The 72089-nt window shown below is 39.5% G+C and overlaps 3 protein-coding genes and 1 long non-coding RNA gene across 7 annotated transcripts in view; 2 read left to right on the forward strand and 2 right to left on the reverse strand.

The window, feature by feature from the left end:
* Positions 1-89, reverse strand: part of LOC109176794 (protein FAR1-RELATED SEQUENCE 5-like) — a 1281-nt gene extending 1192 nt beyond the window's left edge. Inside the window, exon 1 of the mRNA XM_019326188.1 lies at positions 1-89. This exon is cut by the window's left edge and continues 1192 nt beyond it. Within this exon, the coding sequence (XP_019181733.1) occupies positions 1-89 (89 nt within the window).
* A 3957-nt stretch (positions 90-4046) lies between these two features.
* LOC109176795 (probable methyltransferase PMT26) lies at positions 4047-8079 on the forward strand. The gene is made up of 7 exons (XM_019326189.1): positions 4047-5612; positions 5703-5852; positions 5943-6213; positions 6396-6506; positions 6671-6845; positions 6973-7245; positions 7353-8079. Exons 1-7 carry the CDS (start codon positions 4086-4088, stop codon positions 7777-7779), a joined length of 2934 nt encoding a protein of 977 aa, XP_019181734.1. The 5' UTR covers positions 4047-4085; the 3' UTR covers positions 7780-8079.
* Positions 8080-17589: 9510 nt separating this feature from the next.
* LOC109176805 lies at positions 17590-40234 on the reverse strand. The gene is made up of 4 exons (XR_002053455.1): positions 39829-40234; positions 25556-25559; positions 25044-25048; positions 17590-17600 (listed from the first exon to the last, which is right to left on the reverse strand). It is a non-coding gene; the product is annotated as an uncharacterized LOC109176805 (long non-coding RNA).
* On the forward strand, positions 36365-55574 carry LOC109176804 (ultraviolet-B receptor UVR8). Of its 4 annotated transcripts, none has more exons than XM_019326204.1 (16): positions 36365-36776; positions 37258-37334; positions 43402-43480; positions 44016-44075; positions 44256-44357; positions 44481-44577; positions 51792-51834; positions 51957-52002; positions 52112-52158; positions 52278-52380; positions 52818-52872; positions 52993-53059; positions 53904-53940; positions 54264-54343; positions 55101-55284; positions 55381-55574. In XM_019326204.1, exons 1-15 carry the CDS (start codon positions 36464-36466, stop codon positions 55218-55220), a joined length of 1326 nt encoding a protein of 441 aa, XP_019181749.1. In that variant the 5' UTR covers positions 36365-36463; the 3' UTR covers positions 55221-55284; positions 55381-55574. The 4 variants fall into 4 exon arrangements, with proteins under 4 accessions (XP_019181749.1, XP_019181750.1, XP_019181752.1 ...); XM_019326205.1 differs by having other exon boundaries at positions 44484-44577; XM_019326207.1 differs by lacking the exon at positions 55381-55574 and having other exon boundaries at positions 54237-54343; positions 55101-55135.
* Positions 55575-72089: the final 16515 nt, after the last annotated feature.

Genomic DNA, 72089 nt, shown 5'->3' on the forward strand with positions numbered 1-72089 from the left:
CTATGTTTTGATGTACCAAACACACGAGCAACTGCAATCTTGACAGCTGGATCTTGGTCAGTAACGACACAAATAGGTTCATGACGCATGGTTTTCTTAAATCTCTCCAAAAGCCAAACATATGAGTTTACGTCTTCCCTCGTAAGTAAACCAGCACCAAATGTGATGGATCTCTTATGGTTATCAATTCCAGTAAATGGGACAAAAACCAAATTATACCTACATAATGCACAACCCAATAACTACTGAATATACTAAATATAACAAAACACACTATTTGAAATCAAAATATGAACCAATATATTATACATAATACACAATAACTATAAATTACTAACCTGCTAGATCGGTATGTAGCATCGAATAAAACAACATCACCAAACAATGCAAAGTTCTTCCTTGATACTGCATCTGCCCAAAAAATCCTTGTAAGCTGATCAACATCATCAACGTCATATTCAAACTCGAAAGCCTCACACAATTCACGCCTTTTAAAAAGCGTATCTATGAATAGTTGAGCATCACCATTCAATATGTATGCCATCAAATCACGCTTGAAATTCTTAAAATCCACCCCAGTAGCCCCAACATTGGAATACTCACCAACAATCTCCTTAAACAACTTATACGACCGAACATACCCAATATTTGCCCGAACACAACTTGCAATGAACATTTGATGGTCAGTATCAAGACTACGATTCACCTTTAAAAACTGCTTAGCAATAATTTAACACATCACATGAGTGTGTCGTTCCTCCAAAAAATGCACAACAAACAGTCCATTAGACTTACGCTTAAACACCACTCTAGCCTTGCAGCCAACCCTATTTGTCACCCTCCGTCTCTTCACAACAATAGGCTTACCATCACCAACACACGTAGATTGAGTACTATAAATACTCTGTTTAAACCCCTCTCGGCTACAAAATACCTGTCTCTCCACAACAACACCATCCCTCCTCCTCCGAATTGTACCCTTTCTACAATCAAAACCAACATACCCAGCATACTGTTTATAAAAAACAATAGCACAATCCAATGAATCAAACGTTTGCCCCACCATAGGCTTCAAACTATCAGTGCAAACTGGACGCCAATACTTAGTCAACCCAGGAGACGTTTCCAAAACACATGCATTGTCTTCCGCCTCAACATCAGTCAAACAGTGTTCACTGGCACCCTGACCACTAGTCTCTACAGCAACATCAGTTGAATTCCCTTCATCACACTGACTCCCACTTCCTTCTACGCAACCATCAATATGACCACCATCAGTGGAATGCTCTGTATTGCATACACCACCACTGCCTTCTACACCGGCATCAATTGACGTATCTTTATCACAAACGAAGCCCACCGGGTCCATAATAATAGCTGCACACCATGTATATATAATAACACACTAAAATAACCAATGCATGACATTTGGTAACTACAAAACACATAAAATACTATACTACTTAATATGCACCACAATCATGCAACTTTCACACTATATTAACACAATAACACACAACATCGTAACAACAACAGTGACTTATCTCACCACCAGAAAAATATCAAACCAGATAAAAAAACGCTATACTACATTAATATGCACCACGATGATTCAAATTTCGCACTGTATTCACGCATTAACGCACAACGTCGTACAGCAACATCGACTTATCTCACCCCCAAGAACAATATCAATCCATATAAAACCGATATAACACATCCATGACATAACAAACGCATATTATTATGATCAAAATAAAACTACAAACGTCAATACATCAATACATACCATTCTCCATCGCACAAATTGCCCGGTATACTCAGATTGCCCTACCAACTGATCTCCGGTGACCTTCTCCGATTTGCGAACCGATCGCGATCTTGAACTTCCCGAAATTGCGATGTGATCGCTATCTTGATCTTCTCTTCACCAAGTTGCCGATTCTCTCCGAGTTTACATATATAGAACAGAATAGAATAGAAATTACCTTATATACATTCCCGTAACCATGTAAATGAAATTACATAACTACCCCCACTTACCAAAACGCGAACAACTCTTCCTTATTTTTGAAAATACGCCTCTGCCATTAGATTGCCTTGATCCAATAGTTCAAATATAACCACACTGCCACACCTAACTACACTGCCACATTTGAGCATTATTCTATATATATATATATATATATATATATATATATATATATATATATATACTAGTAATTATTATGCGCGATGCGCAAAACATAGGTGCCTAATATTAAAATTTTAAATTTATTTAGATTTTAGATGTTTAAATTATTGTAAATAATAATAATAATAATAATAATAATAATAATAATAATAATAATAATAATAATAATAATAATAATAATAATAATGTAACACATTTTTATAACTCTGATATTTATATTTAATTTTAAGAAATAACTAACATATAACTCCAATATATAATGTGTATATTATTATTATTATTATTATTATTATTATTATTATTATTATTATTATTATTATTATTATTATTATTATTATTATTGAAGAAGAAGAAGAAGATAAGAAAATATATGGTAAGTGCATGTGCATAGTAACAATAGTGGAAAAGATAACGGAAATTATAACGGTAGGTGTATATTTGTCCAAAATATTGTATAGTACAACTTTTATAGCATAATGTATCAAAAAACTTAATGGAAAAAATTGACATAAATGAAGGGTATAACATTCATTCACACTTATTATGTTTTTAGATATATATATATATATATATATATATATATATATTTATTTATTTATTTATTTATTTATTTATAAGTATTTTAGGCCAAAAAATTCTAGGCAATTCTAACGACTGAGGTGGGTGATTTCACCTTTTGCCACAAACTATCTTGTCATGTGGGGGTGTTTGGGGTGGGCGATTTCACCTTTTGCCACAAGAATAATTAAGAATGGATTTCTCATGTTAATCTTGAGATTGAAAACCGATTCCCTTATCATAATCAGGAATTGAAAAAAGAAAATACAGGAGTTAGGAGATCATGTCTCCCTGACTAACCAACTGTCCGGCTATTTTAGCTACTTCTTAGGATTGTTATTTTTTATTACGGTAAAAAAATAAATACTCCCTAATTATATATATATTCATCACTGACTGGTATCTGCCTGGTCGTTGTTTTCCTTCTCAACTTCTTCAATCGTATGTGCGAATATGGCGTTCCTGAATCATTCTACCCTCTCCTCCAACCATACAATATAATGCAATGATCCTAATAACACCACTTCTTTCTTCCTTCTTCTTTTCGCATTATACTTTCCCATTCAGAGATCATCGTCTTCTGCCGCTATAACAACAATATTAACCCACCCATCCACAAGGCCAGGTAATGCAACTAACTCATCTCCCAGATTTCAATCTCCGGCCGGCCATAAATACATTATTTGGATTTTTGCATTCTTAAGACCCATAAATGCATATATGGCGTTTTTGTTTATTTTACTTTGCATATCGTTTGTAAATGGTTCGTACGTGTTCTTTTGTCCTCTGCAAAGTTCTATAGCTTTTCAGGTTGTCACTTTCCATCATGTTTGCATATTGGTTGAAAGATTGATGTATTTGTGTATATATGTATGCATATATGTAGTTGATGGTGTACGTTTCAAGAAAGAAGCCTTGGCTTTTTGTGCTTTATCTAAAGTTTTAAGTTTCCATGGTGACAGATTGTTTGTCGTCCCAATATTTGGTTAGAATGTACATGTTATGCTTGTGGTTTAGTTATTTAACATCTATCTATATATGGAAACTTTGAATTAATGAAATAATGTACATTCTAGTTGTTCTAGTTGTGTGATTTATTTTTTTATTTTTTGTGTTGTTTAATTAGCTGCTTAATTATGATCACATCCATGCAGTATGTGCACATGTCATCATGACAGAATATTATGCATTGCAGCATGGATTGCATTGAAGACATATATAAGCAGCAAGGAGATTTGGTGCAAATAGATTCAGAAAAGTGATGAAATTCTATATTACAGGCAAAAGTGTTGAAAGGCTTGCATGGTAAAATTGTCATTAGAAAAAATTAAAAATGGCTACAGGGAAATACTCTAGGCTTGATGACAAGAAATCATCATGGTCTGGTTATTGCTCAACGGCGACTATAGTGGTTTTCGTAGCCCTGTGCTTAGTTGGGGTGTGGATGATGACATCATCATCTGTTGTTCCGGTACAAAATACGGAAGTCGTGGGTTCTCAATCTCAGGAGAGCATGAGTGAATTGAAGACACAAATGGGTGAGAGCAGTAGTAGTAGTAATGATGGCGAGACGAGGATGAGTTCAGGCGATGAGCCAAAGTCAGCATTCGAGAGTAGCAGTAGCAATAGCAGTAGAAGTGAGAGCAACAATAATAATAATAATAATAATAATAATAATAATAATGCTACTGACTTGGAGAATAGTTCAGGTGACGATGAGGCCAAGTTAAAACCATTCGAAAGCAGTAGTAGTAGTAGCAGCAGCAGCTTTGAGAGCAACAATAATAATTTTAATGCTAGTGACGAGAATAGTAGTTGGGGTGATGATCCAAAGCCAAAGCCAAATCCATTCAAGAATGCTACTAGTTCAGGTGATATAGATGAGGCCAAGTCAAAACCATTGGAGAGCAATAATAATTTTAATGCTTCTAGTGATGAGAATAGTAGCTCATTCAAGGCTAGTCCTGGTAACTTACCTGTTGATGCAACTATAAATGACACTGATGAAAAAAATACAATAACTAGTATCGAAGATGCAAAAAGCAGGCAAGAGGTGATTGAAGAGAAACCCCCCAAGGAAGAGAAAAAAGATAATGTGGAAATTGTAGAAGCACCCAAGGGATCAGAGGATAAAGATGGTTCAGAAACAGGAGAGAAAAATATTGAAAACAAGTCTGGAGAAGAAAAAGTAGTCTCGGATGTGAATAATATTGATGCTGAAAAGAAAGAAATGAAAGATGGTGAAATAGAAGAAGAGAAGGGGGTAGTGGAGGATAAAAAGGAGCAGGTGGAAGGTGGTTCTGGTGAGACTAACACTTCTCCGGTTCAATCTCCACTCCCATCATCACAAGTAGCAAAAATATATGAAGGTTCTGGTGAAAAGGTAGTGTCTCTGGATGAAGCTTTCGGTGATGAGAAAAATGGTGAGACCCATCATCAAGATAACAGTAGTTCTCCGGTTCAATCTCCACTCCCATCAGATGTACCAAAAACAAATGAAGAAGGTGAGAATAAAGAGGGTTTGAGTGAAGTGTTTCCTTCAGTGGCTCAGTCTGAGCTTTTGAACGAAACAAACACACAAAATGGGGTATTTCCAACCCAGGCAATGCAGTCAAAGAAGGAAAAGTCTTTAAAATTAGATAAAGCCGCAGGAAATGGGTACAGCTGGAAAGTGTGCAATGTGAGTGCTGGGTGTGATTACATCCCTTGCCTTGATAATCTGGAAGCCATTAAGAATCTCAGAACTACAATGCATTATCAACACAGGGAGAGACACTGTCCCAATGATCCGCCCACTTGCCTTGTTCCACTTCCCACAGGATATCAACGCTCAATTAAGTGGCCTAAAAGTAGGGAAAAGGTATATATGTAATTTGCCAATTAATTATTTGAAGCTAATTAAGTAAGTAGTACAGTGTTTCAATTCCTTCCTGCATATATATATACGCAGATTTGGTACCGTAATGTTCCACACACCAAGCTTGCAGATTTTAAGGGACATCAAAATTGGGTGAAGGCTAATGGTGAATACCTTACCTTCCCTGGTGGGGGAACCCAGTTTATGCATGGTGCTCTTCATTATATTGATATTATACAGAAGGTTAGCACCAACTAATTAACCATTTATTTAATTATATAATTAATTAATTAGCTGGCTTACTTACTTGGATATATATATATATATATATAGTCTGTGGGTGAGATTGCATGGGGAAAACGAACACGTGTTGTATTAGATGTTGGGTGTGGGGTTGCGAGCTTTGGAGGCTATCTTTTCGATAGAGATGTGTTGACTATGTCATTTGCTCCCAAAGATGAGCACGAAGCTCAGGTTCAGTTTGCACTGGAAAGGGGTATTCCTGCTTTATCTGCTGTCATGGGTACAAAGAGACTCCCCTTCCCTGGTAGAGTCTTTGATGCTGTCCATTGTGCACGCTGCAGGGTGCCCTGGCATATTGAAGGTACGTACCTTATACTATTTAATTCATTAATTCATTTTCTACGGAGTATTCAATTCTCAGAGGTGACATCGAATCTCATCTGTATGCGCAGCTTCAATCTGATTTGCACTACAGATCAGAGTGAAAGCTACTGACTCTATTACATTGTAGTATTTGTTCATACATACTATGTATATATGTAGGTGGGAAACTTCTGTTGGAGCTGAATCGTATGCTCCGTCCTGGTGGTTACTTTGTGTGGTCTGCCACACCAGTGTACCGCAAAAATCCGGTGGATTCTGGGATCTGGAAAGGTATGGTATATATACTTATTGCATGCATGTAACCATAATATATATATATATATATATATATATATATATATATATATATATTATTCTTCTCCAAATGATAAATAAATATGATAATTGTGGTAAAGCTAAAGCTACTTAGTTTAATTTGATTGGGCGGGTGGCAGAGATGACGAATCTGACCAAGTCAATGTGCTGGGATTTAGCTTCAGTTACTAGGGACAGACTTAATAAAGTAGGTATTGCCATATATAGAAAGCCTTCTTCCAATGCGTGCTATGAACAAAGACCACAAGATGACCCTCCACTCTGCCACCAAACCGATGATCCCGATGCAACCTGGTATGCTATATATATATATATATATATATATATATATATATATATATATATATATTATAATCTCCATCATATCATATCATATCGATGTGGTCTTGTATATATAGTATGATTTGATTTGTTTAATTAGGAATGTGGATTTACAATCTTGCATGCACAAAGTGCCTACCGACCCAACAGAACGGGGGTCTAAGTGGCCAGAAATGTGGCCTGCTAGGTTGGAAAAACCTCCTTATTGGTTACTGAGTTCCCAGACAGGTGTGTATGGGAAACCAGCCCCAGAGGATTTCGCTGTTGATTATCAACACTGGAAACGAGTGGTCACCAAGACTTACCTCAATGGATTGGGAATCGACTGGTCTACTGTTCGGAATGTCATGGATATGCGTGCCATCTATGGAGGGTATATAATTGTGTTCTTTAATTATATATATATATATATATATATATATATATATATATATATATATATACTTAGCTGCTAGCTAATTACTGAATTATATATTACAGATTTGCAGCAGCTCTTAAGGAGTTGAACGTATGGGTTATGAACGTTATTTCAATAGATGCTCCTGACACGCTACCCCTAGTGTACGAGAGAGGTCTGTTTGGAATGTATCACGACTGGTGTGAATCATTCAGCACATACCCCAGATCTTATGATCTTCTCCATGCTGATCACCTCTTCTCCAAGATTAAAAACAAGTGTGGCTTATCAGCATTGGTTGCAGAGGCTGATAGGATCTTGAGACCCGAAGGAAAGCTCATAGTTCGCGACACTTTGATCGTTATAGCTGAACTGCAATCGATGTTGAGGTCTATGCACTACGAGATTCGAACGACATATTCAAGGGACAAGGAAGGACTGCTCTGTGTGAAGAAGACAATGTGGCGCCCCAAGGAAGTGCAAACACTCACTTATGCATCAATTCAGTAAGCTAACTTACGTTAGCATGCAGCCACCCTAGCTGCCTTCCTGCATGCCTCTTCTTTAATTTAATTTCTTACCATGCATCACACTACATACAACTACCTTAGCTACATACTCTTTTCTGTCATCATCATGTATGTAGTGTTACCAATCAATTTCTGGCCTGCAGATAATTAACTGTATGTGTATTATTCTTCAACTTACTACATTTAATTTGGTTTATTAATTAGCTAGGTTACTTGAATTGAATAGTGTTGACAACATTATTGTACCTCTAGTTGTACGTCTAGGGTAGATAGACCAACACAATTCAAAGCTGTATGTAAAACAATAAGATTCATTTTGAACTAACATATACATACACACACACACACACACACATATATATATATATATATATATATATATATATATATATATATATATATATATATATATAGTCACACTGATGATGATGATATTCCTTTTCTAGCTTCCATTCTGTATTTATGTTTGTGGTCTTTTCTTTTACCAGAAATAGCCTACTCTCAAACATAAATTTAGGATTCTGTCATTCATTTGTTCGTTATATTATAGCATATATACATTACTCCCATTACATAAAGGGAGTTGTTGGTTTTACGGCTTTGGATGCCGGTCGGCGGGTCAACACTACCGTAAAATACTATTTTTCATCATAAACGGGAGTTTATGATGAAAAAGGAAAAAGAGTAGAGCAATGGGGAGAATAATACGATATTATTTCTCTAGGGATTTGGCCGCTTAAGTGCCAAGAGAAGCCAAAAATGATCGATCCCTTTACACGGTGACCCCAGGGGGATATTTATACAAGAATATGAACCCGTGCAAGGAAAGTAGGGTTGGCGCAGAGCCAAAATATACAAGGAAAGTAGGGTTGACGCGTAGGGCCGAATCAACTAGGGAAGCTGGCCCTTATTGCGCCCTAGTTACCTAAATTAATAAAGGAAGCTACTTGCACTAAATGCGGAAAGTAAATTTCCGTGGGATATGTCTGTAACCCGCCTCTAGGGAGTACTCGATCGGGGAGTATCCTGGATGCTGAGGAGATGCCCCCGGGGGGGGCGCGGTGCTCGGGTGAAGATGTCCCGACCGCGTAGCATAGTCGCCTGACTGACCTCCTGAATGGTTACCAGCCTGGGACGCGCTGCCTGCGGAGCCTGGTCGCTCGCCTGGATTCTGTAGGGCGTTCGGTCGGGGACAAACCGGTCGGGGCCCGGCTAATTGGGAACCCGGTCAGTATCTTATCGCCTTTCTGACTGATCACGCGCCTTACCGACTGGTTCTGCAAAGCGGTACGGTCGCTGGAGTGCAATTATGACGATCCCTCGAGTTCCGCCGATTAGGGTTCCAAGACGCGTCTTCTCATAACCGTCCCGTCAGACGTTACGTCACTCTTCCCCTCCGTTAGATCGAGGATACGTGTCACGATCTCGCTGGTCGTCCAAGCCTATAAATACCTCGACTCTCCTTCTCTTTTCCCTCTTTACATTTTTCGAACTTCCGCACTTCCAGCACTCTTCCTACCCCCAAACTTAAGCCTTTCTTCCTTTTCCGGCGGCCGGCGTGCTTGCCCTTCAAGATAACTCTACTCATCTCCAGTCGTTGTTCCCTTCTTAGGTCAATTTCTTCTCCGATATGTCACTTATTTTCGCATCTTTCTTCCTTCTCCCCTCATTCTTTTATGTCATCCTCATCTTCATCTTCGTCTTCGTCTTCCTCCGCCTCCTCTTCTTCTGCTTCCTCTATCGCGGACGACCATCAGGGTCGCGTCGCGAGCCCTCCGGCCATGGTTTCGGCGACGGCCGCGGCGGGGGACCTACGGGCAGCGGCCCTTGTCGACCCCCAGAGGACTAGGAGTCGGGGTTTCTGGACGCCCTCGACTTGCCAGTAGGCCGCCGCTCCTCACCTCGTGAGGTCGATTTTCTTCATGCTCGGCGATTGCTGGGCACGCCTGCTGTTTGCCGCCGGGCAGGTGACCGACTGGTGACAGATCCTCCTAGTGGGGGATACGTGGGGATCCATTACCAGTCTGTCCGTTATGGCTTCCGAGTTCCTCTTTCTCCTTTCCATTCTCTCCTGTTCCATTACTATGGTGTGCTGCCCGGTCAGTTGGCGCCAAATTCTTACTACCAGCTGACTGCCTTCCTCACATACTGCCACCGCCTCGGCGTGGATGCCACTCTTCCTCTCTTCCACCAGTTTTTCCGCCTCACCGCAATTGGTGCGGTTGCTTCAGGATATGTGCAAATACGTTCCCGGGACAGCCGCAAGTTCTTGGACAAGTTGGTCTCCTCCCACAAAGGTTGGAAGGAGGAGTTCTTCTTCGTCCGTCGGCCGATCATCTCCCGACTTTCGATTTTCCTCTAACCTGGCTGGTGTCATACTACCGCTTGGACGGCAGACAGGCTTGCCCCGAGCACTTGGCTGAACTGGCCAACGGATCACCGGGGGCGAGCTGATCTCTGCCTGACGCTGGTCGCGGTTGGTAGCCATGATGGAGGCTGGCCTGCTGTCGGATGGGGCTCCCCCGACAGGTTCGTTCCTTACTTGGTGGTGACTTAACACTTCTGTGTCCGTAAGCTAACCCTCTCAGCTCTTTCTTTCGCAGGTAATAACGACACATATGACTCGTCCGAGGAGTCTGAAGGAGAGGAGGAGCCACCTAACGCGGCACCCGCTCTTCCCGAAGCACCACGAGAAATCGCTTAGGGGGAGGACATGTCTGATCGTCGCTCCATTCTGCGCACCACCGCACGGGCCTGTCTGTCCGCCGCCAAGAAGGCGCGCACCACCGCACGGGCCTGTCTGTCCGCCGCCAAGAAGGCAAGGGCGCGTCCACCTCGGCAGACCCCACCTCACTACAAGCTGCACGCAGCCCCGGGGCCCTAGTCATTGGGGGTTCTTCCACCACTGTAGCCCGGTCCGCCATAGATACTAGGCGGAGGAGGTCTGCCACTCCTGTTCCAGGCGCTTCATCTTCTCCTCGTCGGGCTGGCACCAAACAGCCCAGCGAGACACATGTGGAGGCCCCGGCCACCAAAAGGATACTGGTTGGCCCGGAGGCCAATGAGACGAATGGCATCCACTGTGGCCGCAACCCGATCGACGAGTGGCTTGGCAAGGTGATCTTCTCCAAGGACCTCGAGTCCATGGAAGGGGGAGATCCCGACTTGCTGCTGGACGGGGTCGCTCATCGCAGTTACTAGGTAAAAATTTTCCATACGCTTAACTCATAATTGCCTTCTTTTCCTCCTTAGCTTCTTTTGACTTTCTGCCTTGTTTTGCTCGTAGGCCCTGATGTGCCAGCTCGCTCTTCACCGTCGGCTGATGGTTATGATGATCGAGCTCAAGGATTTGCACGCGATCCGGGTCAACCATGCCGCTCAGGTAGATGACTTGAACCTGAAGCTCGGTCAGGCTGCCTCTACTCTGGAAGCCGAGCAGAAAAAGGGCTAGCGGTTGACGGCCAAGTTGTAGCAAGCCCGGGAAGCTGCCATGGCGGCCTTCAAGCAATCCCCCGAGTACCAGAGGGGGTGGAGCATGCAAGGGCCAACACTGAAAGCATTGCCCTGGAGTAGCTGGTTTCTGCGGCCGGTCAAGCTTACTTGGCCGATGCGGGGACGGAGGACTACCAGACCAGGATGGCGGACAACCAAAAGGAGATCTACGGTGTCCTGGGCGGGAGGTACGCCAACTTCAGCCCGCATCGTTATGGACTCCCAACTGCTTTATATGAGAAGACTGCGAACCCTGTTACCCCCGCGCATGAACTGGGGGCGGCCGTCATGGACCATCAGGCGGCCAAACTGGCTTAGCCGATGACCCCAATGCTCTGGCAGGGAATCGAGGTCCGATGCTGCTGGATCTGGACGAAGAGGAGGACGAGGCGGAACTGGCTGCGCAATTGCAGCGTCGTCGTCAAGCACACATCGTGGCTACACTTGAGAACGCCCCCACTGGACCATCGGAGGGGGGGGGGGGGAGACTTAGAGTAGCTATTTTTGTTCGTCCCCCCCCCCCCTTTGCAAGATGTAATCCGACTGCCCTTCGGTTTTTTTTGAAATGAATCGCAGCCCGTCGGGCTTTTTCTGCTTTCGCTTCCACCTTTGTTAAGTAATTCTTGTGCGCCTCATCTGACCGCCTCCGATTTTCCAATGAGCAAAGCTGACTGCCAAGTCCGTCAGTGCGCGAGGCTGACTGCTTGCCCCCGAGAGACGAGCAAACCTCAAGACAGTCGAGTCCCTCAGTGGGCAAGGCTGACTGCCTCTGAGCCCCCGAGAGACATACAAACTTCAAAATGGCCAAATCCCTTAGTGGGCGAGGCTGACTGCCTGCGAGCCCCCGAGAGACGAGCAAACTTCCAAGCAGCCGAGTCCCTCAACGGCCGAGGCTGACTGCCTACGAGCCCCCGAGAGACAAACAAGCTTCGAAACAGCCGAGTCCCTCAGTGGTCATCATACTTTCCATGAACCATTCTCATCTCATGCCATCAATCTCATCATATTATCACGGTGGGGAGGTAGAAACTTCACCATATGTGAATGGACCTATCCGGGCTCAGAAATTCTCAACTGGCGTAATCAACGTCTCACCCACAAATCTCATAAGTAACATAGAAACGAGACTGCTATCTTAAGTGTGCACACCCCCTAACTGGGATTCCAAGCCCAACGAGTAATAGCTCAAGCCCTAAGTGAACCTAGGATTTTTCTACCAGGCCCCTTTCTAATCACATAACTTCCAGGAATTCTCCACCGACTTTCATTTCGTCATTTTCATTTCATCAATCTTTTCAAGTAACCGAAACTCAAGTACCACCTCTAAGGTAAAAAGATTTTCCTCACAAGATATGCACAACATATCACATAAATGGCATACTATGCCTAAATGTAGTTTGAGAAAATAGGGGGATACGGGATAAAAAATGGAATATAAAGTGTAGTCAAAACGCATGAATAAATACAATGGTTCATACTTAATGGTTCAAAGTAACTTCAACTGACAAGGTTAATAACTACTCCATACTTAATCTTCACTTAATGCAACTCGAATCACAACCAACAACTCATTGGAACATGCTAATCAATGCACTTCTCTTGTGAATCAAACTCAACACTTATATCAATTTCAAGGTTGGTTCAAACATCAAATAAATCGATACATCACTCGTTTGTTGGTAAAATCATTTTTGGAAAAGTAGCACGTAACACATAGCACTTTAGAACAACTCCCTGAGTCTCATGGATCACGAAAACCCGGAAACCCAAGTGACCGGACCCGCGGCAGTGTGCACTGCCACAGGGGCACCTTGACCGCGCAGGCTAGGCGGCGGGTCTTGCGAGACCTGCCGCGCCACCCGCACGGCCATTGTGCGAGAGAGGCAAGCCGCGAGGGGCCTGCCTCCTCGCCTGCCACCGGACACGCGGGCCTGCCGGCGAGTCTCCCTAGACCCGTGGTAGGGCCCGTGCGCCTTCGAGGAGGGGGTGAGGCAGTAGCCTCATCCCCTTTGTTCCTTTCCCTTAAGCATTTTTCCCACTTCCCAAATCTGATGCATCCACCCAAAACATCAACACAAGGCCAAATATCATTTTAACAACATTTTCAAACACATCTTATGCATCCAACCCTAGATAAACAACATATTCCAAGCTCACATATCATCAACAATCCCACAAACACATTTAATAGGCAAAACTAGCAAAAACAAATACATTTGGATGTTCATGGGTTATACCTCAAGCTAGATGTCTTCCAAGACATGGATCCCTTCCTCAAAGCCCTATGCCTTCCAAGAAGGAAACTTATTAAGACCGAGTCATCTGATGCAAGTGATACTGATAATGATGGAGATGAAGAGAGGCCAGTGCAAACTGAAGGAGAAAAAATGCAATTGAAGAAATCTGGAGGAGATACTGACAAGCATATTCTTGAAGAAATCTACAAACAGATGAGAAGTTTAAGTGATCACCAGAAAAGCTTAAACACGGTGATACAAGAGGATAAGGAGAAGAAAGAAAAGGATTAGGATGAGAAAATTGCTGCATTGAACAAGAAAAATGAACTTGAGAGACTCAAGTCCAACAACTTCACAATGGATCAGTGCAAAAGTTTGCTGAAGGTAATTCACCAACAAGAACATAAAATATCTGATTTACAAAATGAATTATCTTCTTTTAGAAGTGAAAACACTGCCAAAGTTGACACAATTAATGCTAATGTTGAGATGTTAGTTGATTATGCCAAAACGGGGGAAGAGAGCAGTCATTTGGCTCTTGACTTCCGGCAATCCCGAGATGGGTGAGCAACTGGGAAGTAAGCATAGTGCAGCGCTAAGATCCAACAATTGGTATCAGAGCCAAGGTCACGGGTTCGAATCGAAGGCGAGGCAAAAGCCGAGTCCAGTCCCAGATGGGACGTGGGCGTAGGTCAGGCTAAGTCCAATCCTAGGAGGGGGGATGATGGGCGCGTAGGCTAACCGAGTCAGGCTTTGTGATCAAAGGTTGCGGCAGGTGCTAGAAGGGGGATTGTTGGGCGTCGGCCGGGTTGGCCGAGTTCAGCCCCTGCTTGATTCGAGACGTGGCGCTGTGGCTTACTATGGAGAGATGTGGTTAAATGGTTAATGTCCACCTACTTATCACCAATTGGTTTTAAGTAGGATATGGCAACCAGGTACCATAGAACTCTGTTGTTAAGCATGCTTGATTTCCGACAATCCCGGGATGGGTGACCCACTAGGAAGATTTGCGGCAATCCCGGGATGGGTGACCCACTAGGAAGCATAGTGCAACGCTGAGATCCAACAAGATCAAAGGTTGTGGATTATACAAAAGAACAAGGAGTTGCAGGAAAAAGGAAAAGAGAAAAATTCAGCAGATTCACATGCTCACATGTTAAAAGAACTAGAAAAACATCAAGTGGTTTCTAGCAGGAGCACTACCAGGAGATAACATTATGCAAGCCCTTAAGCCCTTGGCTACTACAACACAGGTCAAGTGTCTGATGAATATGTGAACGATTTCAGGAAGCTCATAGAACATATCAACAACAAGCTCAGATCAAGAAATTAATATCTTTATGGTAATATGTCTTATTTTCCTACTATCGGATGGTTATGTAATAATTAGCTATACTGCTTAATATGTTCTTTTGCTCAGTTTTTGCTTTATCATCTTATGAAATGTTTTTAGACCTAACTTGTATTAAAACGCATGCCTGAGATATTTTTGCTTGGAATTGATGATTATTATTATTAGTCTCAAACATGCAGTTAGGAATCTTGTCTAAAAACAATTCTTCTAGGTCATATATTTTGTTAAACTCGTTCATGGCTAGTCAAAATAAAATTAAATTCCAAAGATTCAAAATAATTTTCAAGACTAAGCCAAATGACTGAGTATAGGTTTTGGCATCATCAAAAATGGGGAAATTGTTAGGAATAAATTGTAATTAGATTTTGATGAGCCAAATTGTATCTTTAGGATTAAAATTTTAGACCCCATTTTCTGTTTGAATTTTGTGTAATTTTATTTTGAGGAAGAACAAGAAATATTAAGTCCACGAAATTCATGAAGAAGAAAATCAAGGAAGAAGAAGAAGAGCTACGTGTAGATTATTATTTATCAGCCATAATTCAATTGGTCAGTCACATTATCTATTTTGAAGAAGAGGAGTTACGGTTGGAATTAATTCAAGGAAATCAGCCTTCACGGAAATCAGCCACGGTGATTATTTAAGGAATCAACTAAGAAATTGGAATGGCTTACATAATTAAATTGAGCTACGGTCTCAATTTAATTAAAGAAGAGCCACGGTCTTATTATGAGCTACGGTCCCAAATTAATTCATGGAGATGAGCTATGATCTTTATTTGTTAAAGAATGAGTCACGCTTTAAATTTATTAAAAGGAAGGAGCCACAGTTGATCTTGAAGAAGAACCAGGGATCAAAACTCATCAGAGACATTTAAAGGAATGAGCTACACTTTCTATTTATCAATGGGATGAGCTACGATCAGATTTTAAGAAGAGCAAAATTAAAAGCCCTCACCAAAGACATTTAATCCAAGATGAGCTAAGGAATTAATTCATGAGCTAAGGATTATTTATTGAGACTAGCCAAGGTCTTAATTAAATTAAAAGTTCAAGTCATGCCATCAGCCAAAGAAGATCAAGAAAAATCTCTGACAAGTTTTAATTATAAAGTATGGAGATCTATTACAAAGTATGGGGATTACTTGCAAGATCAGGAAAATCTCACAAAGTCAAAAATCATCTTGATATCTGATAAAAGTTGAAATTATTTTTCAACATCTCTACGCGGCAAAATCTCAGTACAAGATTTCAAAATTTGAATTGCCTATCTGCAACGAGCAACTTCAAAATCTCTCAACTATAAATATTGGCATTCTTGAAGACTTAGAGACCACACAGAATACACAACAAGAAGAGAGCATTTTCATAAGCAGATAGCTTCATTCCATATATTCATATTTTGAGCTACTCACGTAGAACTCTTCAAGTCCAGAAGAGAAAATTTGTTTTCTTTATACCACACTACTCTACTGTGTGTAGAAAGAGGGAGAGTAGCAAGGGGTGTGAAAACCCTGTTGAGTGTAGCTTTGTGCGAGACACTCGTGGTTTCTAAGTGCAGCTTTGTGCAAGACACTTAGTTGGTGTAGGAGTATAGCTTTGTGCAATATACTCGGGTTTGAGTGTAGGTATGTGTAAGACACTCGGGGAAGTGCTTGGGTAGCACTTAATTCACTATTTATATGTGGGTGAACGAGATAGTGAATTTCCTCCTTAGAGTGAAAGGAGAAGAGTGGACTAGGAGGATTACACCACCTCCGAACCACTATAAATTCCCTCGTGCATTTTACTTACTGCTCTCATTTATTTACTGCTCTTAATCATTATTGCTTTACATTGTTGTGTACTAACCCATCTTATATTTGCTATTCATAATCTGGGTTCATACGTATGCATGCAAATTAATTTACACCATTGTCTTTCATATTCAATAAAAAATATACTGTACACCATTTGCATTCCATCTTCACACGTGAACATGCATGCATGAAATCATATTTAACTTTGCCTAAAATAATTGACTAACCCATCTCTTTTAAACATTATTTAAATTAAGTTGGGTAGTTCTTTCATACATATATATTCATACACGCAAAGCATTCAATTTAATTTGAATCATTTTGTGTACTGACCCATTTCATACACAGATGAATTCATCTGAGTTTAGTGTTTTCCACGTCCGCATGCAAGCTAAATTTTGAATACATATTATTTAATCTATTTCTAGCATATCCATCATATTGCATGTGATTATCTCTCTGTTTTTATGTAACACTTTATTGTTGAATTATTCCGTTGTGCATCCAAGTTGAATATCTTGTTATTTACTTGTTACTTGGAGTTGAAATTACCAAAGTGTTATTTATTGTGAAAAAGTTTAAAAAGTCTATTCCCCCCCCCCCCTCTAGACTTTTTACCACCCTATCGGGACCAACAATTGGTATTAGAGCCATTGTCTATTTGAGTCAATCTTGACTGCTAAACAGATCTCAAAAATCAAAATGATAAAAAGAGATATGGCTCTTGCCCAAAATTTGTTATTTTCTTTAGAAAAATTTGATGATTGGAAAATTTGCATGCAGGTACATATATCCGCACTATATGATGAGATGTGGGAAGTAATCACTAATGGTCCTATTGAAATCTTGCAAGTGAACACTACTTCCGTACAAACTAGTGGTACTCCACAGTACGTTCCAAAGCATAAGGTGGAATGGACTCGGGAAGATAGAACACGAAATAACTTGGACAACATTGCCAAGGATATTTTGTTCAAAGCTATCGATGATACGATATTCCCAAAAGTTTGAAAATGCAAATCAGCAAAAGAAGTTTGGGAAACACTCATACAAATTGGTGAAGGAGACGAACAAGAAAAGGATAATAAGCTCACCATAGCATTAAAGAAATTTGATGATTTCAAAATGCTAAGTTGCGAGAATATTACCGACATGGAAGCAAGATTTACCAAAATCTTGGGAGAAATTAATGATCTTGGAAAAGACATTAATCAAAAAGAAATTTCACTTAAAATCCTACGTGGTCTACCATTAAGTTGGGATATGAAAGTCACAGCCATCCGTGACCATAGAGATCTAAAAACTTTATCAACTGATAAACTATTTAGTTATCTAAAGGCCTATGAGTTTGAGATGAAGTCAAGGATGGAGGAAGAATGCGAAGAAAAGAACAATGCACTTATCGTCGAGCAACCATCTTCCTTAAGGTCAGTAGAAAATAGTGATTTATTTTCTGACGAAAAATTTGTCTTGTTTGTTAGGAAATTTAAGAAATTTATGAGAAAAAACAACCACAAAAGTTTCCCTAAGGCAAGCACATCTCGAAGGCATAGAAAAAACAACCACAAAAGTTTCCCTACAACTGTAGAAAGCTTGGATATTTCATGGTCGAATGTCCGTACCCCAAGGTAAGCAAAAATCAATCTGACACTTTGCAGGAGGAAACCAAAGTCAAAGATAGGAGACTCAAAAAAAGACAAAAGGAAAGCTCTAATCAGTGATCCTTTGGAGATAAGTGAGACTGAGGAATCCTCTAGCGATGAAAGTGACACCTCTAAGGACAATAATGCACTATTTTGCATAAGTGTTTCTAGTGAATTATCCCACCAAGACATGTGTCTTATGGAACATGAAACAGACGATGAGGAGGTAACTTCAAAATCCTTTGACTCTGTAAATTCATCATTTTCTAAAGAGTCTATCTTTCATTTAATGAAAGATTGTCAAACCATGATGGACACTCACTATCAACTCAAAGAGCGCAATAATCTCTTAATTCTCGAAAAAGATGAAATGAATGACAAATTGCAAAATGCTATATGTGAAGTGAAAGACTTGAAGGCTGAAATTATTCGTCTTTAAGAAGAGTGTAAATCAAGGGAAGTTCGTGAACACAACCTAAGAGAGGTTATAGCCACATTTACTCATTCATCCAAAATAATGGATAAAATGGTAAATATGCAAAAAAAAAAAAAAAAAAAAAAAAACCCAAATGATAAAGCCGGACTTGGCTACGATTAGTCGTGTTCACAAACCTCCGATAAATTGACTAATTCTACTACTACGTTAACAAATAAAGTCCATGTAGTCAAATTTGTAAAAAGTCAAGACAGCACAATGAAACAAGGAATTGGTTACCAAACTGATGCAAAAAATAGTACTGAAAATCCGAAGCCTCATAAACGAAATATTTGGCCAAAGCAGTTATATAATAGGCAAAAGTTTGTTTCTCACAGGAGATATACCAATGAGTTAAGTGCACAAAGTCCTCATAGAAAAATGGGAAGATTTCCAAGGATTGGGGCGGGGAGACTTTATCCCTCTGAGCAAGATTGGTTTGATGAAATTAAACCATGGACTAAATCTAGGTTTAATGCCTTTCTTAGGCTCAAACAATCTTCTTCCCAAGTTCCAAAGAATCGAGTTAATTTTCAAAAATTGGCACCAAAAATGTTTTCAAAAATTAGCTATGATTAAAAAGTGTTTAGTGGTTACAAATCACCTAACCTTGGATCAGTAAGCACTAGGTGGATTTGAGTACCAAAAATGACTAACAACCAAGGACCCAAATCATGTTGGGTACCTAAAAATGTGTAATATATTTACAGGAAATCTGGTACTTCGATAGTGGATGTTCTTGTCACATGACTGGAAATAAATCTAGTCTTGTGAATTTTAAAAATTTCGAAGGACTAAAAGTTGTATTTGGTGGAAATGATCGATATCGCACAACCAAAGGTGTTAGTACGGTATCTCGCAATGGTCTAAAAATAGATGATGTATCCTTTGTTGAAGGTTTAAAATTTAATTTGCTAAGCACTAGTCAATTTTGCGACAAAGGTTATCTTGTAGAATTTTTTAAGAACATATGTCAAGTAAAAAATGAATCCACCAGCGAGATTGTGCTCTGAAAGAAGAACATGTACATTGTAAACTGGAACTCAACCAAAGACTCTGTGTGTCTTGTAGCAAACAGCTCAAGCAATGTAAGTTGGGAATGGCACAAGAAGAGTCACCTCAACTTCAAAACCATTAACAAAATTGTGACGAAAGATCTAGTTAGAGAATTACCCAACATCACCTACAAAAAGGATCAAATTTGTGATGCATGTCAAAAGGGAAAGCAAATCAAATCATCCTTCAAGACAAAAACACACGAGTCAAGTCAAAGACCTCTTAGTTTGCTACATATGGACCTTTTTGGCCCTGTAGATCCAGTAAGTATGAGTGGTAAGAAATATACTTTTGTTATTGTTGATGACTTTTCCAGGTACAATTGGACAATATTTCTCAACAAAAAGAATGAAGTTGAGAAGAAGCTACCAGAACTACTCAAACAACTCGAAAAAGAAAAGGAAGTCAACATTGTCAAAATTTGTACTGATAGAGGTACTGAGTTCGTAAACGGCGTGATTCAAAATTTTTGCAATTCTCAAGGAACATCAACTATCGGCTGCAAGAACTCCACAACAAAATGGAGTTGCAGAAAGGAGGAATCGTACGCTTAAAGAGGCCGCACAAGTAATGATAGCCACAGCTGAGTTACCTAAACGTTTTTGGGCCGAAGTAATCAATACTGCTTGCTACACTCAAAATAGAAGTCTGATTCACAAACTGCACGACAAGACACCTTATGAATTGTGGAAAGGGAGAAAACCCAACCTTAGTTATTTTCATTCATTTGGTTGCAAATGTTTTGTTCTTAATAATGGCAAAAGCTATCTAAAAACATTTGATGAACATGCATATGAAGCAATATTCTTAGGATACTCTTCCACCAGTAAAGCATTCAGAATATTGAACAAATCAACAATGGTGGTTGAAGAATCCATTCATGTCGTATTTGATGAATCTTCAAAAAGAAAGGATGCTGAAAGTTCAAAAATTGGTAAAAATATTCCTGAACATTTAGACAATACTAACGAAATTTCTGAAGATATTTTGCAGGGATTTAGTGATCTAAACTACTCCGGAATAGAGCAAAATGGCGAAACTTGATGAGAAAATTCCGAGGAAAATGGAGTAGATAATGGAGTAAGGGATGGAGTGGAAGTAAGAGAGTGTGTTGGGGTTGGAGTTGGAAATAATGGTGAGGACCAACAAATGGACTGCACCACAAATTCAAATCCTTCACCTTCACACGAAAATGAACCCACTCACCCCTCCACTTCTCAAAGCAATTTTTTCAACCCGATTTGAAGTGGCTCAAAGATCATCCACAAGATCAAATCATTGGAAATATTCATGACGGCGTGAGAACTAGATCATCGATAAGAGAAACTTTATTTTCTTGTTTCTTGTCACAGATTGAACCTAAGGAAATAGATGAAGCTTTAAATGATCCAAGTTGGATTGAAGCTATGCAAGAAGAGCTAAAATCAGTTCAAACGAAATGATGTCTGGGAGCTTGTTCCAAGACCACTTAATCACAACGTGATTGGAACAAAATGGGTCTTTAGAAATAAAGCAAATGAAGATGGTATCATTGTTAGGAATAAAGCAAGGCTAGTCGCAAAAGGCTATTCACAGGAAGAAGAAATAGATTTTGATGAGACATTTGCCCCAGTTGCAAAACTTGAAGCAATTAGAATCTTTCTAGCCTTCGCAGCCTACAAGAATTTTACGGTCTATCAAATGGACGTAAAAAGTGCATTCCTAAACGGGCTACTTGAAGAAGAAGTATATGTTGAGCAACCACCTGGTTTCGAGGTAAAATGTAATAGTGATAAGGTCTATAAACTAAAGAAGGCATTATATGCAATGTTGCAAAAAAACGTTAGGCGCCCCCTAGGCGGCAACGGGGCGCCTAGCGCCTAGGGCGCCTAAGCGCTGATTTTTTATTTTTTATTTTATTTTTTTAATTAAAAATAAAATTAAAAATTAAAAAATTTCAAAATTTAGTAATAAAACATAAGGTTTCCATAGTTATTTCTTAGAAACTATATACCAAAGTGGTTGTAAAATTGTTCAAAAGATTGTTTAAAACATTTAAATACATAAAAACTAAAATTAAGAGCAAAAGAAGCATTTTTTTGAGAAATTAGTAGACCAAACCGCCTTCGGATAGATCTCGAAAAAATACACGATTTGAAAAAAAATTGTCCAAATCGGATAACCGAGTCAAAAGTTATGCCTTCCGAAACTTTTCCCACATTTTCAACCAAAAAAAAAAAAAAAAAAAAACACCGAACCGGCCGGCGGCGGAGGAGGCCGCCGAGGCCATTCCTCGCGGCGGCCTCCCACCGCCTAGCGCCTAGGCGTGATTTTTGCAACACTGATTATATGAGCTAAAACAAACACCTAGAGCTTGGTATGATACCCTATCGATGTTCTTAATTAGTTGTGGATTTACCAAAGGCCTTGTTGAAAAAACTCTTTTTAGAATTCAAGAAGGCGATCACATTTTATTAGTACAAATCTATGTTGATGATATTATTTTTTGAAGTACTAATAATTCCTTGTGTAAAAAGTTTTCAAAGCTCATGCAGAATAGGTTGAAATGAGCATGATGGGTGAGTTAAATTACTTCTTGGGACTACAAGTCAAACAACTAAAGGAAGGAATATTCATCAATCAAACCAAGTACACTAAAGACTTGATCAAGAAATTTGTCCAAGAAGGAAAAAGCTCAATCAAGATCCCAATGAGCACTTCATTAAGACTAGATAAAGATGACGAAGGCAAAGATGTTGACCAAACGAAGTATCGATGGATGATTAGATCTCTACTATACCTTACTGCGAGTAGACCTGACATATCTTACTTAGTGGTGTATGTGCAAGATTCCAATCGAAGCCCAAAGAAAGTCACCTTCTTGCTGTCAAAAAGATCATTAGATACCTAAAAGGAGCAATCAATGTGGGACTATGGTATCCCAAAGAAGGTAACTTTACTCTGACTGGTTTCTCAGATGCTGATTTTGCAGGATGCAAGATAGATAGAAAAAGCACCTCCGGGACATGCCAGTTATTAGGGGGAAGGCTTGTATCTTGGTTCAACAAAATGCAAAATTCTATAGAAAAAAGTACTGCCGAGGCCGAATACATTGCAACAGGAAGTTGCTGTGCACAAATATTATGGATGAAGCAACAACTGATGGATTATGGAATAAAATGCGCGGACATTAGTATTTTCTATGAAAATACTAGTGCCATTGCGATCACCCAAAATCCAGTGCTTCACTCCAGAACCAAACATATTGACATTCGACATCATTTTATTAGGGATCATGTCGAAAGGAAGGATTTAAAAATTGAGTACATCCCTACAGAAAATCAAATAGCCGACATTCTCACAAAGCCCTTGTGCGAGACAAGATTTGCTACTCTAAGACATGAGATGGGCATGATTGAATTGAGCTAAGTATCTTTAATTTGATTTTATATTCGAAGGTGCTAATTGTTTCATGTGATCTTTGTTGCTTACTAGTTACAATATTTTGCCTACACTTTGTCACAATCCTTAGACTACTTACTTATTTAAAAATAAATAAATAAATAAAATAAATATAAAAATTTGAGCATGCATCTAATAATCTCTATTTTGTGAAATGTCTGTACATGCATGAAGACTTATATAAATCGTAGTTCATGAGCTTAGGTATGAGTTTAGAAATAAACTCGAACTTAGATTTCGAGCTTAGATTTATATAAGACTTGATCTTGAATATTTGTTATTTAGAATGAAATAAGTATGCATATTTAATTGTTTTGATATGTATATGCCTTGATAATTTGTGTAACTAATTTGTGTGATAATAGTAAACAGTTTGAGTACATGAACTGGATTTTAAAAAAATCCTCTTTCTATTAATGTTATTTAATTTATTTAAATGGGTTTTATGATTGAGGATTATACTTGAGTCATGATGTGTTTGCTGTGATTTATTTAAATCTGTTTGCATCTATCCTTTTTTTTTTTGGTATATAAAATGTATTTCTTTGCATAAATATTTTATAAAGTTGCTTATAAAATATCTCTCTCCTAAAATATTTGTTAGATGCCTATACATGCACCTATATGTTTCTATTTATCTCATTTATTGGGCTCATCTTCTTATTAATTAGTTTCTATATTTCTCTCAAAATGCTCCAAACTTAATTTTTTAAAAAAATAAAATAAAAAATTCACAAAGCTTATTTTGGTCGTTTAATGTTATCTTTGGAAAATAAACGTATTTATCAAACCTTGAGAAATAATTTTAGAAAACTCCATTTATGAAAGAAAATTTATTTAATTTATATTTATCCAGAGTCTTCTAGGGTATATGTAATTTTACCTATTTTCTCTAGAGGTGGCTATCAAATCAGACATTCTTTTAGACCTTCACATTAGGTTTGCATGGCATTAAATGCTCGTGTCTCCCTAATGATGAAAAACATCAGAAATGGCGTCAACCCATACAATTCCCACTCACACCCCCATACCTCAAATTTCTACAAGCCAGCCTGTAGGGACAATTTTGAGAATTCATAACCCACTCATACAACGTATAAGAACTCTTCATCTTCAAAACTCTTCACTCATTCTCTCACAGACTTCTAAAGCTCTTTCACTACCCAAAGAAAGCCATCATCCACTCAAACTCCATTGCCAAACCTCCCTAAATCTTCTCTACCCTAATGGCGACAAACCCAGTACCTCAGGGAGATCATCCATCGAATGCAGAAGAAGAAGAAAATTTGGTGATGCCTACTCTAGCTCAACTAGTGAAGCAGACACACACTGGGCAGATCTTACACATCCCTGATTTCCACAATGTAATCGGCAATACAGATAAAGGAAAACAAATTATTAATGCTCTAGAAGACAGTGGCATCTTCAAGTTATGTACATATCCCTTTTCTGGCATTTATAAGGAAGATATAGCATAATTCTATTTGAATTCATATGTGGACGGTCAATCGATTAAGTCTATTGTGAATGAAACCCCAGTTGAAATCACACCTAATGACTTAAGGGACACTTTTGAGCTGCCTGACACTAATCTGGAGATTGATGACCATGTTTTTATCCATCAAGATTTTTGGCCATTAATTCGGGGGAAACCCAACATACCAGACCTCAATTTTCTGGTTATAAGAAGTTCTTGAAGTGCGAGTTTGGAAAGTTCCTTGATATCCTGTACAAGTGTTTAGACTACAAAATCTCTAATTCAGATGAATATAAGCCCCGGGAAATTACCTTGATGAATGGAATATGGCTGGGAATTAAGTTTAATTGGGCGGGGTATGTTCATAGCAGAATTGTAAAATACTGTTGTTATGCTGTACCTCTACAAAATAACCAATTTAAACAGCATGTGAGTTATGGTTTTGTTATTTCTGAGATTCTAAGGAAGAAGGAGATACCTCTTAGAAAGCCCAAAAATGTTGCTAGCTTCAAATACTAGTTTAGGAACCCTGAAACCTTGAGAGAAAAACAACCTACTAAACTTTCCACTAGTAGAAAAACCATGGGAACTAATGCTCCTAAAAAGAAAAGAGGCAGACCATTAGGAAGAACGTCTAGAACTTCTGAGCGTTTAGGATCAAATGATGCATCCTTTATGATTATTAATTTTGCAAATGATGGAGGAGCAACTTCAAACTTAAATATAACTGTTCATGTGCCTGTGACTCAAATTGGAAGAAGTAGCCAACCACATCCACCAACACTGCTAACCAAAACTATTTTTCCTAACGTTAATAATCTTATATCTCCCCTACAAATTGAAGGATTGGACACACATCTTGAGCTAAATATTCTAGATGAAGAAAGGGAATCTTTTGTTGATGAAGATCCAATTCTTGCCACTGAATTGCTAAGGGTGAAAGAATGGAGGAAATTGAGATTTGAAGATTATCAATCTCACATTTCCAAAGTTGGACCTAAGATTGAGAGAGAAAAATTATTTACTCTTGATTGGCTGGGAAAAAGGGATGTTTCTACTGCTCTCCAGATGTCAACCATTGAAAGTGTCTATTCAAACAAAATGCAGGCTATGTTGGCAAGATCCAAATAACAGCTTCCAGTTATGGAGGAAGGATTCCATGCGTTATATGCTGAAGTTTTGGAACAGATAAATCAAGCACATTTGCATGAAGAATTACAACGATCACCTGTGGATTTTCACCATCATCCTAGTGAAACTTCAAATTTTCAAACTGATATAAATGACATGACACAGGGGAAGGCCGTTTGGATGCAAATAAGAGGGAAATTCCAATTTTGAATGAACAACCAGTTGAAGATGTAGCTGAGGAACCAGTCACAGTTCCAGTGCAAGTTCAAGCCACGGTTGTAGTTACGGATCCAGTTGAGGAGACAGTCACGGATGGAGTCACGGTTACGGATAAGGAAACTACAGCTGAAGTTGAGGATCAAGTCACGGTTCCTACTGTGACTAATACTGAAAATGTCGCATTCACTAATAATAGTCTGGGTTCAAGATTAGAAGAAGTGAAGATCACGGCTCATTCACCTCAAAATCATACCGCCATGGAGATTGATTCTGAAAATCTTCCAATCACCTTGGAAGATACTAACAATAATTTGTTTGAAAACCTTGTTGATGCACATGTTGTTGATGAAGAATATCTAAAAGATTTTGAATCTGATGAAGAAGACGCAAGTCTGAAAGCAGCAAAAAGAAGGAAACTTATTATGACCGAGTCATCTGATGCAAGTGATACTGATAATGATGGAGATGAAGAGAGGCCAGTGCAAACTGAAGGAGAAAAAATGCAGTTGAAGAAATCTGGAGGAGATACTGACAAGCATATTCTTGAAGAAATCTACAAACAAATGAGAAGTTTAAGTGATCACCAGAAAAGCTTAAACACGGTGATACAAGAGGATAAGGAGAAGAAAGAAAAGGATTGGGATGAGAAAATTACTGCATTGAACAAGAAAATTGAACTTGAGAGACTCAAGTCCAACAACTTAACAATGGATCAGTGCAAAAGTCTGCTGAAGGTAATTCACCAACAAGAAAATAAAATATCTGATTTACAAAATAAATTATCTGGTTTTAGAAGTGAAAACACTGCCAAAGTTGACAGAATTAATGCTAATGTTGAGATGTTAGTTGATTATGCCAAAAAGGGGGAAGAGAGCAGTCATTTGGCTCTTGGTTCCTCTAGTGTTATGGGCAGCAATAGTGGCAGCTGGAGAGGTAGAGGAAAAGAAAATTCTGGTTTTTCAAAATTTGCAGACCCCAGACCGAGATTTGGAGCCATACAGTACTTTGCCGATGATACGACAGCACCCTACACAATGAAGAATATTCCCGCTGTCATGAAGAAGCTACCGGAAGCAGATCTGTTGGGCGTCGGCCGGGTTGGCCGAGTTCAGCCCCTGCTTGGTTCGAGACGTGGCGTTGTGGCTTAACATAGAGAGATGTGGTTAAATGATTAATGTCCACTTACTTATCACCAATTGGTTTTAAGTAGGATATAGCAACCAGGTACCATAGAACTCTGTGGTTAAGCGTGCTTGACTTCCGGTAATCCCGGGATGGGTGACCCACTGGGAAGTGAGCATAGTGCAGTGCTAAGATCCAACAATTGGTATCAGAGCTGAGGTCACGGGTTCGAATCGATGGCTCGGCAAAAGTCGAGTCCAGTCCCAGATGGGATGTGGGCGTAGGTCAGGCCAAGTCCAATCCCAGGAGGGGGATGATGGGCGCGTAGGCTTAACGAGTCAGGCTTTCCCAGGAGGGGGGTGATGGGAACTTGGTATCAGAGCTGGGGTCACGGGTTCGAATCGATGGCTCGGCAAAAGTCGAGTCCAGTCCCAGATGGGATGTGGGCGTTAGGTCAGGCCAAGTCCAATCCCAGGAGGGGGATGATGGGGCGCGCGCATAGTGTAGCGCTGAGATCCAACAAGATCAAAGGTTGTAAATTCTTGGAAGAAGGAAGAACTTTTGAAGAAAGGAAGAACTTTTGAAGAATGCATCAAGTGGTCACAAAGGAGAATTCTTGGAAGAAGGAAGAACTTTTGAAGAATGCATCAAGTGGCCCTTGGCTACTACAACACAGGTCAAGTGTCTGATGAATATTTTGTTGATGAATATGTGAACGATTTCAGGAAGCTCAGAGATCGTATCAACAACAAGCTCAGATCAAGAAATTAATTTCTTTATGGTAATATGTCTTATTTTCCTACTATCGGATGGTTATGTAATAATTAGCTATACTGCTTAATATGTTCTTTTGCTCAGTTTTTGCTTTATCATCTTATGAAATATTTTTAGACCTAGCTTGTATTAAAACGCATGCCTGAGATATTTTTGCTTGGAATTGATGATGGTTATTATTAGTCTCAAACATGCGGTTAGGAATCTTGTCTAAAAGCAATTGTTCTAGGTCATATATTTTGTTAAACTCGTTCATGGCTAGTCAAAATAAAATTAAATTCCAAAGATTCAAAATAATTTTCAAGACTAAGCCAAATGACTGAGTATAGGTTTTGGCATCATCAAAAATGGGGAAATTGTTAGGAATAAATTGTAATTAGATTTTGATGAGCCAAATTGTATTTTTAAAAATTTTAGACCCCCTTTTCTGTTTGAATTTTGTGTAATTTTATTTTGAGGAAGAACAAGAAATATTAAGTCTACAAAATTCATGAAGAAGAAAATCAAGGAAGAAGAAGAAGAGCTACAGATGGATTATTATTTATCAGCCATAATTCAATTGGTCAGGCACATTATCTATTTTGAAGAAGAGGAGTTACGGTTTGAATTAATTCAAGGAAATCAACCTTCACGGAAATCAGCCACGTGATTATTTAAGGAATCAGCTAAGAAATTGGAATGCCTTACATAATTAAATTGAGCTACGGTCTCAATTTAATTAAAGAAGAGCCACGGTCTTATTATGAGCTACGGTCCCAAATTAATTCATGGAGATGAGCTACGATCTTTATTTGTTAAAGAATGAGCCACGCTCTAACGACCCGTTTGGTTCACGGAATAAGCTGGGAATGGCATAGCATTCCCAGTAACAGGCCTATTCCTTTGTTTGGTAACCATGTCTATTACCAGGCTTAGTATTCCTAGTAATAGCCTATTACCTCAAATAAGGTAATAGCTATTACCAGGGCCCCCCTGGTATTAACTTATTCCTGAGCTCTTAGGAATAGAATTTTTTTTTTTCAATTTTAACCTTTATCGTTCTTTGCGTTCTCTCCCCCATCTACGATTCCTTCCCCGATTCTTTTCATCATCAGCATCACTCAAACAATTTCATCCGTCATTCTGCATCAATCAAACAATTTCATCCGCCATTATGCATCAATCAAACAATTTCATCCGCCATTCTGCATCGATCTGCAATTCTTTCTATCATCTACATCAACATCAAATTAAAGCTTCAAACAAAGGTAAGTTTCAGAATTTTAATTTTTACAAATTAATTATTATTAATATTTAATTATACATATATATACTGCATATATATATATATATATATATATATACAGTATCGCGCCGCAGCAGTATATATACTGCTGCGGCGCGGAGGGTTCCGCAGCCGCACCAGTATTGTTTTTTTTTTTAATTTATTGTTTATTGTTTTTATATTTTATTTTATTTTTGCTACAAAAGTGTTATTGTTTATTTTGTTTTTTTTTTATCACAGTAGTGTTATTGTTTTTTTTTTTTTTTTTTTTTTTTTTTTTTTTTTTTTACAGTAGTGTTATTGTAATCTGTATAAGTTATTCTAAGTTTTAAATTAAACTTGCAGTTATGGCTCGATTGCGCTTAATAACTCGTACTGAAAGAAGGAAAAGATGTGTAGTTGTGTTGCGTGTATGGTTGGATATGTGTGCTTCTGTGAGTTTATTGTTTATAATGATGATGTCAACCTTGACAATTTTGTGTTCTAATAAAAAACGAGTGAAATCTTATATAATTAACACTTTAGGGTCTCGAGAATATATGTTACGAGCTGTGTATTTTGTAATTTCATTGGATTGTTTTGAGTATTTTGTTAAAAATAACATATGTTATGCTTCTTTTGAATATTGTTAAATGTTCTTTAAAAAATTTTGTTATTTACATGACTATTTTGTTTCATAATTTACATATCATTGCTTCTTCTTCTTAATAATAATAATAATAATAATAATAATAATAATAATAATAACAATAATAACAATAATAACAATAATAACAATAACAATAACAACAATAACAATAACAATAATAACAATAACAATAACAATAACAATAATAATAATAATAATAATAATAATAATAATAATAATAATAATAATAATAATAATAATAATAATAATAACCCTTAGGGTTGGGGTTCAGCCTTTTGGAAGAAGAAGAAGAAGAAGAAGAAGAAGAAGAAGAAGAAGAATAATAATAACGATAATAACGATAATAACGATAACAACGATAACAACGATAACAACGATAACAACGATAATAACGATAACAACGATAACAATAACAATAACAATAACAATAACAATAATAATAACAATAACATAACAATAACAATAATATAACAATAACAATAACAATAACAATAATAATAACAATAACAATAATAATAATAATAATAATAATAATAATAATAATAATAATAATAATAATAATAATAATAATAATAATAATAATAATATTTTTGTACAAGGGCATTTATGTCTTTTAAACATATATTCTATTCATATTCCTTAACCAACCAAACATTGGAATACAGTTCCCAATGTCTATCCCTTGAGCGAACCAAACAACATAATACAATTTATATTCTATTCCTTACATATTTCATTCCTTATGGAATAGCATTCCTATTCCCTCCAAATTGATTCCATGAACCAAACAGGCCATAAATTTATTAAAAGGAAGGAGCCACAGTTGATCTTGAAGAAGAACCAGGGATCAAACTCATCAGAGACATTTGAAGGAATGAGCTACGCTTTCTATTTATCAATGGGATGAGCTACGGTCAGATTTTAAGAAGAGCAAAATTAAAAGCCAAAGATCTCACCAATGACATTTAATCCAAGATGAGCTAAGGAATTAATTCATGCGCCCAGGATTATTTATTGAGACTAGCCAAGGTCTTAATTAAATTAAAAGCTCAAGTCACGCCATCAGCCAAGGAAGATCAACAAAAATCTCTGAAAAGTTTTAATTACAAAGTATGGAGATCCATTACAAAGTATGGGGATTACTTGCAAAGTATGGAGATCCATTACAAAGTATGAGGATTACTTACAAAGTATCAGGAATATATATATATATATATATATATATATATATATATATATATATATATATATATATATATATGATAGGGATATACGCCCGACGCCCGACCGCGTAGAGACCGGGTCGTAGCCCGACCCTCAGACATGGGCCCTCCTGTCGTACCCGACCGATGCCGACCGGTGGTTTCTAGGGAACCCCGGACGACGAGGTCGCCCCGCAGCACCTCCGGGACAAACGGCCCGTCGGAGGGTCACGACCGACAACCCATAGGCGGTTCCCAGGTGGAGAGGGAGATGTCAGACCTTTACCACCGGGAAGTGACCGGTTTACTGGGCGATCCCGACCGGACGCCCTTGGGTGACTTTCGGCCAGAGGGGAGGAGAAGTCAGACCTTTAGCGCCGCGTGGCAGACATCGACACGGCCACAGGTAACACCCGGTGCATGCCCACCACGTGTCTAACATGCCGGAAGCCCGGCGTGTCCCACCTTTCTGACCCTATAAATAGCGCATTAAATGCACCTTGGAGGGGACCTTTTGGGGGGCACGAGGCAAGACCGGACCTTCCCGACCCGCATGAGAGATCCGAGCCTTGCTTACGACCGCATAAACATACTATACGGGAATTACCCCTATCAATATATATATATACTAGTATTTGTCCCGTGCGATGCACGGAAAATATGTTATAAAAATATACACTATATGAGGTTTATTCATATATAAAATTTTTGTTATTTAATAATTATTATGTGTGAATTCCTATGATAAAATTATGAACATAAATATATTTACAATTAAAATAATATTTAAGGTGGGTGATTACTACAAATCTTAAACTATATTAAAAATTTAGTACATAGTATTTAATATTATAAATTTTTAAGAACTTAGTAAACTACAATAGTAATTGAATTACAATTTTAGAGTCACCACGGATCAAAATTTTTAGACCTTTGAGATTTCTAACTCTAGATGTAGCAACATACAATTGACCTTTAAAGACCAAAATCACAATCTTAGTTAGAACATTGATTTTTTTCTTCCAAATACTATCGAATTAAGTGTGTAATCTATAAAAGATGAGAACTAATAATTCGAGAATATAATCTTAATGTTACTAAGCCTACTTCACGTCAATTAAGTTGGAGAGTGTTGTTGGATAATATCCGATGAATCCACGAATAACGCATCTTTGTCTCCGTAGTCCTCAATATGCACATCAACAATCTTAAATATTAAGCCACATGGCTATGCTATATATTAATTTCAAACTTATGGACTTTGGGGTTGCATGCATGCTTCTTAAAGCCATATGGCTTTAAGATGTGAAAATTAAATGTTGCATTTAACTTTCACATCTTAAAGTAATTTTCACATCTTAAAGCCCATTTAATTTTCACAAGACTTTCACATCTTAAAGTCATATGGTCTTTGTGAAAATTAAATGCAACATTCAATTTTCACAAGACCATATAGCTTTATTATATATAGGATAGGATTATCAAAATGTTTACTACTTTAATAATTTAAAATTGAGTTAATTTCATCTTTGGTCATGCCACAATAATACTAGGATAAAAATGGATGTTCTAGAAAAAAAGGACTAAACGTGGATTGCCACCTACAAATTTAGAATCAAAAATGGAATTGACTCTTTAAAATTGGTACAATTATGTACCCAATTTGTTGTACCAAAATTATTTAACATTTATTCTCATCATAATATGTTATTTTATACATTAAAACTAATAATAATAATAATAATAATAATAATAATAATAATAATAACAACAACAACAACAACAACAACAACAACAACAACAACAACAATAATAATAATAATAATAATAATAATAATAATAATAATAATAATAATAAGGTTATAATGAATTAAAGGAATATGAAGGAAAAAGTGTTAGATCGGAAGGAAGAAAAATCAGGTCGGAAGGAAGAAAAGAAAATCGGGTATCACAGTTTCCTCAACAGCTTTTTAAAAATTTAATTCATCAAAGCTTGGAATGTAGCAGGGGCATTGGTGAGACCAAAGGGTATAACTTAGTAAAGTACTTAGCCCCAGCAAGCTAAGAAAACAATTTTTCCACAAGGGGTATAGGGAACTTGTTCTTGATTTTGATGTTGTTCAAAGCCCTATAATTGATATGAAATCTCCATGTATTGTCCATTTTAGGTACCAACATGACTGGTGAGGCAAAAGGGGAAGAACTTGGTGTTATTACTCCTGTTGTCAACATTTCATCCACCATCTTTTCAATAATGTTCTTCTGATCATATGAGTATCTATAGTGTCCTATATTCATAGGTTTAGCCCCTGTAATTGGATTGGAGCATACTGATCCACCCAATCCATTCCCAAAACCATATCACACCCTCCTAATTCCAACAACCTAAAATCTTTCCCAAATTATTTATCGTGGATCTGCCATTTAAGGTTTCTACACACAACATCACATACTACCTTCTCCTCATTAGCTACTGTGATAGTCACAGGTACTGCTTTCTTAGATTCCATCCTTAATTGGGACAATAGTTGAGGATCAGGAAGCTATGAGTACTTCCACTGTCTACCAGAATTACCACTTGCTGTTTTTGAATTGCCCCCAACAGTTTGATGGTATTCATCCCTTCCCCCCTTTCTTGGGATTTCTTGTTCTAGTTCCTCATAGGCTTCATGGAACTCAGTGTCTTCTATAATATTGAAAGTAGTGCCTCTACATCTATGTCCAGGCTGTGAAGGTTCAAAGCATTTAGAAAACATTTTTTTTCTCTTTGCTAGGCTTTAATTTTAGTTATGTCAGGAGCTTGGGTAGGAGTGCTTGTGTTGCTAGATGTAGTACTTTTGAGAGTGTTCAAAAATTTGGGGTTGTCATTTGGGTTGGTGTTGTAGGATTTAGGAAATTGAGTGCGTTTGCGATTCTAATGATAGGTTCTGACATGTTTATTAGATTTCAAATCCTTCTCAAATTGTTTGGCAAACCATATAGCATCTCCAAAGGTTCCTTGTTTGGCAGTTCTTACAAAACATCTCAAAATTTGTCTCAATTTTGCTATATAATTCTCCAAAAAGTATCCTTTAGTTAATTAAGGGTGTGTTGTAAAAGTAGGATTTTAAACGCCTCAAACCTATCATTAAATTCATCCACCCCACCTATTTGTTTCAAACCAACAAATTCCTCCATTAGGGACATACTACTATCACAAAATCTCCTACATACTGCCTCAACAAAAATGGTTCCATTAGAACCCCTTTCTCAGTCCATTCAAGTACCCCTCAAGCCATAGTCCCACTTTCCTAGACAAGTTAGCATACAAGTATACAACACATTCAATATTTCCATTATGGTGATGTGGGACATGATATAAAAAAAAACCTCTCACACCTATTAATCCACATTCTAGGAAGATCATAATAAAAAAAAAGAAACGCACCTTTGTACCTCATGAAGTGAAGCTCTCCATTATGGTGTTACATTGACTCTTAAACCCTTCCATTTGACCCCTCATTAGAGACCAGTCCATGTGAGCTCTCACTTGATGGCCTTGATTGTTAGGAGTTTTCTTAGCACAACCTCCTCATGTCTAGTCAGCAATGCGTACATCAACTGCAAGGGCAGCCTTGCCCTCTCTCCTTCCTGAATTAAAGTTGGCTTCTGCTGGTTGAGTTTGACTTGGTGGTGGCACCTGACCTTGCCCATAGACTAAGGAAAACCCTTTTGTATGTTCCATTACTGGAAGGGTTGGTTTGTTCATCCTAATTATTTCATCTCTTCCTTCCAAGATCCCATTTGAGTAGTAAGTTTCTCTAGGAGGTCTTGTGTTGCTTGAGATCTAGTGTCAATCTTACTATTGAGCTCAATAACTTGAGCTTCCAATTTCTTCATTCGTTCATCTATAGGATTGGGCTTTGATACCAATTGTAACAACCCAATACAAAAGCAAAAAAAAAAAAAAAAGGAAAGAACATTAGAGTATACGGAGAATTAGAGAAGAAAGAGTGAGATAAACACTGAAAAAATTGTATTCAATCCAAGCATAAACTCATACATATTGAGTCATTTACAAGCCAAAAATGCTCTTAAACTCCCTTCCCCACAACCTGGAACCTAATCTAAACAAACTAACATAATGGAGTGAAACATATTGTCGTTTGAAGGCGTAACTATTGCAACCAACTAAAAGTTGAAACGACATCGTCTGAAGTTCAACCTAACGATTCCCAAGTTCCAGCTTGTCCAACATCGTCATTTTGGCTCGCCTTCCCCATTTCTATTGCCTTCTTCCCTATTATTTCCTTATTTGTTTTCCTCCTACCTTTTTCCTTAATTGCTAAGGTCATTACAATGTGATTTAAACACAGAGAAGACAATGTTTTTTTTTTTTTTTAAGAATAATTATAGTATATCATTTATATTCTTTTAGGATTAAGATTCAAAGAACAATAATTTTCACTTAAAAAAAAAAAATAAAGTTGAAAGAAACAAACCAAATATTATATCTTAATTATGACCACAAAGAAGAAAATAATTGTAAAAAGAATTTAAAAATTTTTAAAATTTAAAATGACACGAGTTCCATTTTGTGTACACTAATTTAATTGTTGTTGTTGTTTTTGTTGTCATTATTATTATTATTATTATTATTATTATTATTATTATTAAAAGGTTAGAAAATATAAGTTATGAACAAAAAAAAAAAAAGTTAACGGAATATTCCGTTACTAAAGTTTGTACATAAATAAAAAAGTAAAAAGGAAAAGATGGTAATTTGAAAATATCTTATCATTGTATAAATAATAATAATAAATCAAAATATACAAGTTAGTAATGCACATTATTACATTAACATAGTTTTTATTCACATTTTAACATTGGCTCTTACTATATTTATTATTTAATAAAAATAAAAATAAAAATATTCTCTACTAATGTATAGCATGGAAAAAACGATAAAATAGTCCTAGGTAAATTTTTAAAATTTTGTATGATTTAATAAATTATAATTGAATTATTATCAATTAAAAATTTTATGAATTAAACAATTAATTAACAGATACTACATTGTAATAGAGCTAGTAGCATTCAAAAAAAAAACAATTAATTAATTCAAAATGTTAAAAAGAAAAATTGACATTTCTTCAGAATATGCTAGAAAAATGAAAAATAGATTAATGTACAATAACGACGTCGCATGAACTAAGCGGACATTATTAACGTGACGTCGCCACGTTGGAGCACCGGGGGCCATCAGTTTAGTTCCTTTCTCGTATTTTCTTCTGTTAATCTTTCTTCTTCTTCTTCGATCACGAAGATGAACTGGTTATCGTAGAAAGTAATGCCGATGATAATGAAGAAGAACGTTCTGATGCTAGCGAGAGCGGTCGGGAATACGAGGAATAATACCACAATCGGAATTCTGAAAAGTCATGGCATTGTAGGATCAAGGCTTCGGCTCTGGATTTCTTCCGCCGCTGCCGACGGCAACGGCAAGAGGTTCGCCGCTTTGTGGGGAAACGGCGATTTCGGGAGGCTGGGACACGGCAGCATTGAATCGCGGTGGACTCCTGACACTCTGCAACCTTCCGCTTTTCATAATCAGAGCCTCCGCGACATCGCTTGTGGCGGTGCTCACACTCTTTTCCTCACGGGTTCGTTAGATCCCTCAACTTGATTTTCTAATGATTTATGTGAATTTGATCTTGTAGTATGTGTACAGGAGTACTTGATTGTTTGAATAGAAGCTGAAATCCATTCTCTATGTTGTTTTCTGGTTTCCTTTCTCTGGGAGAGACTTATATCTCTATGCTGATCAACCTCATTATTCCCTAAACTTCTTTTGACCCGTTTTTTAGGACTGATTTTCTTGAAAGGTTTACATAAACTTTAACTGCATCATTGAATGCTTTGGAACACAATTTCTTCTTTTACTTTTGTTCTCTGGCCAGTCTTTTTGGCCTTTCTCCTTGAAAGTCCTCTTCTTCTTTTAAGTGTACACTGGGCCATGCTTCCATGCTCTTATGCTCAACTCTGAACACCACTGTTGATATATTCCATATTGCCTTTGAATTAAACATTGTCTAGTGCATTTGTAAGGGAGATAGTCATAAACTAATCATCCTCTTTTGACAGAAAATGGCAGTGTTTATGCTTGTGGTCTCAATGATTTTGGACAGCTAGGCATTTCAGATGATAAAAGTTATACTACCGTACGAGCTATCTTGTCCTGTCTTTTTCTTCTCTTTCATTCTTTTGGGGTTGGGGAGATGGTTGTCCTTTCATAAGGGAGGTGTGCTACTTTAGTTATTGTGGTTAAATGCTAAACATAAGTTTTTTTTTTGTTGTAGTTTCTTCCGTTAGTGTTGTTTTTTTTATACAAATCAAACAGGAAAGTAATCAAATAATCATTCTAGTGGTAGAATTCAAGGAAGCATAGAATAGGGGATTGACTGATTATGCAAATCCTTGCTTATTTTATGGAGCGAATAATTATGGATTGACTAATCATTAATCAGTAATCGATGCTCCTACCTTGTTTTACATATAGTAATAGACTATAAATAGGGACCCCATCTCTTAGTAGAGAGGGCATCCAATCATCTATTCTAAGTTCTATTATAGTTGTAGTAGCTGGACAAAAGCCTGAAACTCTTGTTGGAGGGTATCTTAGTGACAGCCCTGTGCCTTTTTTCCGTTCAATAAACCCATTTTATCTTTCTCTTCTTTTTCCTTGTTCTTTACTCTAACAAATTGGTCTAACTTGTCGGAGATTGACGAACACACGATTGGATTCTCGTGTAGAGGCGTTAGAGAAGAATCAAGATGAGATACGTATCAAATTAACAGTGCTGAATGGTAAGTTTGCAGCAATTGAAACTTCCATCGCTAAACTAACAAAGGTGGTTACCTTGTGGCTGCATAGTAATGGGCATGACGTATCCAATCTTGTCACCAAGGCTGGCTCCAAGATTGAATCCCCAATAGAAAAATCCAACACCACCAAACTACCTCTCCACCCCACCACCACAAGTGGCCCCCAACTCACTACCATGAGGATTGAAGTTCCTAACTTCAATGGGATTGATATGAGTGACTGACTTGCTCAAGAAGAGCATTCCCTTGTTATCCAACAAACACGTGAAGAATTGAAGGGGTACAACAGCTTTTGATAGTAAGGAAGGACCAACATTTCAGGTGCCGCAAGAACTTTAAAGTGGGACTCATGGACAAATTCAATAGTGATATCTCCACCCCTTTTGTTGAATAACCGATTGTTCTTCATCAAGTCAACACTATGGATGAATTTGTTAATGAATACCAAGCACATGTCTATGTCATCCATTCACCACCAAGGCTCTTGCCGACCTTTTTGCCAAGCTACTCTGGTCAATCTAGATCACGCTCAACATCATCGGGCCAAGACAGCCCAAGCGAAAAGGTGTGACTTAGTTTGCTAAGGGTAATAATGTCTTGCTTAAGTTCCAGCCTCATTGTCACTCTACAGTCCAATGTCATATCAATGCAATGCTAGCACAATGGTATATGGGCCTTTTAGAATTTTGAAAAAATTAAGTGCAATCTCCCACAAATGACCGCTGCCACCCACATTTAGAGTATACCATGTTTTTCTTGGGTTACAACTTAGGCATGTACATGACATCATGTTTTGCACTCTAGCCTTGAGAACAAGGATGTTTCATTAGCGGTCGGTAATGATACAAATCAAGCAGGAAAGGAAAGTAATCAAATAATCATTCTAGTGGCAAAATTCAAGCAATCATAGAATAAGGGATTGACTGATTATGTAAGTCCTTGCTTATTTTATGGAGCGGAGAATTGGGGATTGACTAATTAGTAATTGATGCTCCTATCTTATTTTACATATAGTAATTGACTATAAATAGGGACCATCTCTTAGAAGAGAAAGCATCCAATCATCTATTCTAAGTTCTATTATAGTTGTAGCAGCTGGACAAGGCCTGAAACTCTTGTTGGAGGGTGTCCTAGTTGTTAGATGAATAAGGGGTAGTTAGAGTGTAGTTAGAGTTTCACTCTATGCCTTATGTTTATTTTGAATTCTGTGGCAAGTGGCTTTGTAGCTTATGTATAAATAGGATTTCTTCCTGTACTGCAAGATACAAATATACACACTGTTCTTTCTAGCTTTCAACACTTAACATGGTATCAGAGCCTAGGAAGTAAGAGTGGTTGCTTGGGCTGGGTTTGGAAGTAGCGGAGATGCCGCTACGAGGAGTCAGGTCGCCGTCGGAGAGCACACGTGCCACCGTCGCCGAGCTGCTCCGCCTTGACGCGCCGGCGCGTGTGGTTGATTTCGACGACGCTGTCGGTCAGTTTTTGTATCCACAGGGTCGCCTCGTCGTGCTGAATCCAGGGAGGTAGGATGTGTTGAAACTTTTCAATCTGGTTGGTCCTTGTGGTGAAAGAGGTACGGACAATAAACCTTTTTTTCTTTTCTGGGTGAAGTTTTGTTCATTTGTTGAATCTTTGGGCGAAGATTAAATGACACAAGAAAGGAATATCACTGTTATTTCCACACCATCTAAATTAATTGACGTAGTTCTGGCTTCAGATGAGTCTAATTTTTTTGAGTGGAAATTTCTGATTAAAGTAAATTTAGATGGTATAGGGAATGGTGACCATCGAGATAAAGAGTGTCCTACAGATGCTACTTTAACTGTGGACATAAGGCTTTACTGTCACGTATAATTAATTGCATCGATAGGAGAATTATTTTGTCCATGCAACATTGCCAAACTGTAAAAGAAGTGTAGGAGTTAGTGAACAAATGGTTTAGTGGAACAAGTAATTTGAGAAAATTATATCAGTTATCTTAGGAAGTATATCGTTCTAGTTAAAAAGGGCATGAGCTTAGAGATTATTACTACGACTTTAAAAGTGTATGTGTTGCTTTGTGTGCTGCTATGCCAATAATAGACGGTGTGGATGAAATGAAAAAGCAACGTGACAAATTACTTGTTTTTAGTTGGATTTTTGGCGGGATAAAGAGTATGATGTCCTTAGGTCCCAACTGTTGGGGAATAAGGACTTAGAGTCTTTGGATCAAGCATTTCCATGCTACAAAATGCATCGGGAAACAATGACTCGAACGAGCTCCAGGAAAGAAATATCTTTATGGGGTGTGGATCCAAGTACCCCCTGGTATCACAAGGAGGAAGTACTGGTGAGAGCTATGGCTATCGAGGAGGTAATAACCGCTTCAGAAGATGTGGGGGGTTTTCGGAGAGGTCGTTGCGGACGTAGAGGACCATGAGTTTGTTTTAACCGTGGATCCAGGACACTTTCGAAATCAGTATCCTAAGCCACCAAGACAACAAGTGGGCTGCTAATACGGCTTCCACGTCAAAAGGTCACACGGTAGTGATGACAGCTGAGGAGTTTGCTAAATTCAACCTGATGAAATTTTCTTCTTCCTCGCAATATCCATCCAATCAAGTGTCTTCCTCTGCAACTTTTGTTCAAACAGGTAATCCAGTTGCTTGTGTTTCTTCTGCATCTCGGCAGTGGGTCATTGACTCAGGGGCTTCTGAGCATATGACAAGTAACTCCAATATTTTTTCTACATATCTACTCGTCACATCTGGTCATACCGTTACTCTAGTAGACGGGTCTGTAGCCACTGTTTTGGGTAAAGGTTGTGCCACTGCAACCTCCTCGTTACCCCTTACTTCTGTGTTATACCTTTCGAAGTTTCCTTTCAATTTGCTTTCTATTAGTCAAATAACTCGTGACCTGAATTGTTCTGTTATGTTTTTCCCTGACTACTGTCTGTTCCAGGATCTTTTGACGGGGAGGATTATTGGTAAGGGGAAGGAGGTTGGCGACTTGGCGGTCTGTATGTCTTAGAGCAGTCTACATCACTCGAGAACATATCTACAGGTTTGATGAGCAATGTTTCTCCATTTCAGTTGCACTCTTGGTTTTGTCACCCATCTTTATCAACGCTAAAGAAGATGTGTCCTGGTTTAGAGTCTTTGATTGCTTTGCAGTATAAGTTTGCAAAACCTCATCATGTTCCCTAAATTTCTCGGGTAAATAATAGACTCCTTGTTTGAGTTGATTCATTATGATGTTTGGGGTCCATGTCGGGTTACGTCCAAAAATGCCTTATGTTTATTTTGAATTCTGTGGCTAGTGGCTTAGTAGCTTATGTATAAATAGGGTTCCTTCTTGTACAGCAAGATACGAATACACACACTGTTCTTTCTAGCTTTCAACACTTAACATTAGTGACAGCCCTGTGCCTCTTTCCCATTCAATAAAACCATTTTATCTGTTATGGAATTTGTTAGAGTCCTAAGGTTTTTGTTAGAGGTTTTTGGGTTAGCTATCATGTCTTCCTTGTACCTATATATACTGTATAGTCTCAAGCTTAATAAATCATCAAACACAGTGAGTTAGACACTACATAGCCTTCCTTCAAACGTTAACATGGTGTTAGAGCTGGCGAGAGTGAGATAGTGGGTTGTGCTCAGAATAGTAGGGCGACGCTGGAGCTAGAATCGGAGCCGCCATTCGCCGCCGCTTCATTGCTGCTTTGGCGCCACGTGTCGGTGCGTGTGGCAGTTTCCGGCGGCATCCCCAGTCGAGGTGTACACCGGTCGACTCACCTCTGTGAGTAGGTTCCGTCCATGTATGTTTTGTAGAGTTGTGGTTTGTTGATGTTCTGCACTTGAGGGTCTTTGTTTGTTTTTTCCTGGGTTGAACATGGCAGAGGGAAGTAATAGGAATATTACTGTTGTATCTACGTCGTCAAATTAAGTGATGTGGTATTGGTTGCTGATGGGTCTAATTTTGCTTAATGGAAATTCTTGATTATCCCGAGAGATATAGGAGGATAGTTGGGAAGTTGAACTATCTCACCATTACGCGTTCGGATATTGCTTTTACGGTAAGTGTGGTGAGTCAGTTTTACGGTAACCCACTGGGAGGCGGCAATTCGAATTGTAAAGTATCTCAAGAATGCTCCCGGGAAGGTATTTTATATGTTGATCGTGGACATACGAGTGTTGAGGCATTTTTTAATGCTAACTCTGGAGGTTCGTTGAGTGACAAGAGGTCTACGACGGGGTATTGTGTGTTTGTAGGAGGTAATTTGGTTTCTTGGAAAAGCAAGAAACAAATTGTTGTGGCTCGGTCCAGTGCAAAATCTGAGTACAGGGGCGATGGCTCATGTGGCGTGTGAGATAACTTGGGTGCACAATATTCTGAAGGAGGTTGGCGTAGAGGTGATGAAGCCCATACGTCTGTGGTATGATAGTCAAGCAACTATACACATTTCAATAATCCGGTTTTCCATGAGCGGACCAAGCATATTGAGGTAGATTGTCATTTTGTACGTGAAAAAGGTTCAACAAGGATTACTTTCTATGGCTCATGTTCGCAGTGGCGACCAACTAGCTGATTTGTTCACTAAAGGGCTCAACAGGGACAGGGTTGAATATATTTGTAACAAACTAGACATGATAAATATCTATGCTCTAGCTTGAGGGGGAGTGTTAGAATAATTTGGAATTTGTTAGAGTCCTAAGGTTTTTTTTTTTAGAGGTTTTTGGTTTAGACTGTGGCTATCATGTCTTCCTTGTACCTATATATACTGTATAGTCTCAAGCTTAATAAATCGTCAAACACAGTGAGTTAGACACTACAGAGCCTTTTTCCTTCAAACGTTAACATTATCTTTCCGGCAGGTCGGACCAATTTGTTAGAGTAAAGAGCAGGGAAAAAGAAGAGAAAGATAAAATGATTTTATTGAATGGGAAAGAGGCACATAGTTGTCAGTCTGTCACTAAGACACCCTCCAACAAGAGTTGCAGGCTCTTGTCCAGCTGCTATAGCTATAATAGAACTTAGAATAGATGATTGGATGACCTCTCTAAGAGATGGTCCCAATTTATAGTGTATTATTATATGTAAAATAAAGTAGGAGCATCAATTACTGATTACATGATTAGTCAATCCCTAATTATCCGCTCCATAAAATAAGCAAGGATTTACATAATCAGTCAATCCCTTATTCTATGCTTCCTTGAATTTTGCTACTAGAATGATTATTTGATTACTTTCCTTTCCTGCTTGATTTGTATCAGTTTTGAACTTTTAATGATATCATAGTATCCATTTTAATTATAAGCCAATTATCTCAAATTAAACTTTTAAGTAAAATAGCCTAGTCTGCCCAGATGAAATTAATCAACATATTTTATTAGTTAAATTGGCATGAAATTGCTATTGCAGGAACCAGTTCGTGTTGCCGCACTTCCCAAAGACATTATAAAAATTTCTGCGGGTTATCATCATTCTTGTGCTATCACAGGTTTGTTATAAATTACCAACGAGGACGTATTAATGTATTATTATATACATATATTTCATGGTTTAGACCATTTAGTAAAACATTCCTGCTATCACGGTATTCTCAAAAAACTGTAGTGGGCATGGATGATTTATTCACATCTTAAACTCTTTACAGAGTTGATACTTGTTGAAATCTTTTGTCAGGACCAACTTTGTGTTGATTTTTCTCTTGTCTGGATAATATAACCTTATCAAGAGAAAAGGGAGAAAATTATAAGAGAAACTGAGAACCTGTGTTCTTAAAAATTCAAAAAACCATTGCTCAGTGGTGGAGAATAGTTAACCTCACATTATTCTGTTGATTAACTTATGGTTTTTATTTGCTTATCAACATAATGCCTCTATGTCTTGGCTTATATTTTTCTTTGGAGATGGGGTTTTACTTGGTATTTTTCCTTAGCTTTATTCATCTCTGTCAAAATTAGTCATTTCCTGAATTCTTTGCAGTTGCATTTCTGTTTTATGCTTGTGATATTTATTCTTTTATGTTGCAGTTGATGGTGAACTCTATGTGTGGGGAAAGAACTCAAATGGGCAGCTTGGCCTCGGAAAAAGTAATAGTTTAACTTTTATAATTTTACTTAGGTTGAATTAGACTTGCTTATCCTTTATAAGTGATTCTTACTGCTGCTATAAAATTTAATAGCAGATATAATGGCTTTGATAATACTGATAAAAATGTATCAATCGTGAAATAGTTTAACTTGTTGACTCTTTACTGTGATTGTCTTCAGAAGCTGATAAAGTAGTTTCAGTTCCTAGAAAAGTTGAAAGTTTGAATGGACTAGCTATAAAAACAGCTTCCTTGGGCTTTGAGCACTCAATTGCTGTTACAGGTATGAGATTTAATTCTTGGCATCATGAACATGAAGAAGCACCCTTATTTCAGTATGTTATTGATCTTCACTTTAATTAAAAATACAGAAAATTAGTGCAGAATATGTGTCTTTTTTCTTTAGCAGATAACGGTGAGGCCTTGAGTTGGGGTGGGGGAGGCTCTGGACGACTTGGTCATGGACTTCATTCAGGAATTTCAGGAGTATTAAAAAGTAACAGGTCCATTCTGATGGTTGAAAATATTCTAGCATGTTACTTGAAAGCAACACTTGATTTCCAGTTTTTAGCAATTGGATCATGCCTGCTTCTCTAACATGTGAACTTCTTGTATACTGGCTTACGAAAATTTGTCAGCTCACTCTTAACTTGCAGGACTCCTTACCAATAGAAAAAGGTCTTCTCTAATGAAGTATTATACATGGTTAAATGTGTTTCCTTTTGATCTTCCTTTGCATTCTACAGCTTGCAGAATAAAGAAAGTTCACTCGTTGATTTGTGATCTTTGGAGTTTTGACAATGAAACACATATTGGGGGTGTTTGGTTTAAGTGTTTCAAGCTCCCCTATGGGATTTAAATCTTGTTGAAAAATGTAGAAGAATGAAAAGATTCATTGTATTCCCTGTCTAGAGTTGTACATGTATCGACTATTTATACAGGAATAAGCTATAACCTAATGGACTCAGTCCTCATAGGCCTAGGGTTTCAATACTCCCCTCAAGCTGGAGAGTATAAATCATATGCTCTAAGCTTGTTACAAATATACCCAACTCTAGGAGTCCCAAGGTATTTTGTTAAGATATCAGCTAATTGATCTGCAGAATTGACAAAGCTGGTTTTGATGCACCCTGACACAATCTTCTCCCTGATGAAGTGGCAATCAACCTCGATGTGTTTAGTTCTCTCATGATGAAATCGATTAGAGGCAATGTGTAGAGCTGCTTGGTTGTCACAAGTCAGTGTCATTTGAGCAACATTGCCACCTTGCAACTCTTGTAGTAAGTGTTTTAGACTTTTAGCCACATAAGCTCACATGTGGCAAGGCCATAGCTCGGTTTCAGCTTCAGCACTGGACCTGGCAACAACATCCTGCTTCTTACTTTTCCAAGTTATAAGATTACCACCGATGAGTACACAATAATCCGAAGTAGAGCACCTGTCAAATGGACAACCCGACCAATCTGCATTAGAATACCCAACAACCTGAGCATGTCTTCTATCTTATAGTAAACCTTGTCCTGGTGCTCTCTTGTGATATACTTAAAAACCCGAACAGCAACATCTCAATGGGTATCACAAGGATTCTCAAGAAATTAACTCAACACACTAACTGCTAAAGAGGATATATGGTCGTGTGATTGTGAGATAATTCAATTTTTCAATTAATCTCCTATATCGTTCTCGGTCAGGCAATGGCTCCCCTGTCCTGATAGGAGTTTAACATTCGGATCCATTGGATTATCCACCAGTTTACAATCCAACATGCTAGTTTCTTCTAAAATATCCAAGGCATACTTTCTTTTAGAAATGACAATACCACTGCTAGACTGGGCCATTTCAATTCCAAGAAAATATTTCAACTTGCCCAAATCCTTGGTCTGGAATTGACTGAAGAGATACTCTTTCTTGAGATATGCCCTCTTGATCACTCCTTGTAATAACAATGTCATCCACATATACTACAAGGTATATGCATTTCCCATTAGAATGACGATAGAAAATAGAATGATCAACTTTCACTTGTCATACCAAACTCACACACCACAGAGCTAAATCTCCTAAACCAAGCCCCGTGGAGACTACTTCAAACCATACCAGGATCGTTGAAGTGTAGATACCAGACCAGATTCTCCTTGAGCAACAAACCCAGGTAGTTGCTCCATATAATAAACCTCCTCATGAAGATCGCCATGTAGAAAAACATTCTTGATATCCAACTAGTGTATGTCTCAATGATTTATGGTTGCCAAAGATAAAAGCAATCGAACTAATGCAATTTTAGCTACAGGAGAAAAAGTATCAGTGTAATCCAAACCAAAAATTTGAGTGTAGCCTTTTGCCACCAATCGTGCCTTAAGGCGATCAATCTTGCCATCAAGGCCCACCTTCGCAGTATAAATCCACCTACAACCAACAACAGTTTTACCAAGAGGGAGGGGGACGAGCTCCCAAGTGCCACTAGACTGTAGGGCCTCCATCTCTGTTAACATGGCTGGGAGCCAACCTGGATCCGAGATGGCCTCACGAGTGGATTTATGTTAGACACAGAAGAAAGGTGAGAAAGAAAGGCGAATTTAGGTATAGACACAGAAGAAAGGTGAGAAAGAAAGGCAAAGTAATGGAAGATACACGATGATAACTCAAAAAGGTATATATAGGATGAGGTTACGAAAGATTTAGGTATTACTTGTTAAGAAAGATTTAGAAGAGTTTATTGTATTACTTGCTTGTCTCAATGGAGAGACAACAGATAAATATATACAGACTAAGAGACAACTCTACACAACTTCAACAGACATATTTCTACAGACATAACTTTTGAGTTTCAACACTCCCCCTCAAGTTGGAGCATGTATATCATATGCACCAATCTTGTTACAAATGTATTCAATCCTATGACTTCTTAAAGTTTTAGTAAATATATCAGCTAATTGATTATTTGAGCCTACAAATGTAGTATCTCCAGATGCAACTTTGTCTCGAATAAAATGACAATCAATTTCAATGTGTTTCGTCCTTTCATGAAAAACTGGATTTGACGCAATATGCAAAGCTGTTTAGTTATCACAAATGAGCTTCATAACTCTTTTGTGCAAATCTTTAGTTCAGTAAGGAGGTTTCTTAACCACATAAGTTCACATGTTCCAAGGGCCATGGATCGATATTCGGCTTCTGCACGTGATCGAGCAACAACATTTTGCTTTTTACTTTTCCAAGAGATTAAGTTGCCACTGAGAAATATATTTTATTATATTATGTTGAATAGTAGAAAGATTCATTGTATTCAACTCAAAGGAACTGTGTACAAACATCTACTATTTAAATAGGAATATGCTATTAACCTAATGGGCCTATTTCTAAAAGGACCTAGGGTTTCAACACTCCCCCTCAAGCTGGAGAGTATAAATCATATGCTCCAAGTTTGTTACAAATATACTCAACCCTAGGAGCTCTAAGGGGTTTTGTCAAAATATCAGCCAATTGATCTGCAGAGTTGACAAAGCTTGTTTTGATACACCCTGACACAATCTTCTCTCTAATGAAGTGACAATCAACCTCAATATGTTTGGTTCTCTCATGATAAACTGGATTTGAGGCAATATGTAGAGCTGCTTGGTTGTCACATATCAATGTCATTTGAGCAACCTTGCCACATTGCAACTCTTGTAGTAAGTGCTTCAGCCACATAAGCTCACACGTGGCAAGGGCCATGGCTCGGTATTCAGCTTCAGCACTGGACCTGGCAACATCTTGCTTCTTACTTTTCCAAGATATGAGATTACCACCAATGAGTACACAATAACCTGAAGTAGAGCGCCGGTCAAACGGACAACCAGCCCAATCTGCATCAGAATACCCAACAACCTGAGCATGTCCTCTATCTTCATATAGTAAACCTTGTCCTGGTGCTCTCTTGATATACCTTAGAACCCGAACAACAGCATCCCAATGAGTATCACAAGGATTCTCAAGAAACTGACTCAACACACTAACTGCAAAAGAGATATCTGGTCGTGTGATTGTGAGATAATTCAATTTTCCAATTAGTCTCCTATATCGTTCTCGGTCAAGTAATGGCTCCCCCTGTCTTGGTAAGAGTTTAACATTCGGATCCATTGGATTATCCGCTGGTCTACAATCCAACATGCCAGTTTCTTCTAAAATATCCAGTGCATACTTTCTTTGAGAAATGACAATACCACTACTAGACTGGGCTACTTCAATTCCAAGAAAGTATTTCAGCTTACCCAAATCCTTAGTCTGAAATCGACTGAAGAGATACTCTTTCAACTGAGATATGCCCTCTTGATCACTCCCTGTAATAACAATGTCATCCACATATACTACAAGGTATATGCATTTCCCATTAGAATGACGATAGAAAACAGAATGATCAACTTCACTTCTAGTCATACCAAACTCACATACCACAGAGCTAAATCTTCCAAACCAAGCCCGTGGAGATTGCTTCAAACCATACAAAGAACGACGAAGTTTACATACCAGACCAGGCTCCCCCTGAGTAACAAACCCAGGTGGTTGCTCCATATAAACCTCCTCTTGAAGATCGCCATGTAGAAAAGCATTCTTGATATCCAATTGGTGTAAATCCCAATGATTGATTGCTGCCAAAGATAAAAGTAATCGAACTGATGCAATTTTAGCTACAGGAGAAAAAAGTATCAGTGTAATCCAGACCAAAAATTTGAGTGTAGCCTTTTGCCACCAGTCGTGCCTTAAGGCGATCAATCTTGCCATTAGGGCCCACCTTCACAGTATAAATCCACCTACAACCAACAACAGTTTTACCAAGAGGGAGGGGAACCAACTCCCATGTGCCACTAGACTCCAGGGCCTCCATCTCAGTGAACATGGCTTGGCGCCAATCGGGATCCGAGAGGGCCTCACGAGTGGATTTAGGTATAGACACAGAAGAAAGGTGAGAAAGGAAGGCAAAGTAAGGAGAAGATACACGATGATAACTCAAAAAGGTATATATAGGATGAGGGTTACGAGTAGAACGTGTACCTTTCCGGATAGCAATGGGTGCCTCAGTGGGATCAGCGTCAGATTGCAATTGAAGTGGTGGAACCGCAGCCGGAGGAGGATCGGGTGGCATGGGTGAGTCAACCGGAGCCTCAACAGACACAGGGCGAGGACGGCGATGGTAGACTTGAAGGGGGCGGTCAGGAGCAGTAGGAGGAGTTGGAGGATTATGATCTTGAACAAGAGGAAGTGAACCAAGATAAGGAAGAGGGAGAACCTCTGAAATAGAGACTGCGTTACCCGGTGTGGGCTGGAAAAAAGAAGTAGACTCAATAAAGGTGACATCAGCAGACACAAAACGACGATTAAGTTCTGGAGAATAACACCGATAACCCTTTTGGAGCCGGGAATAACCTAAGAAAACACACTTGACAGCTTTAGGGGTCAATTTCGAACGCCCAGGAGTCATGTCATGAACAAAACAAAGACACCCAAAAACCCGAGGTGGAAGAAGGAAAAGATCAACCGAAGGATACACAATGGAATATGGGGTTTCATTGTTTAGGACTGAGGATGGCGTGCGATTTATCAAGTAACACGCAGTAAGGATAGCATCAGCCCAAAAATGATGAGGAACATGAGAATGAACTAACATAGTGCGAGCAATTTCAACTAAATGTCGATTCTTACGCTCAGCCACCCCATTCTGCTGAGGTGTGTAAACACACGACCGTTGGTGTAACATACCCCGAGAAGTCATATAGGATTGAAAGGGGTTAGAGAGATATTCTTTAGCATTGTCACTACGCAGAACACGAATGGGTTTACCAAATTGAGTTTGTATTTCAACACAAAAATTTTGAAAAATCTGGAATAACTCAGAACGATCTTTCATAAGGAACAACCAAGTACACCTAGAATAATCATCTGTAAAAGTGACAAAGTAACGAAACCCCAAAGCAGAATTGACACGACATGGACCCCAAACATCAGTATGGACTAAATCAAAAAGAGACGCAGCCCGATTATTGACTCTACGTGGAAAGGACTTACGTGATTGCTTTCCAAGGTGACACGACTCACAATCTAATGACTCTATAGATAAACCTGGAACCATCCGTCGAAGTTTGGAGAGATTAGGGTGGCCCAAACGATTATGGAGAAGCAAGTGAGAATCTGTAGAAGCATAGGCAGCAAGATCATCACCACGGAGGTAATAGAGGCCTTGTGACTCAATCCCAGTGCCAATCACCTTCCCCGTACTACGGTCCTGCACAACAACCGAATCCGCACAAAAGGTTACAGAACAATTAAGGGTACGGGTGATTTTACTCACAGAAATAAGGTTGAAAGGATTATTAGGAACATATAAAACTGATTTTAAAGGGAAAGATGGCATAGGATGAGCCTGACCAACACCGACAACTAGTGTTTGATTGCCATTATCTAAGGTGACCATGGGCAAAGCCTTAGACTTTGTGACATTAGTCATAAGGGATAGGTTACCAGAAATATGGTCTGAGGCACCTGTGTCTAGAATCCAAGTATTTGTGTTACTAGCTTGAGAAAGACACAACAAAGAAGAGGTACCAACGGCGAGAGATGAAGCCATAATATTATTCAAAAGGAAAGGGAAAAACTGCCTCAAAGGATGGTTGACCGGAAAGTTGACCGTTGACCGGCAGAGATGAGAAAACGGAAAACACAGTCTGAAGCGTTTTTTCGAGACGAATCCAACGGTGGTAACGTCATCACGATCGGAGGTCGGTACAGGCAGATCTGGCCGGAAAACAGTGGCGGGTCTCGGCCTCGCGTGGCGGCGCGTGCGGCGGCAGACGGCGACCGGACTTCGGGCTCTGGCTCGCGACGAGGCTCCGGTGAGGCCTGTGGTCTTGGTTTGGGAGAAGAACCACCAGGCAGATGTCCGAAAGCAAAAAACAGTAGCGGCGGCCGTGAACTCCGGTGGCGGCGGCGGCGGGAAAGAAAGGGGAATTATTATTTAGGGTTTAGGCTCTGATACCATATTGAATAGTAGAAAGATTCATTGTATTCAACTCAAAAGAACTGTACAAACATCTACTATTTAAATAGGAATATGCTATTAACCTAATGGGCCTATTTCTAAAAGGACCTAGGGTTTCAACATATTATCACTCTATTGTAAGTTTAATTTTGATGCTAATATTGTGGGCTGGTAGGATGTATGCCCTTGTAATTTTAGAGTATAAAAAGGAAGGTAGAATTTTATTTTGCCTATTGGTAGGAAACAGAGAGGAATACAACCTCTGATCCTGGATAGGAATGAACTGATAGAGGAAAGAAAAATGCTGAACAATATCCCCTTCTGTTTCCTCTTCTTTAACTGTCCTTTCTAGTTTCTTCTGCTTAGATAATTCATTATCAGAGTACTCTGAAAATACAGTTCTCTCTCAATTCCAATTGCAAATTCCAAATCCAAAATTTTCTCTGGATATTTTATACCATCAATTTACTTACTCTGACATAAATTATGAGTTTGTTAGTGAGGCACTGACAAGAAACCCTGTAAAAGTGCTGTATTTCTTTAAAAACGTCTTGAATTTAGCCTATATACATTAAAAGATATATCTCCATTCTTGATGAACTCTCATGCAATTGATGGTTATGTTAGCTCTGCATATACTGATTATACTCTGCATAGTATTGTTTCATACCTAATTATTTAATCTTTTGTTGCCTTTGAATGCAGTGAATATACACCAAGGCTTATTAAGACACTTGATAGTGTGAAGGTATAGTAAGCCCTATACCATCTAATGCCTTTCAGTCATTCAAATTTCCCTTCCAGATCAGTAAATGCTTAGTATCAGCTGTTCATTTGATTCTCTTAGCAACATTGCTCTTCTCTAAATAGGTTAAAGAAGCTGCTGCTGGGATGCTGCATTCTGCCTGCGTATGTGGTAATTCATTGATTCTTTTCTGAACAATCTACTAAAATACTTAAATATTTGGGGAAGTATTTCATTATGTTGCTCAATTTTATTGATTAACCTTGTTATAATTTCACAGATAATGGATGTGTATATACTTTTGGTCAAAGAGCAAAGGAGAAATTTGTAAATCTCTAGAAACTAAGAGCTGTAATTTTATAGTTCTGATTTTAGGAATTAGGTGTATCATTCACTTTAACTTTTGGCTACCATCTAGCTGAACTGTGTTTTATTAAAAAATGTAGGGCTTTGGGGATGCTAACTATGATATGGTACCATCTATGATCTGCGAGTTACCATTTTCTGAAACAATTGCATGTGGCGGTTATCACACATGTGTTGTTACAAGTAAGAACCTTTTTTTTTTGGGTCTAACAATGCCTCTGACATTAATCTGGAAGAATCAAATTTATTTCAAGTCCATAGAAACCAAAAATCAGAATATCTAGTTTTATACAAAAAGCTAATAATGCTCTGCAGAAGTACCCACCTGATGCATGTCTGATTAACTCTCAAGAATGCCTAGAGAATGAGCCAACATGTTTTACTCTTCTCTTATCGATTTAATTTTTAAGTAGTTTTTCTTCATAGATTCCTTGTTGCTGTTTCCTGGCTCAACAATAAAATTTATAGTTTTCTGTATTAAGAATAAAAAAGGAAAAAAAAAAAAAATCATCTTGTTATGAAGAGGAGAGTTTCTTGGAGTGCTTATTTTGTGCTGAGAGGTATATATCATTTAGCACTTCCATTACCCATAATTCTGATTTGCTCACTCTTTATTGTAGGTGGTGGAGAGCTGTATACATGGGGCTCTAATGAAAATGGTTGTCTTGGAACTGGGTATGTTCCAGGAAAAATATTTTCTTTGTTTCAGAAATTGAACTTAGCATACGCTACTTACATTTATTACGTTTGTTCATTATCTCCTAATTAGTTTATATTTACCTATATTTGCACCAGTTGTACAGATGTTACTCATTCACCTGAAAGAGTCCAAGGTCCATTATTGAGAGATCCTGTTTCCAAGGTCTGTTATGCAAACTACTTTTTATTGTCGTTGGTAACTACAAAATTTGTAATCAGAAGTCAGAACCCATAATCATATCATGCTTTACCTCTTCTTACTGTCAAATATTACAGACTGTTTTCCTGTATGGTTGATTGGTACCTATCTCATTTTGCCTGGTCTTCCCATCATGATGTACTTGTCAATCTAATTATCCTTTTCTGCTTCATCGTATAATGAAACTGTGGGTAGGGATGGATAATCAGCTTCATTGATTGATTAACATCAATGTTGAAATTGTATGATTCTGCTATATCAATCAGCAGCTGTTGATTTGTTTCTTAAGACATGAATCCTCATCAGGTCAGAATGCTAGTTTCCACTGTTGCGCTCTTGTATCCCTAACTGGAATATTGGAACTTCTATCATGAGAGGTTCTTTGGATTTTTCCTACCTCATTCACCATGCAACAAGATTTCCTGGGTCATTGGTTCTCAGGATAGATAGTTTCTTTTGGAGTTTGTCATCCTAGAAAGGAGCAAGAGCCTAGATATCTACCAGTGATCTCTGTAGACAGACATTTACAACAAAATAAGAAATTCCTTAACCTTATAGAGCATGGATCCCCTTTTGTTATATATAGCATGCTCAAATATGAGGAGTGTATTTGTGCATGAACTTTGTTTTAAAACCCAAGGGAGAATCTAGATGAATATTAATCACATACTTAGGTGTGGTCATCCTGTCATGTAACCAAAGAAAGAAAGAAAGAAAGAAATATATATATATATATATATATATATATATATATATAATTGCAAATGTTTTGTGTGACTATAGATCTCACATGATTCATTTTTGACAGGTATCTTGTGGTTGGAAACACACAGCAGCAATTTCTGGTAATGCTATTATATTAATGAATAGAAATTCCTATTCAAATCTAAATTATTTTATTTATCTTTAAGAGTATCAAATATTTTTGTTTCAATATAATAGGAACACCCTCAAAATAAAAACTGGAAATATTTCTATTTCCATGGCTCAGCTCCTTTATTTTCAGTTCAGTTCTCATTCTTTGCAAATTGCTCTTCCAATTAATTGAAACCTTCCGCAGTCAAGTTTCTACATCAATTTATTAGTTCATGATTTCTTATAAATACTCTTTCCAATTTTATTTCATTTTTGTGGCGATAAGTGAGCGGCTTTAGTATCTGATTACCAGGAGGCAATGTTTATACATGGGGATGGGGAGGTTCCCACGGAACATTTTCTGAAGATGGGCATTCTTCGGGTGGACAATTGGTACACTTCACAGACTTTGAAATAATGCTACATACATTTTACTTATTATCTATCTATCTATCTATCTATATAATAATAAAGCACGAAATGTTATGAGCATTAAAAACTTGCTAAAAAAGACAGTAATTGACAACATGCAGTATTGGATGTCTGACACCCTATCCTGCGAATCTTGGGTATTCAATTTGCTAAATTTTATCTCCTCCTGTTGTATTTAAGGGTCATTTGGTTAGCAAGAAGGATACAGAAGGGATAAATGCACACACAACATTAGAAAGCAGAGTGAATATCTCATCTGATGAATTCCCCCCTTGTCCCCAATGCCTGAATTTATGCCATTTAGTTTAGGCCCAGGGGGCCAGTATGTATCTTCCATGAGATGCAAATTTTTTGGTCTCTTTTGCTCTAGAAAACTAGGAAATGTTGGTTGGGAATTGGGGTTCCAAACCAAACCAAACCGAACTGAACTATGATGTTAAACCGAATGGTTTTATTTTTTCAAAATCAAACTGAAATCGAAAAAATCTAACCGAATACCAAAACGCTCACCCCTAGATGCAACACCACCTGATAGGGAGTGTGAACTGTCAGTCTCCTCTACTGCCACCAACATTAGAAAGCAGAGTGGGTAGAAGCATATGGGACCTACATTGCAGACAAAGCGACATGCACGCTCTACCACCATACTAGATTTTATATACACACATATTGTCTGTGCAAGTACTTGCCTTGGACTGAAGAAGTGTTTGTTATGCAGGGCCAAGGAAACGATGTTGACCACATAGAGCCTACAATGGTTAACTTTGAGATTGGTGCAAGAGCATTGCAAATATCTTGTGGATTCAATCATACGGGTGCTATACTTGAATATACATGAATAACACACCATTCTTATTACAAGTCTTAGAGAAACAGGTTTGAAGAGTGCTGATCATATTGATTTTCTTCTTCAATCAACCTATTTTATATGAAGACCATAGTATTTTTCAGACTTGATTGAATTTGGCGTGTTGTAGTTTATGTTCCTAGAAATTGCCATTAATAGTATACGGCGTAACTGTTATCATTAATGACATTAAGTGTGCCACACATTTATGGCAATGTATCGTCTCATCCCGGGAAGTAAATTGTGGCTACATTTTAGCATCCAATAATGGCTCTCATCAAATCTTACAACTTTTATCAGCCAAATTTTCGCGAGTCGGATAAGAAAATTTTGGCTGTTATAATATATGGGCTTAATAATTTTATTTTTTGCAAATTGTTTATTACAGTTTTTCTATAATTTAAACTATAAAGTAAAGTATAGGAAAAATGACACCTTTTCTTCTTGAATTATATGGTTATATAACTTTTGCTCTCTTAATTATCGTGTATCTACATTAGTCTTCTCTGTTATTTTGAAAATAACAATTTTTTTTTCCTTTTCTATTAAATGGGATACCTAAAAATAAGTATTTCATTTATTTTTATTTTTTAACAAATTATTGCTTATATGTTGAATCAAAATAAATGAAAAAAATAGCAAACAACATCTGTAAATATTATAATTATAATTTTTAGCTAATGTTAGTAAAAAAATTTAGACTTAGGCTATGTTTGGCAAACTTAGCTGAAAAGTTATAAGCTAGAAGCTGAAAGCTGAAAATGAGCGGAAAATTGAAAAACTATAAGCTCGGAACTGAAAACTGAAGAGTTGTTAAGCTAGTTGTTATGATTGAAAGTGATTGGTAAAATTAACTTTTGATAAGTTGATAAATGTAAAAAGCGACATCTTCAAAAATTTAAATTAGTTTGTTTACATATTAAAATTTAACATTTTGTCTTTTAAGAAAATTAACATTTTGAAATAAAACTATTAGCATAATCATGATTTAGCATCTCATAATGAAGTAGCAATATTGTTGCAAATTTAATGATGATGATGATAATGATATTTACGGTGAAAGTTGCGGATAAAGGAGAAAAAAAATAGTTTTAATTGGGAAGGGTAAATTATGTCATTTCTTTAAAATAATAAGGATATAGATGGAAAAAAAAAAGTTAGGAAGCTAGAAGCTTATTTTGAAACGCTATGTAGCATTCCAAAATAAGCTCTTATTTTAAGTTAGGAGCTTATTTTGGGAACATTACCAAACAGAGCTTATAGCTTATTAGTAGCTTAAAATAAGCTATAAGCTCCTAAATAAGCTCGGCCAAACAGAGCCTTAAATACAAATAATTTATTAATGCCAATTAATTATAATGTTAATATTAATGTTACTAGATATTACCGCGGTTTTAATTCCGAGTTAACGGTTCACGATTCTAGAAAATGATAAATTGGCGATTCTGATTTGAATCGCTGTTGTATACATTTTCATTGGCCTCAACGACGTCTTCACCATAGTTGGCATACAAGAGCTCTTCTAGGACCAAATGCCCGTCTAGATGCGTAGCACCGGTGCCACACTCTACATCAGCATCGTAGACGTCAAAAACTTTATCAAAAACCAAAAAAAAAAAAAAAAAAAAAATTGAAGAGACAAAAATGTCATTACCTAAAATAAGGTTTCACTGGAAAAGTTACCGAATGATCAAAATTGTTCAAACTATGATATTTTGAGATGTTAAATGACAAACAATTATTTAAAACTAATTTTTTTTTTTTTGTTTACAGAAGGAGGGCGTACGCCCCTTAACGAGACAAAGAAGAGAGCGCAGCTTAACTCTGCGAGGTAGTCCCTCGGGTCGCGCGGGCACCAACCCTATATTCCCAGATTAAGTCGCCAAGCTACTCTGGCTGGGTTTTGAAGACTCGTGTCCCCAACCCATGGTCCAAAGCTACCAACGCAAGCTTGTTCGCAACCCGATTTCGATCCCGTACCACGTGACTAAGCTCCACCTCTCGAAAAGCATTTAACTCTCTCACGCATAGCTTCACAATATTGCTCCCCTTGCCGGTCTTGGTACATGCATGAATGCTTTTGAGTGTCGCTAATGAGTCGCTTTCCACCACCACTTTCTCAACATGGCAACCGGATGTCTTCCGTATCCCCACAAGAACCGCCCAGGCTTCCGCTCCTTCCGCCGTGCATGAACCAATATTATGTGTGACACCGTGCATCCATCTCCCAGTGTGATCTCGCAAGACTCCTCCACATCCTGCCTTCTGGGACGCGCCCTTGCAGCAGCCGTCAACGTTCAGCTTCCACCATCCTAGCGGTGGTTTCATCCAAGCGGCGACCTCTGCGACATTCCGAATGCCAGCATTAGGCGAGATTCGTGACGCAAAGGCGGCTTTAATCTGGTGCTGTTGGGTCCGGATCCAAGCAGTCTTTTGTGCAGTACTCATGTGGACATCGAAGATCCTCGCATTCCTCCACTTCCAGCACCACCATAAGCTTATCCCAAACACCTCTGGCCAACCTTCTTCGAAACCCAGTCGTGGATCTGCATTTTAGTTGATAGAGAGCCACGACTTCCAGTCCTCCGTTCGTAGCAGCCTTATCGTTCGGATAGGCATCAACGCCTCCCACAGCCCCGCTACCTCGACACATGATCTGAAAATGTGATCCAGATCTTCCTGCATACCTGCACAAGACGGACAATTCAAATCAGTTGTGAATCCCCGCTTGACTCGCTCAAGATTTGTCATAAGCTTCCCTTACTTTACCAACCACATAAAGTGGTTCATTCTGTTGAGGAGGCGCAGCTGTAACACCCCGTGTTACGGCCCCTAAAACCATTTAATCAATTAATCAGTAACCCAAGAGAAAGAATAAATTATAATTAATTAGGGAAAAAGACCCACCATAGTCCATGGGCCCTCATGTATAAACCCCAACCCCTAAACCCAATCCTTAGTTCCAAAAGGAATAGAATTAGCGAGCCTATAATATTAGTTCCTTATTGGGACTCCTAAATGTATAAATAGAGGACTTAAGAGGCACCTAGAATCCCCCCACAAGATTAACGCCCCACCACCCCAGAAAGAGCTCCAAGAATCCCCTTAGGAGAAATCAAGAAAGCAAGGAAGCTTAATGAAAGATCCTTCATAGCCAAGGGATTAATTAAGGCTAAGAGGTAACCCATGTCTCAACAAAACCTATTTTCATAGCTATGATTTCCCCTTAGGGTTTTCCCCGTATGATTGTGAATGGCGAATTCCTATAATTATTATTGATGTTGATTTAATGATTCCATAGGGAATCTTGGTAATCTTGATATTGGGAGTTTCTTGATAATGGGGATGTTCTTGATGATTAATTGGCATTCTTGATGATGATGTGTTGTTCTTGATGATTATGATGTTCTTGATGATTAATTGCTATCCTTGATGATTATGTGTTGTTCCTACCGAATCTTGCAATTAGAAGATGAATCGTATTCTTGTTTGATATAAAAGTGATTAGAACCCTAGGTTGCACCGTATGCTTTGATTCTTGGTTTGTAGGGTGGGAAATCGCATGTTTGGGTGTTGATTATGATTAGGAAAGCATGATAGGTTACGTGTCGTTCGTCTATCGTATTTGATCCGTTAATCGTCTATGTGTTGTCGTTAGTTACGTTGAAAAGTGTCTAAGCATGGTTTCGGGTTCCACAACGGTTCCCGGGGCGAAAAGTGATGGAAAGAGTCAGTGGGGGGTAGGGGACCCGCCACCTACCCGCGACAAACTCGGGTAGCTCCGGCAGCGGGCAGCTGCCCGCCGGGCACCCGCTGCCCGGAACAGTGACAGCCGGCGCGTGGACCCCCACCCACCGGCTACCCGCTGGAATCTCACCCCACCCGGGACCTCGGCTTCCCCGTTTGATGTTTCCCCGATCCCCGTGGTGTCCCAACGGACCCCGTTTGTCTTGCCTATGTCTAGTTTGATGTTTCGGGTACCGTTCGTAGGTTTATGAGTCTATTATATTGCATGCTAGTTGAATTGGTATCACGTTGACCTAGGTGGAAGAAGTATGAACCCCTTAGGACTATTCTTAGTATGTGATGGATCACGCATAGGTTTGTTATACGCTTTATCCCCCTTCCCGATGTGTAACGTGGGTTGTATGTGCTTGCTATGTGTTATGTGTGTGTGCTACCCCAATTCGGTTGCGATCGGATTGGTTATCCTGAGCTGCGGTTCAGAAGCTGGCTGCGGTCAGATTGGTATTCCTGGCTGCGGTCAGATGACATTCTCTTGGGCTGCGGTCCACCGTTTGGTTGCGATCAAACGTTTCTATACGAGCTGCGGTTCATCCTTTATCCTGGCTGCGGTCAGATGACACTCTCTTGGGCTGCGGTCCACTGTTTGGTTGCGATCAAAAATTATGATGAGTTGCGGTTCATCGGTCAGTTGCGATCGACCTCCCCGTGTTGCGATACGAGGCATGGTGCTGCGGGGCTGTGTCAGAGCTATATGCGCTGACCCTCATGTATGGGCATGCGATCGGTTCCGTGGCGCCAACAATGTGCGTTATGTGTGTGATATGGACGAGTTGTGACTATAAGTGCCTTGGGATGTGACTATGGGTTTCGTATCGGGGTTTGTTTATGATGGGATTATGATTACCGTTTATGCCTTGTCGTAACTGCTTTATCTATTGTGAAATGCTTATGCTTGTTGTGTCTACTGCTGGTGTCTAGCCTTAACTGTTGAGTCATTCCCGGTTTTAAAAGCTAGAGTTCGTAGGATATATCTTCATGCTCAAAATGGTTTTCGTATATCTATATATATTGCTATATGTATTGTATTTCAACGCGTTGGAGTGGGTTACCAGCATCTCTCGCTGAACAGATATATTTGGCTTTCAGGCACAGAGGATTAGAGCACTGGAGCGCGCTAGAACTGGAGCGTAGAAGTAGTATAGTTTCCCTTTCGGCCTGCGTGCCATGTTATGCATTTATATTTCGGAGGATAGTAGTTAGACAGCCTGTGCACCTGGGTTCTCTAGCCCAGGTGTGGCATAGCACCCCGTACACTTATGTTACGCTTTGGGATTTAATGAGATGTTACCTTATTTATATAAGTTTTAAATGTCTTGAAAATCTGGGGTGTTACAGTTGGTATCAGAGCCTAAGTTTGACCCTAGGAAAAGACTCTTAAGACCGGACTTTAGGACATTAGGCTTGAGCTCTAAGTACCTAGGAACATAGGACTCAGGAATCTTAGGACGCGCGGTAAGATTGTGAAACCTACACATAACTTCCATACACGTTGCCCTTCCCCATTCTAAAACCCTTCCCCACTTATCACTTCACCAGAAGTGCGTCGAACTCTAACTTAACATTCTTATAAACACTGACCAGAAAGACGATAGCATGGCACCGAACAGAAGGCAATCAAGGACTCCGGAACCCGCCACCAACGACCCCTTGACCCAAACCCTACAGCAACTAACACAAGTCGCGCAGGCGTTAAGCGACGCGGCCCTTCGCAACGCCAGGCCCCTACCGCCTCCGGTGAATACAAACTCTGACGTCGCTCGACAAGTCTCGAATCACCGACCACCCACGTTCTTCGGAGAGGAGGACCCCGCAGTCCTGGAAGAATGGATTCGGACTCTTGACAAGATTCTAGGGGTAGTAGAATGCCCAGAGGAGCGTCGTGTAGAAATAGCCTCGTTCTACTTCGGACACGAGGCCGACCTCTGGTGGATCCACGAAGGACCCACCCACCGACAAGAACCAGGGTTCAACTGGGAAAGCCTCAAGGCACGATTACGTGAACGGTTCTACCCAACCCACATAAAAGCATCCATGTATGAAGAATTCCTCCATCTAAAGCAAGGAACGGCCACCGTCGTGGAGTACCATAAGCGATTCCTCGAACTGGCGCGCTTCGCACCCGAACTTGTCCCCACCGAGGTGACCAAGGTAGAAAGATTCGTATCGAGCCTCAACTTCGAAGCCTGGAAGGCGCTAGTAGTAAGTAGGCCCCGGACCCTCAACGAGGCTTACGTCAGTGCCGCGAACCTCTATCGGATCCAACTACTTCAACGCGGAGCTCAGGAACAAATGCGAAGAAGGAACACCGGGAGTGGGGCACCACCGATGAAAAGAACAAGGAACGACATCGGCACGAGATCAAACAACCCAACTAACCCAAGACCGCCCCCGGGAAGCAACGAAGCGAACCCAAGAAACTTTCCTTGCCCGAGATGCAACAAAAGTCACAGAGGCAAGGACTGCGCAGGCAACCCCTGGCGATGCTTCAACTGCGGGGAGGAAGGACACAAGGCCTTCCAATGCACTCGGCCCCAAAGACCGCGTCCCACCACCACGGGCTAACACGGGGGCACCGGTCACCAAGGGGGCTACGGCACTCCCGGAAAAGTATTCGTCATGAGCCAAATGCAAGCCGACCTCGGAAACGAAGAAAGCCTAGAAGGGGAAAACCCAAACCCTGAAGACGAGGACCATACGGACCCCGCCGAAGAAAACCCCGAAAGCGAATTCTGTCTAGGTTAAGCCATCACCCCCTTGTAACCGCCCCCTGTATCGTATAGACCACTTATTTAGTTTAATTACTTCGAGAGCATTATGTCTACTTAGCTTAACTACTTAGAAAGTATTATGAATAAAGATTCCTTTCGTTCAAATTCCGATTCCACTACGAGAGTAAAACACAAGTTAAACCATCAACCCCAACCCTCCCCCACTAAAAGACGAAATAAGGAAAAAGACAAAGGAGGGCCACACCACCAAGAAATGCCTAATGTTGCCAATGGGAATTGAACTCTAGACCTCCCACTTATAAGGCTAAGTTCTTAACCACTAACCCATGTGTGTTTCTTGAAACCTTAAGGGGATAACCCCTTATTAAATCCCTCCAAGTCCTTAAAACCCACAAAACCCCCAAATCAAAAACCCTTTCTTCTTCCTCCTCCCTTTTCTTCTTCCCCCACACCTTCCCTTCTCCCCTCTCACTCACCCTGCCATCACGCCCAAGGAGAACGGCGACCCACCCGACGCCACCACCAACAGTCCGCCGCCGTTGTCCACCAGCCCCGCACCACCGCATCGCACGCCGCCGCTGCCGCCCGGAGGAGCCTCGACGCCAACACCGCCAGTCGCCTACCCGGACGCCGCCCACTGCCGCACGCCACATATGCCACCCCCACACCGTCTCACCTTCCACCGAGCCACCACCTAAACCCCCGCCCCGCCGTCGCCGCCCTCGAGAGGAGCACGTCGCCGGAAAAAGGGCTCGCCGGAAAACCCGCCGGAGAACCTGCCGGAAAACTCGCCGGAAAAACCACCGTCGTCTCACCGGAAACATCACCGGAAAACACCACCACCAAGCATGCCGAAGAAGCCCCTCGGAATCCGCACCCCGGAATGGAACAACGCCGATTACACCGTGATCGGAGGTAAAAGTCTTGAACCCGACCAATTCTCTCCGGAATTGGTCGATATGCTCAAACACCAAGGGCTTTTAGATACTTACCTCGCCATCAAAGGGGACACATACCCCGAATTGGTGAAAGAATTCTACCAACACCTTGTGGCCACCAAACGGGGCGACAAAGTAGAAGTGACCACCAAGGTCCGTGGCAAGGAAATTGTGCTTTCCGAAGGCCGGTTGGCCAAGCTCTTGAAATTGACCACCACGGGTGTGTCTAACTATGACCGAAAGGGGTGGATTGATACCCAAACTACGGGATACAAAGACTATCTCGGGAAAGAAGACGGGTTCACCTCGGCCACTCGACCCAACCGAAAGTGGCTATCGGCGGAGCAAAAGATATTGGTCATGATTATAACCGATAGCCTCTTGCCCACCAATAACAAGAGCAAGGATGTGGGGAGCTTGGAGTGCACCTTTGCGTATCTCCTAAAACATAAAATCAAGTTCAACCTGCCGGCACTCATGCTAAAGCACATAGAGTTCTGCAAAACAAACAACCGGCTTAGCCTACCTTACGGGATGATCCTAAGTTGGATCATGGAGAAAAAGGGGGTAGACCTAAGCCACACCGAAGTCAAGACCGCCAATGGCATGGTTTTCAATGCCCAAAACCTCCGCCGCAACGACATCTACTACATCGAAGGAGGGCACTATCTCACCCTCGAAGAAGTTTGCCAAAAACCCGATGAGGAACGTAGGGAATTGGTTGATCGGTTGGACATCTCCAACAAAAAGCTCAAGCGGGCCATGCAAGATTGCGGAGGCACGGAAGAAAATGAAGGACAAGAGGAGGAAGACGGGCCTAACCCGTCAGTGCACCCACAGCCAGGAGGGAACCCGAGGGGACAAGACGAGGGTTCAGTCAACGAACGCATACTCGCACAGCTCGACCGACAGAATCAAATCATGGAAGAAGGGTTCTCATCCTTGATCCGCACCACACACGCACTCGACCAAAGGGTAGCAGCGATCGAGGCCGCCTTGGGCACTCGCGGTGCACCCAGTTCCAGCGCAGGAAACCGAGGTACAACCGAAAACTTCCCTATCACAACACCATCAGAAGTTCAGCCTACCCCAAGCCAAGACAAACGTAAGGCCGCAACCCTAAACAGGAGGCCGAGCTACGAGGTGTCTAGGGGTGAAAGGGTGGACTATAACACCGGGCCCCTTGTAAGGGGGGGGGGGGAGAGTGTAACTCCCCGTGTTACGGCCCCTAAAACCATTTAATCAATTAATCAGTAACCCAAGAGAAAGAATAAATTATAATTAATTAGGGAAAAAGGCCCACCATAGTCCATGGGCCCTCATGTATAAACCCCAACCCCTAAACCCAATCCTTAGTTCCAAAAGGAATAGAATTAGCGAGCCTATAATATTAGTTCCTTATTGGGACTCCTAAATGTATAAATAGAGGACTTAAGAGGCACCTAGAATCCCCCCACAAGATTAACGCCCCACCACCCCAGAAAGAGCTCCAAGAATCCCCTTAGGAAAAACAATATAGACTTTATCGGCTCTGTTTAAACCTGTCAATGAGCCTTCATCTTTTCATGAAATATCCAGTTGGTACGAGGAGGAGCGTGAGTTTAATGGTGGTAGCAACATAGGGTGACTGTCAGCGTTTTTCTGAACATAAATGACAGCCATGAAGTCCCTGCTGATGCATTATTCCTCACATCCCTGTTGATGTGCTTTCCATCTTGTCCCTGTTGATGAGTTTTCCCTCCTGCCCAATGAAGACGAGTCATTCTGTTGTTGAGTTTCCCTCTTGTCCATGCAGACGAGTCATCTTGTTGTTTCATTCACCTTCATTTATTATCTCAGTTACTACTGCTATCCTAGGTTTGATATGAATATTCATTGGAATCTGTTCTTTTTCCTCCATTTAATTCGCTTTTAACGTTTAAGCTCACCAATCCCAGCTTGCAAGTGCGTTTTTTTTTTTTTACTGTTTCTACCATTCTCCTACAACATCATTTCCTGTTGTACTTGTGCTGTAAGTGCTACCGGTTGGAGAGGGAACGTCATTTGGCTCGGAGCTAAGAGCTACCGGAAAGAATGCACCTTCGGCGACAGGAAGCCGTTGGCTGCTCGAGCGTCCACAAAAGAAAGCTAAAGAAGGAAAAACAATATAGACTTTATCAGCTTTGTTTCAACCTGTCAATGAGCCTTCATCTTTTCATGAAATATCCAGTTGGTACGAGGAGGAGCGTGAGTTTAATGGTGGCAGCAACATAGGGTGACTGTCAGCGTTTTTCTGAACAAAAATGACAGCCACGTAGTCCCTGTTGATGCGTTTTTCCTCACATCCCTGTTGATGAGCTTTCAATCTTGTCCCTGTTGATGAGTTTTCCCTCCTGCCCATGCAGACGAGTCATTCTGTTGTTGAGTTTCCCTCTTGTCCATGCAGACGAGTCATCTTGTTGCTTCATTCACCTTCATTTATTATCTCAGTTAATATTGCTATCCTAGGTTTGATATGAATATTCATTGGAATCTGTTCTTTGTCCTCCATCATTTAATTCGCTTTTAAGGTTTAAGCTCACCAATCCCAGCTTGCAAGTGCTTTGTTTTTTTTTTTTTCTTTTTTTTTGCATTGAGTTCTTATTTCACTGTTTCTACCTTTCTCCTACAACATTATTTCCTGTTGTACTTGTGCTGTAAGTGCTACCGGTTGGAGAGGGAACGTCATTTGGCTCGGAGCTAAGAGCTACCGGAAAGAATGCACCTTCGGCGACAGGAAGCCGTTTGCTGCTCGAGCGTCCACAAAAGAAACCTAAAGAAGGAAAAACAATATAGACTTTATCGGCTCTGTTTAAACCTGTCAATGAGCCTTCATATTTTCATGAAATATCCAGTTGGTACGAGGAGGAGCGTGAGTTTAATGGTGGCAGCAACATAGGGTGACTGTCAGCGTTTTTCTGAACATAAATGACAGCCATGAAGTCCCTGCTGATGCATTATTCCTCACATCCCTGTTGATGTGCTTTCCATCTTGTCCTTGTTGATGAGTTTTCCCTCCTGCCCAATGCAGACGAGTCATTCTGTTGTTGAGTTTCCCTCTTGTCCATGCAGACGAGCCATCTTGTTGTTTCATTCACCTTCATTTATTATCTCAGTTACTACTGCTATCATAGGTTTGATATGAATATTCATTGGAATCTGTTCTTTGTCCTCCATCATTTAATTCGGTTTTAAGGTTTAAGCTCACCAATCCCAGCTTGCAAGTGCGTTTTTTTTTTTTCACTGTTTCTACCTTTCTCCTACAACATCATTTCCTGTTGTTCTTGTACTGTAAGTGCTACCGGTTGGAGAGGGAACGTCATTTGGCTTGGAGCTAAGAGCTACCGGAAAGAATGCACCTTCGGCGACAGGAAGCCGTTGGCTGCTCGAGCGTCCACAAAAGAAAGCTAAAGAAGGAAAAACAATATAGACTTTATCAGCTTTGTTTCAACCTGTCAATGAGCCTTCATCTTTTCATGAAATATCTAGTTGGTACGAGGAGGAGCGTGAGTTTAATGGTGGCAGCAACATAGGGTGACTGTCAGCGTTTTTCTGAACAAAAATGACAGCCACGTAGTCCCTGTTGATGCGTTTTTCCTCACATCCCTGTTGATGAGCTTTCCATCTTGTCCCTGTTGATGAGTTTTCCCTCCTGCCCATGCAGACGAGTCATTCTGTTGTTGAGTTTCCCTCTTGTCCATGCAGACGAGTCATCTTGTTGCTTCATTCACCTTCATTTATTATCTCAGTTACTACTGCTATCCTAGGTTTGATATGAATATTCATTGGAATCTGTTCTTTGTCCTCCATCATTTAATTCGCTTTTAAGGTTTAAGCTCACCAATCCCAGCTTGCAAGTGCTTTTTTTTTGCATTGAGTTCTTATTTCACTGTTTCTACCTTTCTCCTACAACATTATTTCCTGTTGTACTTGTGCTGTAAGTGCTACCGGTTGGAGAGGGAACGTCATTTGGCTCGGAGCTAAGAGCTACCGGAAAGAATGCACCTTCGGCGACAGGAAGCCGTTTGCTGCTCGAGCGTCCACAAAAGAAACCTAAAGAAGGCAAAACAATATAGACTTTATCGGCTCTGTTTAAACCTGTCAATGAGCCTTCATATTTTCATGAAATATCCAGTTGGTACGAGGAGGAGCGTGAGTTTAATGGTGGCAGCAACATAGGGTGACTGTCAGCGTTTTTCTGAACATAAATGACAGCCATGAAGTCCCTGCTGATGCATTATTCCTCACATCCCTGTTGATGTGCTTTCCATCTTGTCCTTGTTGATGAGTTTTCCCTCCTGCCCAATGCAGACGAGTCATTCTGTTGTTGAGTTTCCCTCTTGTCCATGCAGACGAGTCATCTTGTTGTTTCATTCATCTTCATTTATTATCTCAGTTACTACTGCTATCATAGGTTTGATATGAATATTCATTGGAATCTGTTCTTTGTCCTCCATCATTTAATTCGGTTTTAAGGTTTAAGCTCACCAATCCCAGCTTGCAAGTGCGTTTTTTTTTTCACTGTTTCTACCTTTCTCCTACAACATCATTTCCTGTTGTTCTTGTACTGTAAGTTCTACCGGTTGGAGAGGGAACGTCATTTGGCTTGGAGCTAAGAGCTACCGGAAAGAATGCACCTTCGGCGACAGGAAGCCGTTGGCTGCTCGAGCGTCCACAAAAGAAAGCTAAAGAAGGAAAAACAATATAGACTTTATCAGCTTTGTTTCAACCTGTCAATGAGCCTTCATCTTTTCATGAAATATCTAGTTGGTACGAGGAGGAGCGTGAGTTTAATGGTGGCAGCAACATAGGGTGACTGTCAGCGTTTTTCTGAACAAAAATGACAGCCACGTAGTCCCTGTTGATGCGTTTTTCCTCACATCCCTGTTGATGAGCTTTCCATCTTGTCCCTGTTGATGAGTTTTCCCTCCTGCCCATGCAGACGAGTCATTCTGTTGTTGAGTTTCCCTCTTGTCCATGCAGACGAGTCATCTTGTTGCTTCATTCACCTTCATTTATTAACTCAGTTACTACTGCTATCCTAGGATTGATATGAATATTCATTGGAATCTGTTCTTTGTCCTCCATCATTTAATTCGCTTTTAAGGTTTAAGCTCACCAATCCCAGCTTGCAAGTGCTTTTTATTTGCATTGAGTTCTTATTTCACTGTTTCTACCTTTCTCCTACAACATTATTTCCTGTTGTACTTGTGCTGTAAGTGCTACCGGTTGGAGAGGGAACGTCATTTGGCTCGGAGCTAAGAGCTACCAGAAAGAATGCACCTTCGGCGACAGGAAGCCGTTTGCTACTCGAGCGTCCACAAAAGAAACCTAAAGAAGGAAAAACAATATAGACTTTATCGGCTCTGTTTCAACCTGTCAATGAGTCTTCATCTTTTCTTGAAATGTCCAGTTGGTACGAGGAGGAGCGTGAGTTTAATGGTGGCAGCATCATAGGGTGACTGTCAGCGTTTTTCTGAACATAAATGACAGCCATGAAGTCCCTGCTGATGCATTATTCCTCACATCCCTGTTGATGTGCTTTCCATATTGTCCTTGTTGATGAGTTTTCCCTCCTGTCCAATGCAGACGAGTCATTCTGTTGTTGAGTTTCCCTCTTGTCCATGCAGACGAGTCATCTTGTTGTTTCATTCACCTTCATTTATTATCTCAGTTACTACTGCTATCATAGGTTTGATATGAATATTCATTGGAATCTGTTCTTTGTCCTCCATCATTTAATTCCGTTTTAAGGTTTAAGCTCACCAATCCCAGCTTGCAAGTGCGTTTTTTTTTTCACTGTTTCTACCTTTCTCCTACAACATCATTTCCTGTTGTTCTTGTACTGTAAGTGCTACCGGTTGGAGAGGGAACGTCATTTGGCTTGGAGCTAAGAGCTACCGGAAAGAATGCACCTTCGGCGACAGGAAGCCGTTGGCTGCTCGAGCGTCCACAAAAGAAAGCTAAAGAAGGAAAAACAATATAGACTTTATCAGCTTTGTTTCAACCTGTCAATGAGCCTTCATCTTTTCATGAAATATCCAGTTGGTACGAGAAGGAGCGTGAGTTTAATGGTGGCAGCAACATAGGGTGATTGTCAGCGTTTTTCTGAACAAAAATGACAACCACGCAGTCCCTGTTGATGCGTTTTTCCTCACATCCCTGCTGATGAGCTTTCAATCTAGTCCCTGTTGATGAGTTTTCCCTCCTGCCCATGCAGACGAGTCATTCTGTTGTTGAGTTTCCCTCTTGTCCATGCAGACGAGTCATCTTGTTATTTCATTCACCTTCATTTATTATCTCAGTTACTACTGCTATCCTAGGTTTGATATGAATATTCATCGGAATCTGTTCTTTGTCCTCCATCATTTAATTCGCTTTTAAGGTTTAAGCTCACCAATCCCAGCTTGCAAGTGTTTTTTTTTTTTTTTTTTTTTTTTTTTTTTTTTTTTTGCATTGAGTTCTTATTCCACTGTTTCTACCTTTCTCCTACAACATCATTTCCTGTTGTACTTGTGCTGTAAGTGCTACTGGTTGGAGAGGGGACGTCATTTGGCTTGAAGTTAAGAGCTACCGGAAAGAATGCACCTTCGGCGACAGGAAGCCGTTGGCTGCTCGAGCGTCCACAAAAGAAAGCTAAAGAAGGAAAAACAATATAGACTTCATCAGCTCTGTTTCAACCTGTCAATGAGCCTTCATCTTTTCATGAAATATCCAGTTGGTACAAGGAGGAGCGTGAGTTTAATGGTGGCAGCAACATAGGGTGACTGTCAGCTTTTTTTCTGAACATAAATGACCACCACACAGTCCCTGTTGATGCGTTTTTCCTCACATCCCTATTGATGAGCTTTCCATCTTGTCCCAGTTGATGAGTTTTCCCTCCTGCCCATGCAGACGAGTCATTCTGTTGTTGAGTTTCCCTCTTGTCCATGCAGACGAGTCATCTTGTTGTTTCATTCACCTTCATTTATTATCTCAGTTACTACTGCTATCCTAGGTTTGATATGAATATTCATTGGAATCTGTTCTTTGTCTTCCATCATTTAATTCGCTTTTAAGGTTTAAGCTCACCAATCCCAGCTTGCATGTGCTTTTTTTTTTTTTTTTTTTTTTTTTTTTTTTTTTTTTTTTTTTTTTTTCTTTTTTTTTTTGCATTGAGTTCTTATTCCACTATTTCTACCTTTCTCCTACAACATCATTTCCTGTTGTACTTGTGCTGTAAGTGCTACCGGTTGGAGAGGGAACGTCATTTGGCTCGGAGCTAAGAGCTACCGGAAAGAATGCACCTTCGGCGACAGGAAGCCGTTTGCTGCTCGAGCGTCCACAAAAGAAACCTAAAGAAGGAATAACAATATAGACTTTATCAGCTCTGTTTCAACCTGTCAATGAGCCTTCATCTTTTCATGAAATATCCAGTTGGTACGAGGAGGAGCGTGAGTTTAATGGTGGCAGCAACATAGGGTGACTATCAGCGGTTTTCTGAACATAAATGACAGCCATGAAGTCCCTGCTGATGCATTTTTCCTCACATCCCTGTTGATGTGCTTTCCATCTTGTCCCTGTTGATGAGTTTTCCCTCCTGCCCAATGCAGACGAGTCATTCTGTTGTTGAGTTTCCCTCTTGTCCATGCAGACGAGTCATCTTGTTGTTTCATTCACCTTCATTTATTATCTCAGTTACTACTGCTATCCTAGGTTTGATATGAATATTCATTGGAATATGTTCTTTGTCCTCTATCATTTAATTCGCTTTTAAGGTTTAAGCTCACCAATCCCAGCTTGCAAGTGTTTTTTTTTTTTTTTTTTTTTTTTTTTTTTTTTTTTGCATTGAGTTCTTATTCCACTGTTTCTACCTTTCTCCTACAACATCATTTCCTGTTGTACTTGTGCTGTAAGTGCTACCGGTTGGAGAGGGAACGTCATTTAGCTCGGAGCTAAGAGCTACCGGAAAGAATGCACCTTCGGCGACAGGAAGCCGTTTGCTGCTCGAGCGTCCACAAAAGAAACCTAAAGAAGGAATAACAATATAGACTTTATCAGCTCTGTTTCAACCTGTCAATGAGCCTTCATCTTTTCATGAAATATCCAGTTGGTACGAGGAGGAGCGTGAGTTTAATGGTGGCAGCAACATAGGGTGACTATCAGCGTTTTTCTGAACATAAATGACAGCCATGATGTCCCTGCTGATGCATTTTTCCTCACATCCCTGTTGATGTGCTTTCCATCTTGTCCCTGTTGATGAGTTTTCCCTCCTGCCCAATGCAGACGAGTCATTCAGTTGTTGAGTTTCCCTCTTGTCCATGCAGACGAGTCATCTTGTTGTTTCATTCACCTTCATTTATTATCTCAGTTACTACTGCTATACTAGGTTTGATATGAATATTCATTGGAATCTGTTCTTTGTCCTCCATCATTTAATTCGCTTTTAAGGTTTAAGCTCACCAATCCCAGCTTGCATGTGCTTTTTTTTTTTTTTTTTTTTTTTTTTTTTTTTTTTTTTTTTTTCTTTTTTTTTTGTTTGCATTGAGTTCTTATTCCACTGTTTCTACCTTTCTCCTACAACATCATTTCCTGTTGTACTTGTGCTGTAAGTGCTACCGGTTGGAGAGGGATAGTCATTTGGCTCGGAGCAAAGAGCTACCGGAAAGAATGCACCTTCGGCGACAGGAAGCCGTTGGCTGCTCGAGCGTCCACAAAAGAAAGCTAAAAAAGGAAAAACAATATAGACTTTATCAGCTTTGTTTCAACCTGTCAATGAGCCTTTATCTTTTCATGAAATATCCAGTTGGTACGAGGAGGAGCGTGAGTTTAATGGTGCAGCAACATAGGGTGACTGTCAGCGTTTTTCTGAACAAAAATGACAGCCACGCAGTCCCTGTTGAAGCGTTTTTCCTCACATCCCTGTTGATGAGCTTTCAATCTTGTCCCTGTTGATGAGTTTTCCCTCCTGCCCATGTAGACGAGTCATTCTGTTGTTGAGTTTTCCTCTTGTCTATGCAGACGAGTCATCTTGTTGTTTCATTCACCTTCATTTATTATCTCAGTTACTACTGTTATCCTAGGTTTGATATGAATATTCATCGAAATCTGTTCTTTGTCCTCTATCATTTAATTCGGTTTTAAGGTTTAAGCTCACCAATCCCAGCTTGCGAGTGCTTTTTTTTTTTTTTTTTTTTTTTTTTTTTTTTTTTTCTTTTTTTTTGCATTGAGTTCTTATTCCACTGTTTCTACCTTTCTCCTACAACATCATTTCATGTTGTACTGTGCTGTAAGTGCTACTGGTTGGAGAGGGGACGTCATTTGGCTTGAAGTTAAGAGCTACCGGAAGAATGCACCTTCGGCGACAGGAAGCCGTTGGCTGCTCGAGC

Source organism: Ipomoea nil, unplaced genomic scaffold (assembly GCF_001879475.1).
Source record: "Ipomoea nil cultivar Tokyo-kokei standard unplaced genomic scaffold, Asagao_1.1 scaffold0758, whole genome shotgun sequence".
NCBI classification, from domain to species: domain Eukaryota; kingdom Viridiplantae; phylum Streptophyta; class Magnoliopsida; order Solanales; family Convolvulaceae; genus Ipomoea; species Ipomoea nil.

Bases quoted from the DNA above. Each gene is read 5' to 3' on its own strand.
- LOC109176795 (XM_019326189.1), top strand. From the start codon at position 4,086: ATGGCTACAGGGAAATACTCTAGGCTTGATGACAAGAAATCATCATGG. The intron at 6,214-6,395 runs GTACGTACCTTA...GTATATATGTAG, and splicing joins GGTGCCCTGGCATATTGAAG to GTGGGAAACTTCTGTTGGAG. The intron at 6,507-6,670 runs GTATGGTATATA...GGCGGGTGGCAG, and splicing joins GGATTCTGGGATCTGGAAAG to AGATGACGAATCTGACCAAG.
- LOC109176804 (XM_019326204.1), top strand. From the start codon at position 36,464: ATGCCGATGATAATGAAGAAGAACGTTCTGATGCTAGCGAGAGCGGTC. The intron at 44,578-51,791 runs GTCCATTCTGAT...CTTTGAATGCAG, and splicing joins GGAGTATTAAAAAGTAACAG to TGAATATACACCAAGGCTTA. The intron at 53,060-53,903 runs GTCTGTTATGCA...CATTTTTGACAG, and splicing joins TGAGAGATCCTGTTTCCAAG to GTATCTTGTGGTTGGAAACA.